The sequence below is a fragment of the Chroicocephalus ridibundus genome, chromosome 4 (genome assembly GCF_963924245.1).
Source record: "Chroicocephalus ridibundus chromosome 4, bChrRid1.1, whole genome shotgun sequence".
Lineage (NCBI taxonomy): Eukaryota > Metazoa > Chordata > Aves > Charadriiformes > Laridae > Chroicocephalus > Chroicocephalus ridibundus.
Window position 1 is genome coordinate 43282323 of NC_086287.1, and position 56926 is coordinate 43339248.

General features: G+C 45.4%; 1 protein-coding gene across 10 annotated transcripts; it reads left to right on the top strand.

Moving 5' to 3' along the window:
• Positions 1-2146: 2146 nt before the first annotated feature.
• Positions 2147-55305, top strand: PAPLN (papilin, proteoglycan like sulfated glycoprotein). Of its 10 annotated transcripts, none has more exons than XM_063331492.1 (29): positions 2147-2240; positions 4270-4427; positions 16397-16459; positions 28512-28627; positions 29942-30002; positions 30287-30389; positions 31279-31409; positions 31737-31860; positions 32624-32704; positions 33913-34085; positions 34642-34765; positions 35869-35995; positions 36699-36764; positions 38889-39096; positions 40369-40545; positions 41850-42006; positions 42635-42721; positions 43263-43551; positions 43677-43794; positions 44526-44655; positions 45901-46540; positions 47233-47370; positions 48235-48389; positions 49278-49416; positions 50833-50970; positions 51641-51768; positions 52367-52475; positions 53813-53988; positions 54500-55305. In XM_063331492.1, exons 3-29 carry the CDS (start codon positions 16403-16405, stop codon positions 54673-54675), a joined length of 4128 nt encoding a protein of 1375 aa, XP_063187562.1. In that variant the 5' UTR covers positions 2147-2240; positions 4270-4427; positions 16397-16402; the 3' UTR covers positions 54676-55305. The 10 variants fall into 10 exon arrangements, with proteins under 10 accessions (XP_063187562.1, XP_063187572.1, XP_063187563.1 ...); XM_063331493.1 differs by lacking the exon at positions 2147-2240 and adding an exon at positions 3714-3789; XM_063331498.1 differs by lacking the exon at positions 2147-2240 and having other exon boundaries at positions 4182-4427; positions 54500-54706; positions 54944-55305.
• Positions 55306-56926: the final 1621 nt, after the last annotated feature.

The following is a 56926-nucleotide window of genomic DNA, read 5'->3' on the forward strand; positions in this document are numbered from 1 at the left end:
GCACAGCAGAGCTCATCGGTGCGTAATATGCTTTCTGACTTTCCTCTAGGGACTTTGTGGTGTCTCCAGGACATGAAATTGAGCTTCTTTTCCTGAAGGGTTGGCAAGGGTTCATTCTACGTACTGAGAGGCTGTGATCCAGAGGGCTAAACGACATGCCTATCCTGCGATACTAAGCGAGAGTCTGGTAGGAATGGTGTTATTGGTGCGCTATTCAAGTTTGAATCAAATTTTACTTTTCTGCCTTTTCTTTAAAAAAATAATAAGAAAAAATTCAGTATGTCAAACGATGTGTTCTTTTCAGAGTGAGCTGAAGCCTCCTGTTTTCAGACCCTTGTGCAGCTGATGGAAGGAGTGAAATACTGTAGCGTCTCCAGTAGCGGTGGACTTGGTCTGACATCCCAGAAACCCTTATTTATTTACCTTGTCATTCAGTCATCAACACACTTACCTGGGATGTCAGATTACTCCTCAGTGTTATCCTGTGCTCAGAAGAATTTGAGCATATCACCTGAATAAAACGCCCCAAATAGTAGACTAAAGTATTTGAATGGCTGTCAGTTTCCCTTGATTAGGCTACTGCACTTACCTAAGAAACTGGTATTAGTCTGAAATCCAAGCACGGCAAACATCCAATTTTTAAGCATGTGACCCAACCATAACCATAACATCACAGATCCTTGCTCTTTGGCTTAAAGAGTAAGGGGCTGATCAAGAACACCAGTTTGTAATGTGTCTGTATACCATGGTTTCCTGATCACAACAGTCTCCTGGGAGGTTCAGATCCCCTAAACAAGCTGAACACAGATCCTTTACTTCCTTGGGTGAATGCTCAAGACACCGAGACCATCTTTTCTTCTGGAAGCTTTGTGAGTCTTGTCTGAATTTCCTGGATGCTGTTCAGGGGGAGGGGAGAGGAGGTAGAAGAGTTAGGAGTGAAGTTGCCCTCTGGGAAGAAGGAGAGGTGGGGAGAAGATGTTTTTAGTTTTGTTCTTATTTCTCACTAATTAATTTCTCTGAAGTCAAGTCTGTGTCTTGTAACTGGTGAATAATCTCCCTGTCTTTATCATGACCGACGAACTTTTCCATCATATTTTTTTCCCCTGTTCTCTTGAGGACAAGGAGTGATAGGGCAGCTTGGTGGCCATCTGGTGACCAGCCAAGGTCAACCCACCACAATGCTATAAGTGTTAGACTAGTTAGACTGGAGCTGTGTCCAGTAAAGGATGCAAATCTTTAGACAGTCTTTGAAAACAGCATCTGGCAGTAAGGAATCCAGGTGGTTTGTTTCTATGAGATGTACTTCTGGAGTATAACAACAGAGAAAGAAGTCTTACTACAGACCTCTGGCCACATAACTGTTGAAATCCCCGTATCACAGCTCCTGTATAGATTCCTTCTTGCCAAAAGCACTTCACTGATGGGATTAGAAGGGATATCTTGTTCAGCAGTATCCATTTACTATGTGTTCACCTCAACTGTTTATTCTTGATGATCACATCTGTGACACCCAGGTGCCATTGCCTCCAGGCTAGCCACTGGATAGAGCTAGTGGCAAGAGGCAAATGCCTGTGGTCTTGACTGTACTCACTCCGTAGTGAACTTACCAGGAGATGAGAATGATTTTGCATTGTTGGATTACCTTACTTTCATTAAATGATAGGTGTTGAAAACAATTTCAACATAGGGGTCATGTCCGTTCTCCCAGAGAAAAGGTACACACACAAAACTTTCTGTGGAACTACAGGGCAAAGGTTTACTTCATATTTGCGTTGTCTTTTTCCTGATAAGGACTGGCCTCAAGTTCAAATCCCAAACTAATAGCTTCTGATTTTGTCATGTCTCTACTAGAACCAGGAAGCATAGGCAGATTTTTGTTTCCTTTTGTTAATAAAAGGAGTTTCATCAATGTTTCCTGTTGCTTAGTTGTGGTAAGAGTCTGGTCACTTCTTGTTTTATTTTAGCATCTCAGGAGGTTATCTATTAAGTATTTATGGGGTTAAAAATTAATCCAGATGTGTTTACGCAGTATCTGCTTTAATGCAGTAGGCACAGCTGTTTTTTGGATGTATCCTGGCTAGACTCCAAACCGAGCAGTCACATTTTCCCTGTCTCTGAACTCCCTTGTAGTTCTAACTATCAACAAGAACACAAGAACCACAAGAACATTACTAAGCTTGGTATTTCCAAAAACATTCACTGAGGGTCCTGCTGCTGTGAGAAGAAATTTTAAGAATCAGGTATTGATAAATTTGTATGGAGTTGTGGGTTTTTGCTTACTGTTTTTGAACCTTTAGGATTGGATTTCATGTCTTTTCTTGCCAATGATACAGGCTAAAAGCTTTAAACTGATCTGAAAGTGTGGTTTATTCATATGAGGCCATGGGTTGTGGCTTTGGTTTGTGGGGGATCAAATATCATGCAGCTTAGGATATAACTGTGACAGCTGGCAGGATGGCAGTAGCCAACGGCCAGTTGAGAGTACAGACGGATAAAGAAAAAGCATATGCTGATGTAACTTGTTTCTGATGGAAAAGGAGGGCCCACAGCTTGTCCCAAGGCCAAAATTTGTTTTCTTACGGGAAAATTTGAATCTAAAGGGCCAAGATGGTAATCTCTGTACTCTTAATTAGGTGTTAACAATGTAACAATGTCCAATTGTTGTCTGTCCTGACAAGGGGAACATAGGAAGCCACGCATCAGCACCACCATTAGGCACTCTTCTGGGGTGTGTCATGTCTTTCAGCCTTTGGGGTTCCCCTGCTTCTTGGTGGAGGTGTTGCCTTTTTTTTTTTTGGTGTTCCTGTTAGGGTTTGTCCTTGTCTATTATGTCAGAGTTAGCTTGGACAGGAAAGTACAGGATTGCTTTTGGTTGTGGAAAAGGTGTGACTCTTGTTTGAACTCTGTCCCCTTTGGCATGAGTAAGGGTAGGATTTGAGTACTGTGTACCTTTGTGGCCAGTTGCCGCACAGGGCTTGACCAGGAGGAGTGAAAAGAACTGTAGTCCTAGAATAAAATTGCTTCTGTGTCACATGGCGCATTTATGAGGCTGCTAGAAAGTTCTTTTCAGTTTGGAGCTGTATGTGTCTAGACTTGTCAACAGTTGCCAAGGAAATTATCTCTTTTAATAATTTAAAGCAGTAGCGTGGCCAAGAAGAGAGTAGTGATACCAGTTCTGGGGATTTCATTGCACATCTTGCTGTCTTCCTTGGAAGACTGAGCTCGTGGAGTTACCTGAAGGTAAAAGCTTCAGCTTTCCTTTTGAAAGCAAGGTTCTGTATCTCATGGTTTCAAATGAACCACAGATGAAAAAGGACTCTAACACTGGAAGGCAAACAAAAAGACCAACCCAAACTCAAGACTTTAAAGCTATTCTCATCATCCTGGAGACCTCAATCATAACATTTTTTAAGTAGTGTTGAAATGCTGATAGCTGTTATAATTGCTGGACCAGAATCTATTTTTATAGATCAGTGATATTTGTATTTCAATATTTACTTGTTTTATACTAAGCAGAGGGCAAAATCAGTAGGGGGCGAATTACCTGTTTTCGAGATAAAACAGCAGCAACACGTAAGTTGTTATGCAATGATTTCTCTAGTATTCACATGATTAACGGCACAAGTTTTTCCTTGTAATGCGTCCAGCTAGATTCCTTTTCCCTTAACAGTTTTTCTGTTGCTGAATTGTTCCTTCATGGCATTTTTCAGAGGTATCTGAATTGCATGGCATTTGTTAGAGGAGAAGAATAGAGAAACCTGAGCTGCCATTGTCTTTGGTTAAATTCAGGTCTGTATCCAAAGCTCTGGTATATTCCGATCTTAGGGACCTGCTGAACTCTGCCCAGAGCCAGATCTAGCTGCAAATTGTATTTAAGTTCAAACTTCCTTTGGTCAAAAGCGTATCTGTGAACTGTGACTCAGGTTTTAGTTTTAAAGTAAATGTTAAGTCAAATAATTTATTTTTAGAGTTAGGAACTTACTGAAAATGAATACCGAAGGGATATGTGGATAACTGTCTCTCTTTTGATATGCTGCCTACAGCTAAAATAAAACTAGTTACAGAGGGCCCCACCCCTGCAATAACTTAAGGCACAGTTTAGAGATAACGTGTGTGCTCACACTCGGGTACAGGAGCTAGAAACAATTCCAAAACGTGCGTGTGTGCATGCTCACAACTCTCGCTCTCCCAAGAAAAAGCGAAACCTCTTGTGAAGAAACTAGGGGCTGAAGGGGTTAAATGAAATACAACTCTCCTTTTCCTGTGCAGCAAGGATTAGTAACCAAACAGAAGCTGGAGAGAAGAGCGCTTAAGAGCCACTGTTTGAACCAGGATAGGAAAGTGGGGTTTGGAACTTGGCTGAAGAGTGGTGTGTGGTGCAAGTGTCTCCAACTTTTGCACTCACCTTTCACAGGTATACCGAGAAGGTAAGAGTTGACTTCGTGCTCTGGGCTGTCTCCTGATCTCTCTACCTGGACATGTATTTTCTATTAGTCTTTTCAATGCTGTTTGTGCTTTTTAAGCTATTTTTTATTTCCCACCATTTTTTGTCCTTCAGTTAAGGGTGCAGGGGAGAGGAGAGACCAGAGTCCTTATGACTGCAGAATTTTATTTCCTAGAAGGGAGGGAAGAAGACACTACGTGTATTTGGTGAACATCACCCTCTTACTCACAGTTAATTACACTGAGACTTAATGTAATCAAAACTGCTGTTCCTGATACTGTGGGTGGGAGGAGCAGCGGGGTGGAAGGGGAAGGTATAATATTGATAGGATGCTGGACAAACATAGCAGAGATGTTGACTGGAGAAACATAATTTTTGCTGGTAGGAATAAAAGCCTGGCCAGGTGCGAAGACTCTTGTACCCCCTCACGGTGCCCCCTGGAGCGCTCAGCTGCATCTGTTCATGTGGTAGCAGGTGCCGAGGGGAGGGAGTGTCTCCTAATCAGTCTTGCATTGCTCTCAGCTGTGTGAGACAGGATCCATTTGGGAGGCTCTTCCCAGCCAAATGATGCTGTCAGAGTCAACGGACCTGTTTGTGAAAGGGGAGGTTTGCAGGACCTGATCTCTCATCCCTGAGGAAATCTGGCGGGTGAGGCAGGCCGAGGCGGCAGCTCCAGGGACCTGTCCTGGCACGGAAGTGGTAATGGGCACATGTAGCAGTGTGGCAGAGCTGCGGATTTGTCTGATGCCCTGGTGTTCCTTGTGGGTGGTTGGGTGGAGATAGAGGAGCAGTTGATTTAAAAACTTGAGTTTCAAAGCTTTGATGAAGGTAGTGTCAGTCTTGCATGGAGTTCATGGGACTAGGAATAACTGGTGTTAGTAAAGGAGCGTAGGGAGATGGTACGTTTCTTTATGTCTGTCTTTAGAGACCCTAAAGAAGGTTGGAAATACTTATGCTTATTGCTTTTGGAAGTGTCTACACAGCACTTGGGGTTTGTTTTATCCATTCTACATTGCACTTATGAGGGCCCTTCAACAGCTTCTCTGTAAGCTGACTTGCCACTTCAGTGTTTCTCTCCTGGCTTCTTAGAGGTGTGCCGTCCCCTGTAATGGCAGAGCATTTCTCAGTCTCTGTACACAGACCTGCCATGAAAAACCACTTTCTGAGATGCAGCACGTTGGTGGGCCAGCGTGCTACGCAGCCACGTGTGTGTTGGACAGGCTCATTGCGGACTTTCAGGACAAATACTTTGCTGTTACAGGGAGCAAAGGGAGGTGTTTGTGATGTGCAACAAAGGTAGGTAGGACCACGTATTTTTGGCATGGCATTACCTTAAACTAATACTCGTTCATGTTAGTAAATGGCAAGATTAACAAAATGCAAACAAATAAGACGTAGAGCAAATTTGCTATCTCTGGACGTTTTGCTTTTAGCATATTTTCCTGTCCAGTGTGAGATAATTGAGACTTCTTTTTCAAGCACATTTTCAGGTTCTCGCACACTGTGGACCATTCTGACACCTCAGAGGTGTTTGTTTTTAAAATATTTTGCTTCTTGAGTGTAAATGCTCGCTGGCTTCACAGAAATGCTGGGGTTGGGGTAGTTACTCTGTAGCATTTGCATATTCCAAATCTGTTTACTAGTAAACGGTCTACTCCATAGCATTTTCCAAAAAGTGTGTGACAAATGACTTGAGGTGATTTTCAAGAAAGGGTGTAGCTTTTTGTTTGCTGGTCTCTCTCTGTATATGTATATAAAATAGTGTTAAGTATAAAACAAATTAAATTGTCTTAATTTTAAGGGGAAAGTAGCTGTTGTTATGGTACTACAATGCTATAGAGAAATTAGAGAATGGATGATCTCAAACGTTCAATAAGTGCAGTACTTTTTGATGCAGATTCTGTAACTCCGGTTTTGGGTTTGGCTCTCTCTCTGATCCCACTACTTACCAGCTTGGGTAAAAGAGACTGCTGGTAGAGCTCATCTAATCTAGTTGCTTAAGGGATTACTTGTCTCACAAATTAGGCATCAAGATTCAGTTAGAATCTGTGCAAATGGCCGTGCCCTGACTTGCTGTTTAGGAAATGGGAAAGGAGTTATGTTGTTGCAGCTGGTTTTCCTGGTGGTCCTTGACTTTGAGTTAGAGCAAATCTTATTCTAAAGGAACACAGATGTTCTGTTAAAATGGTGAACCTGGTAAAAAAAAAAACCAACTCCGATCTTGACTGAGGGTCCCTTCTTCTGAATGCAGTGTAAATAAGGCAAAATACTGTTCTGTGCCTCAGAGCAGGTAGGGCTTAGGCTGCCAGAAGGCTTTCTCTTTGTTTAGATGAGGGCTTTAAATGTTAATAAAATGTTAAACATATGCATGTACCTTGCAACTCATCAATACACAGCAAACAAACAGCTTTCTTGTAAGAGGATGAGAGCTGCTGTTTTGTATAACAAAGGCACCTAGAATACATAGGGGACAATTGCGATCATCCTCTTGATTCGTGTTATAGGCTCATCATTAGCTGAGTGAAGGGGCAGATGTTCTAGTGGCATATTGACGCTCAGTGAACTACAGAGGAAATAAGTTGCTTTGCTCTTAGGTCTGTGGGAAGGATTATACAAAACTGATGATAAACCCCTCAGTATACCTAGCATAGCTGCTGAGCCTAGACAGTGATGGATGGTTGCTCTGATCCAGTACAGTCATTTGCAGTTATGCCCATGGTATGATGGACCTGTCAAAAGAATTTATTTCACTGGAAATAATACTCTGCTGGATACAGTGTCACTCTCTCATTTTTTAACACTCTTGGATCTGAAATGTGATTTGTTGTGGTCCACTCTTGTCTTGGATGATTAATAATAATGGTTACTAGATGTTTGAGAATGGACTTTAATATAAAAGGATTTGAGTGGGTACCTACTCATATGCATAGCCTATGTACAAACCGCTTCTTTATGCTTTCTCACACAGTAACAAGCTCGCCTTCTTGACACGCAGTCATGATGTACAGAAAACAAGTACCATCCACAGTTTGTTTATGTCTCTGCCTAGCCCTTAGAGCAGTAATTGGAGGCTCTGGTTTGGGCATCTGTGGGAGAAACCAGCTTCAGAGCAAAGAACCAATTTATTTTTAGATCACACTGTTGTCGTTTTGCTGTGATCACACAGTCGAGCATGTGCTTCCTTTGAGATCTCTCCAGGCACTGCAGTGTGATCGCACCCTCCTAAGATCATTTTTTATGAAGTTAATTTTTAGTGACAGATGAAAGATGCTAGGGCCGGTATCCTTAGAGACTGTAGCCCTAATTCCACTAGCACGTGTTCTGCCTCCTAAGTTTGTTAGTCAGAATTTCTGGATTTTTTTTTTTTCCTTTTGATTTCTTTTAGTTCTCCTCATGTTAGTCATCTTTCCCTTGCAGAGTAGTGTGAGTAAGCCCACTGGCTTCTCAGGGGGAACTCCTGCTTCGTACCACTGAAGTTATGTCTGCATCGCAGTCAGTAAGGGTGATTCCTTAGGGAAGAGATGTACCCATACAATGTGGCATGCTTGGCATGTTTATAGATATATATATAGTTAAAACTGAGTAAGCTTTAAAAAAAAAACCCAAAAGCTATCTTAGGCTCCAGAAACAATGTAGAGGCAGCGGCAGTCAAAACCCACATGAGGTTCAGGGTAAATACTGTCATGTTTTCCTGTCTACGTTATTAGTCCTCAAGCAAATTTATTTAAAGGTAACACAGGTGCTCCCTATGTGTACTACAAGCATAGGGTTGGATGTAGCGCTAACACCTGCTCAGCGAGCAGATGTAGATCTTGCAAACAGAGGGAGAAAACAATTTGCATTGTTTTAAAATTTCCTTTTGAGATAACACTCATTTTTATTTTTTAACCCCTTGCACAGTGCAGAAGATCGCCATCTTTATATTCAGGATGGAATGAAGTTAAAATTAGAAGTAAGTTTCCAGCATCGAAATCCTTTGCTTTCCTAAAGAAGTCTCCAAAATTTGAATTGGAAGAGATTAGTCTCAGCAGGCTAACATGTTTGTAAACAGCAGCAGTGCTCAGTGATGGGTAATATTCCAGATGAGGCTAAATAACTCACATAAATGAAGCTTGAGCTGTGACAGGACAGTAGTAAATGTGAAAGGTTGTTAGCTATTCCTCTTCAATTATTTTAGTGTTTGGGATATATCCTTGTCATGTATTTTTTGTAGGCAGGGTGTAGCTTCTCGTTGCAATGTTAACTGTCTAAATTAGTCTGTGTGCACTTGTCGTTATCCCTATGTGCTCCCAGATTTAATTAACAGCTAAGCACAGTGAGACTACCAAAATAGAAGGCAGAATCCTATCTTTACTCCTTATAATAAATCTCTGGCTGCAAACCTAATAGTGGAAGGCTGGTTGCAGAAAATTGAATCTCAGCTGATATTAATAGGTAGGCAGAAAGTTGTCCTCATGAAATACTCTCTCAGCTCCTGTAAAGGGATGGCGTAGTGACCACATTTACTTGGAAGATGTTGCTTCACTGACCTAAACCTTAGATACTTCATTGTGGATTTTGGAGAGTGGGAAAGAAGCAGATCTGCCTCTTCTCCTACCCACTGATAGCGTATGGCGTGAGGCCTGACTAGAACTTCTGTGTGTTTCGCAGTCAAATCTTGCTCTTGCACTTGATGATTTTTCACCTACAGTTTTGTGTGATTTCGGTGTTCAGATTAAAACTCTATAACAAAGGCTGGCACAGCTTTCCCAGGTGTGGCTGAACTTGGCATTGCTGTAGAAGTCCTCTGTAAAAGCATTGTCAGTCTGATTCAGCCACAGTAAGCGATGGCCTGGTGCAGATTTATGTGCCTATTATAAATCAGGCTGAAGGCTGAGATGAAAGCCTACTGACAGAGCAGTCTAGAAGATGCTTATATGTTACCACTGCTCAGTTCTCCAGCCAGCTGGTGCTTTGCTGCTGTGCTCATTAGTAAGTTTTTGTAACTTATTTTTCATTTAACAAGGTGATTTTTAAAGTTTTTAAAATTTATCTTTCATAATATGCATAATATGGCTGAAAGTATATCTCATCAGGATTACTTTTTTGATGAGGCTTCTTCAACTCCCAGCATGTATTTAGAGTGAATTAATAAATCTGGATACCAATGGGAAAGATACCTTCGTAAAACTTCTACTCAGACAACTTGTGTCTTGTTTTCCTTTAGTCTCTCTTCTTTCCCACTAAGCCCTTTCAACCAGTCTCGTACTTAAACACGTTTATAAACATTTATCCCTTGCTTTGTATATAAATAGCTCTTTAGGAATGCTTCTCATTCCGTGGTCAAGGCAAAGGAAATTCAGCATCCTCCTGCTTTAACAGACACATGCACCTTAATTGTCACATCCCGAAGGACATTAGGCCCAGGATTTTCTTTGGCAAAATGTCAAGCAAAAGATGGTTTACTGTAGCCAGGGAAGAAAACAGGCATATTAAGAAGTATCTTGAACGTGATATCTTCTGTCTAAAGGGGTGGTTGGTTTCTTGTTCCTCTGGGCTGTGTGATGTGATCTTCATGCTCTCCCAACTTGGCTCCCAGCCTAAGTAAAATAAGGTTTTTCCCTACCCTCAATCCCTGCTCAATGGAGCCACTTTCTCTCCTCGCCTTCATCTCATTGTTTTGCTGTATGTGTATATTTTCCCTTTTTAACTCTTCCACCCAGAAATTAAAAGGTGCTTCTCAGTAGACAAGGCAAACAAAAGCAAGCTGGAACCAAGATATGATGGATGTTTTGAGAGCAAAGCAAAAAATCTTAATGTCTTTAGAAAATGTAATGAGTCTGAAAGCTAAAAGACTGCTCTGAGTCAATGGCTAACAAAATTTATGCCAGTGGATAATTGGGCAACCTATCATCATTTTTTGTGACTTCTCGCCTCCTTCAACCAAACTTCTAAAAATATAACAACTGAGTGAGATATGATATGTTAAAGGCGGGTGTTAAAGGCGGGGGGAGTTGGGTGTGGAGGAAAGGGAAGGAAATTCTGAAAAGGTGCGAGTAGCAGGATCACAGTGACAGCTTCTGGTTTAGTGCTCGATGTGCTAAACTTTACAATAAGCAATTTCTGTCTATATTGCAACAGGCAAATATTTATTGCTGGGGTGGCCCACCTATGGCTCACAAGCCATGCAAAGGCAGCTTCTGTGTCAGGGCTACCTCAGATGGGAATAATAGGTCTACATTGGGTAATTCAAATCCCCAGCCAGGAGACGAAATGAGCTGTAAGGACCTGCTGAAGCTAGTATTGCTGGGTGGCTTTGACGCTTACCTGCATGCCCAGCTAAATCTTGTCTGGCAATAGAGAAGTGGGAATCCTGAAGGGGTCTTTTTATCTTCTGCCTATGAACCACTCCCAAAACAGTCCCTGGCCCACCTATGTTGTATGTGTCTTTGGCCAAAGAATGATTTAGAAACACGTTTCACAGGCAAAAGAAGACTGGTCTGTCTTATGTGCTAAACAGAGAAGAAACGCATAGCACTGGTTGTCTAATTATTGTCAAAAAGAATAGAGAAAAACCCAGACTGATAAATCTGTGAGCAATGGAACTCATGAAACCTGTTTTATTTTGACTTTGTGATCTGATTCTGTAGTGTCTAAACAGCTTAAGCTCTTGTTTAAGCAAAGCTGAATTATTTGTAACATCTCTTTCAAGTTTGGATTCCCTTCTATTGAAAAAAAAAAAAGTCATCATCTCTCTGAGTTAGAAGTCCAGTACATCTCTTCATCCCGGACCAGTGTCTTTTCCCTCAAACAAAAGTTAAGTTTATGGTTTTGAAACCCTGAAATTAGGCAGCTGATTCAAAGTTATGTTTACATATATATACAGGCAATGTAGGTCTTGTTTCCCTAGGAACATGGATTTTGAGAGGTTTTTCGGAAAAGAGGCCAAGTTTAAGTAAACAATCTTGAACTTTGTTTATGTGTTGGAAGGCAGGATTTGCACACATAAAGTAAATATAGGAGTCATTAAAACTATCCTTGATTCTGAAACATACTCCTGGTCTTAATGAAGATTTGACTGATCTTGCTAAGCCTGCCTGGCCCTGGATAAGAGTTTGTAACTAAATAAAATATTTTTACAGCAGTTCACTGCTGGCTCCACTATAGAGAAATCTCCAAGGCTGCCCATCTGTCTTTTCTAGACCTTCTATTTGCTAAGGCAAAAGCTTCTTTCCTGAGTGTGTTCAGTGTTAAGCCCTGAAATAAGGGCGCTTATCACAGTTTCCAGTTGTGCTGGAGTTTTTGTGTTCTGTCCAGTTATGAAATTCCAGGGGGCCTTTATGGCCCTCTAACTCTCCTGTCCACAGTGCCAGGGAGAAACAGGTGCTGTGGAGGAAGATCAGAAAGGGCACCAGAACATCCTTTCAGAAGTTTCTGAAATTCCACAAAATATGATTTGATCCATACTGTTTTGGAATAGAAATAAGGGTCCTGAGATGCTAAAAACAGATTCAAGTTTGAACTTCTCCAGTGTTCAGAGGAGCTTGGGTCAGTATCTCTTAGAGAAAACAGCTCTATAGTTCACATGTGGGCTGACTCTTTTTGACCAAACTTAAAGATGGCTGGAACCAGTCACTACTTCAACCCTTTTATTCTTCTAACCCGAGCAGTTAATGCCAGATGTGGTTGGCTAGACAACTTGAATCTCTTCTGGTGTATGGAATGGAGGTTTCAGCTGGGCGCACCTCTAGTTCTGGTTGAAGATTCTGGTTGTTCCTTATTTACTGCGAACTGATTCTCATAATCCCTCTTGCTGAGATAACTTCATATTTTAACACTATGGCAGGAATTCCTCCATGTGAGCTTTCCAGCAGCTGTTCCATATCTTGAGCATAAAGTCACCATTTCCCCTCAGGCCCTGCTGCTGTTTCTGGGTGGAGGGGGGTGGAGATGCTGTTCTAGCACAAAGTGGGAAAAGGGAGCTGGGAGGGTTGAAGAGAATTGAAGAAGGGCAGGAGGCACAGGGAGAAGCAGCTGCTGCTGTTACAAGTGAAAGCACTGCAAAACACTGTCCTTTTCATTCCTTCCCCCGCATGCCCAGCCTTCAGTGAGAAAGAATGGCAAACAAGCAGAATAAACATATGCTGCTCTATCCCAGGTCCTACAAGGACTGACAGAGCCGTTAAATCCGGAAACAGAACTTGAACCTTTTTTGAAGGTTTCAGACAGATTCCCCAGTCCCATCTGTGTTGTTTGTGGTTGAAAGTAAGGCAAAAGAGATCAATGCTGAATACTACCTCTGAGGAAGCTTTTAAAATAAGAAATTGTTTGAAGGTCTGAGAATCAGACACATGATTTTTTTTTGCAGTGGGGGACTTAATAGGTTACAGAAGGTGCGGTTTTTCCTTCTGACTATCCTTCCTGGAATCTGTTGACTAGTTTAATAGGGCTGGTGGTCTAAAATGGTCTAAACTTTTTAATGCTAAATTTGGGACATATGACAGCAATTCCCATGAAAGCGCAATGGCACAAAAATACACCCAAACACCAGAGCTGTAACCTCTTGCTGCTTTATAGAATCATGGGTTGGGTGGGACCTTAAAGATCATCTAGTTCCAACCCCCCTGCCATGGGCAGAGACACCTCCCACTAGGTTGCTCAAAGCTCCATCCAGCCTGGCCTCGAACAATTCCAGGGATGGGGCATCCACAGCTTCTCTGGGCAACCTGTGCCAGTCTTTCACCACCCTGACAGTAAAGAATTTCTTCCTAATATCTAACCTAAATCTCCCCTCTTTCAATTTAAAACCATTACCCCTCATCCTATCACTCCACTCCCTGGTAAAGACTCCCTCCCCACCTTTCCTGTAGGCCCCCTTTAGGTGCTGGAAGGCTGCTACAAGGTCTCCCCGGAGCCTTCTCTTCTCCAGGCTGAACAACCCCAACCCTCTCAGCCTGTCCTCATAGCAGAGGTTCTCCAGCCCTCTGAGCATCTTTGTGGCCCTCCTCTGGACTCACTCCAACAGGTCCATGTCCTACTTATGTTGGGGGCTCCAGAGCTGCATGCAGTTTTCCAGGTGGGGTCTCATGAGAGTGGAGCAGAGGGGCAGAATCACCTCCCTTGACCTGCTGCCCATAGTTCTTTTGATGCGGCCCAGGATGTGGTTAGTTTTCTGGGCTGCAAGGGCACATTGCCAGCTCATGTTGAGCTTCTCATCCACCAACACCCCTAAACCCCTCTCCTCAGGGCCGCTCTCAATCCATTCTCCATCCAGCCAGTATCTGTACTTGGGATTTCCCCAACCCACATGCAGGACCTTTCACTTGGCCTGGTTGAACTTTCATGAGGTTTGCATGGGCCCAACTCTCAAGCCTGTGCAGGCCCCTCTGGATGGCATCCCTTCCCCCCAGCCTGCTGATTGCTCCACACAGCTTGGTGTCGTCGGCAAACTTGCTGAAGGTGCCCTCAATCCCACTGTCCATGTCACCGACAAAGATGTTAAACAGCACCAGTCCCAGTACTGACCCCTGAGGAACACCACTCATCGCTGGTTTCCACTTGGACATCAAGTCATTGACCGCAAGTCTTTGAGTGCGCCCATCCAGCCAATTCGTTACCCACCAAGTGGTCCATCCATCAAATCCAATTATCTCAAATTTAGAGACAAGGATTTCATGCAGGATGTCATCCCCCTTCGATGCAGGGGATTGTCCCAAATGTTGGTTGCTGTCTCTAGTTGTGTCCTCACAGAATCTTTTTATCCTATCTGGCTAAAAACCTGCAAGATGCTAACTACTTGGAGAGTGGGAGAACTGCTAGCCCTGGTGACCTGCTTCTCTAGCCTCTTCTCTGGGAGCCTCATGTGGTTTGGGCCCAGTTCCCCACCTGCCTCTTGGCTCGGAGGCCAGAAGGAGCTGAGTGGGCAGTCCATTAGCAGCAGAACAAGGCTGCTGGAGCAGGGGATATGATGTCCACAGCCATCTCTGTGAACCTGAGAGGTGCCTGGAATGGAAGATGTGAGAGAGGAATGCTGAGGAAGAGATATTTTTTCTCTCTGGGCAGTAGAAGGAGAAGCTGATCGATCTCAAAGATTTATCTCTGTTTGACGCCAATACCATTCAAGGAAGATGCTGCGCTCTCAGTGCTATTTGCTAGTCATGTGAGGACGTTATAAGCTGCTTCAGGAAAGCTTTGCTGTGTGTGTGCATGGAACTTGTAGCAAAAGGTTCTCTCCTGGCTGTCCTTCCCCTTTGAAAGGATTTGGCAGTTGGATAGGGCTGTGATACAGATCTAGTCTATGTTTTGCCTGTTTGTCTCTTCAGCATAGAGAATGTACTTGACCTCTTGTGGAGGGCATCTCCAGGTTGTTTTTTCCTTGACTTGAACAGGAAGAGAAGTAGTAGTATGTGTGATAGAGGGTACACAGTCTTCTCTCAGTTTCTTAAGAAGGACTAATCCAAAATGAATGAAAGCTATTAATATAAAAAGCTCCTATAGCTTAATTTTCTTATGAATCATACGATTGGCACTCAGTTTATAGGGACAGAAGCTTATAAGTGCTTGTTTTCCCAATTACATTTTCTCGGTTCATTAGTATTTTGCATGTAGAATTTGTTGCAACTGGATTTTCAGCACTTAGTAGTTTTTGCATCCGAAAGGAAAAAACATAAAAGAACAAGCTTTTTATCCCCAGCATTGTGAATGTTGGGAGTTTCAAAATCCATGGTATATATGGACTTAGAGAGCTGTAACAAGCTGTGATTCACTGAGGCCTAGCACTGAGAAAAGTGGTTGCCCATCATAAAGCAACCTGAAGTATACAAATGCTAGATCAAGTAGGTTTCATTTTGGGTATGTTTTGTTTCTGATTTGACATTCTCATGCAACAATGATTTTATATCAATATTATCATTGTTAATGGTGATATGCATTCTATATTGTATCTGGATTCAATAGGCCAGGCTAAAGGAGCTATATATGAAATTTTAGTATTAAAACAGATGTTGTTACAATGACTGAGATAAACATTTCTTCCTTGATGCTTTTATGTGCTGTAAAAGGAAGATTTCTCCATCTTTCCTTTTTCCTTTACTTTCCCAAGTTAAAAAGAGGCTTAACCCAGATAAAACTATGCTAGGAATATCTAGTCCACCTCTTCTTTCTGGACTCAATCAACTGGTCGTGAGGTCATGAGAAAATGATCATGAGACACAGGCAGTCTCTGGTGGCTGAAGTGTCCATGGTCACAGCTGTAAACATTGGTGAGTGGTGGTTGGTGTGGGCTTGGTTGTTGCAACTCAAAAGAGGAATGATAAAGTAGCAACAGGCAAGGCACCAGTGAAGTATTGTGGTCCCAAATGTGCATAATGCCCTGATTTTTAGGACCTGTTGTATCCTGTTGTACGCTGCCATACCACTCTGTGTGGCCTGATCTCCGTTCTAGCTCTGCAGAAAGGATATAACTACTGATGGCTGAATCTAGCTATAGCTGTCCATGATGAACTGTAGGATTTTAAACAAACAAGATCACACAAAGACAGACATGAGTCTTCCCTGAGCCTCACAGGATGAATATAGGGTACAGAAATGTTAACTGTGGAATTTCTTACCTTGGGTTGGTTGAAGTCATTGCAATCTTCAAGTATTTTATCATGTGCATATGTAAAGGGGTGGGAGGGCAGACATGCAACAGCATGCATCTTCCACTGTGCCCGGGGATGGTGTTGTCATAATACCAGAGGAAAGTTCAGGGAAATATTTGCACTCAGTAATTACCTTCTGGCTTTCTGTGCAGGGTAATTTCAGTCTTTGCAGTTGCCTTCATCTATCCAGCGAGTGTAGTAAAACTGATTTTCTTCTCTCACCTTGATTTTAGTTTCCCCTCCATTTTTACTGTATGGTATCTTGGCTTTTCTGCCGTACAAGCAGCAAAGAAGCAAGCAGTTCAGATCAATAGCCTTTCTGTTCCCACAGGCAGAGATGAAGAACTTGTTCCTTCTGCTCCTGCTGGTAATGATGCCACCTTCTGCATTTTCAGTAAGTAAAAGCTCTTCTGAACACTGTTACGAGGAATGAATGATACTTTTGTTAAGGGCTGTCAACATTTGTAACTCAAGTATTTTGCAGAAAGTATTCCTGAAAGAGCTAATGGGTTCAAGTCATCAGGCCTACTGTGGTACATGTTACGAGAAATTTAACACGGCAATTAAATAACAAAATTCTGGTAGTGCCTTTGGCTATAGGGGTTGTTATCTGCAAAGCCGTAATTGCTGTCTCCTGCTTCAAAGTTACAGAGAGTTCTCACTTGAAGTAAAAAGAATGAATCTTTGGTTAGCCACTTCTCTTTTCTTTGGTCGTAGTGGTCTAAGCCGTATGGTTTAGCTTTACTGGGGGAAGTAATCTTTCTGTTAAGCCAATTTGATATTGTCAGAAAAAGAGCACAGCTATTAGGAACTGGGACTCCTCTTCCTTTCTGAGAGAGAAGTAGGATCTTTCTGAAGTAAATGCACCTTGAGAACAGTTTCTCTGAGTTCAACTTCAGCTATATTAATAAGTTGGACATCTGAGGTAAAAGGTGACCTGCTGAGTAGAGTGGAAGTGCTAGCGAAGGAAGACGTGATATGTTCGTTAGGTGTAAAGGAGCAGAGAGGAGGAAAACAAAGAGGTAATTATCACCTGGAGTAAGTGTTTTGTGGGAGTCGTGCGGAATTATAAATATGCCATTAAAATTAATGAGCCCATAACTTTTAATCTCTAGTACGATTATGAATTTCTGTTCCCAGATTCAGCATTTGCAGGTCCTTTCTAGGCTTTCTTTGAAGATCAGGGATGAGAGGCCAGAAATCAAGCAGTTTGTTAGTCATCATAGATTTCCTATTTTACAGCTGGAGATATGCTTAAATGAGATCTTGACATCTCACATCTAATAGAAGATGGTGCTGGACATTAAAAGAACCAGAACCAGAATATACTATATTCAGTTCATCTGTTCACCTGTCGATCTCCAACCTGGTGATTTTTTGGAAGGGAAATGACTGAAACACCCTCCAACTGTGAAGGGTGACATTTCTCCGTAGCATTAGACTCTGTCCCCTGCATGCTATCAGTAGCTCCTCTTGAAGCCGTGCTGGATGAAGGGAGAAGGTTTTGCTTGGCCACCACTGAATTTTAGTTTTCCTGACATGCTGTATCTGTCCAAGCCATGAGGAAGCAGGAAGATCCAGCAGCACTCGAGGCACCCTGCTGCAGTAATTCTCCATATTTTTTTTCTGGGAGGGAAGAGAGAAATGGTGTTGGTTTCTTATGGGCCGTTCCTTACCAGATGCTAATGCAAGTAGGCTGAACCATGGAAAGAGACAGTCAGCCTGTGGGAGCTGGACCTGGCGGGACTGATTTGATTGTAGCGATAGCAATTTAAGTTTGTGCTAGATCAGGCTATGCACCAAAAGAGTAGTGGAACTCCCACAGGTGGGACAGCTCTGGAAAAGCAGTGCCTGCATGCCTCTGCTTCACTGCTGCAGAAGAGGAGTGGTAGCCCTGCTACCATACCATAAGTGCAACTTCTGTACTTACGTGGTGGGAGAAAGGAAGGGAAGGAGAGGGTGAGGCTGAAAACTGAGGCAGGGAACATGGCATAGTGGAAAATTAAGTTGGAGAATTGCTTGCTGTTCTACACCATTCCCCACTCCTTTAAGGCTTCATCTGAGATGGCAGGCTTATTGAAAAGTAACTTGAAGCCGTGTCATGTAGCATTGAAATGGTCCCTTCCCTAAGCTGTTCTTTTGTAATTCCCAGTGGTAGAGGTATAAGAGATTGTCAGGTGGTATGGTGCATTTCCCCACACTGAAGGAGAAACACTTCCTTTAATGTATAGTTGCAAATATCTAAGAAATTGAGTTTAAATATTAGATCCAGAGCAGCTGGAATGTTTCTATTTTGGTATCAAATGAGCTGCAATGGGTAGAAAGGTGGGTCACCTCCAGCTACACAGTGAATAATGTACACCCCAGGAAGAAGAAGGTGGTGGTGGGAGAACTAAAAGCAGCAGAAAAGGCACAGACTAGCATGTGTGGATTTTATTCCAGTATTCCAGAATGAACTGCGTACTTCTGAGATCCATCCTGTCCACCGATGCAAACAACGATTGCTTCTTGAATACCTTTTGTCCCAGAAGCAGGAAAGCATGAATTCACAAACACACAGACTGATAGTGCTAATGGGAGTACAGCTATAAACCTGTGAACTGCAAGCTTACACAAGGATGGAGAAGATGGGTCTACAGGGATTCATGTCTGCTTGTGATTAAAGGGTGTAGATTGATGCCTGCTGTTTTTCATCTTTTCTACTTTTGGAGTGGAGTAGCTGAACTTGTTTTTACTTTATTGATTGTTAGACTAGGGAAAGCAGCAGGCAGCATAAGGGCAGAAATGTTGACAGGGTTGAGACTTTAAGAGCAGCTGAGGCTATTGCCTACATCTTCTCTCTGCTTGCAGTCTGAGAGTGGCTGGTTTATCTACCAGGTATGGCAGGCAGCATGAGGATCAAGAGAGGGACTCCTGCTTGTCAAAGACACTGGCTGCTGAGAATTTCCTGACCAGTGCTCCATCCTTATTGGGACCAACTAGACTCTTCTTCCCTTTTTCCCTGCTAGAATATGGAGAGGGTCTTACCATACAGTACCTGCGATGTCTGTCCCTTTTCAAAAGGCTTTGAAGGATCTGGAAAAGGAAGTCACCCATTACTTGTAGCTCCTTTATTGTTTGCACTGTGGTAGTAGAATCATAGCATCATAGAATGATTTGGGCTGGGAGCAACCTTGGTCCCCTCACTATGAAAAAGACATTGAGGTGCTGGAGCAGGCCCAGGGAAGGGCGGCAAAGCTGGTGAGAATAAGTCTTATGAGGAGCGGCTGAGGGAGCTGGGGTTGTTTAGCCTGGAGAAAAGGAGGCTGAGGGGAGACCTTATCGCTCTCTACAGCTACCTGAAAGGAGGTTGTAGAGAGGTGGGGACTGGTCTCTTCTCCCAGGTAACAGGCGATAGGACAAGAAGAAACAGCCTCAAGTTGCACCGGGGGAGGTTTAGACTGGATATTAGGAAAAATTTTTTACCCTGAAAGGGGTATTAAGCATTGGAACAGGGTGCCCAGGGAAGTGGTTGAGTCACCGTCCGTGGAGGTATTTAGAAGACGGGTAGGCATAGTGCTTAGAGATATGGTTTAGTGATGGTTTTTGTCAGAGTTAGGTTGATGGTTGGACTAGATGATCTGCCTTCCAACGTAGGCAATTCTATGATTCTATGATCATCTAGTTCCAAACCCCCTGCCATGGGCAGGGACACCTCCCACTAGACCAGGTTGCCCAAAGCCCCATCCAGCCTGGCCTTGAACAATTCCAGGGATGGGGCATCCACAGCTCCTCTGGGCAGTCTGTTTCAGTGTCTCACCACCCTCACAGTAAAGAATTTCTTCCTATTATCTAATCTAAATCTACCTGCTTCCAGTTTAAAAACATTACCCCTCTTCTATCACTACATTCCCTGGTGAAGATTCCCTTCCCATCTTTCCTGTAGACCCTCTTTAAATACTGAAAGACTGTAGTACTAGAAGCTACAGCTGGATGGACACAAGGAGTTGTGTTTAGGGGCTATACAAAGAGAAAACAAAGATGTCTCTTCATCATGTATATGGATGTGTCTCCATCTTATACCCTAGCTGTTAACGCAGAACTGAGGCAGAAGCATCTAGTGCAATTTTCAGGCCATCCTGTCATTGCTTCTAGGAAGGTTGTGAACAGTGGCAATAATGGAAAAAAAAACAGGTTCAAGTGTTTTTGTCATGATTCCTCCTGTGTTTTCAGAGAAGGATGAAATGATGTAAAACTGCCTGAGCTCTGTCCATTAGTGCTACTGCTGACAGAATGGTGCTTCTGGTGACTTAGAGAAAATAAATTTGGAAGGTTTTCCATGTGAACATCTCTTCTATTATTGTTGCATGCATGCATTTGGCATGATTGTTTGTGTGTATCATATACTTTGGGGTTGCTTTATGTTTAGTTCATCAGGTTCAGCATTCACCAGGTTTCTCTCTGCCTCATTTTCTTTTTTACAAGTGTGATTTCATGTTGGCAAATTTTTGCATCTGGAATTCCTTCTTTCCAGATCGGAAACGTCTTATCTGCCCATACCATGGGATTATTTCAAGGAAAAACTGCTCATCAGAGGAAGAGTTTTGTTTAATCTTTTATGATCTCTAGACATTAGCTGATAGACTGTGTCCAATGCTTACATTTGCTTCCAGGTTGTACTGCAGGTGTGCTGAAAGTAAAGGCTGGTCTGAAGCTTGGCTGAAAATCACATTCAGATACATTTCATCTGGACAGTATTGCTTTCTATGGGTCTGCATTTCTAGGTTAAAGTGCTGGTTTTAATTTCTTCTAAAGAGCATAATTATTGTTTAAACACTGTTAATCTATTGACTAAACTTCTAAACCCCTTAACCAGATCTGACAGGAAGGGCAGAAGGTGCAGAAGAATCTCAAATTTAAGGTCATACAGAAACAGTGAAAACTGCTGTGAGGAGGGAGAAAGAGAAGGAGATCTTATTAATGCTACTATTGAGGGAAAGGTAGAAAAAGCGCATAAGAATAATCGTACTGGGCAGGACCAGTTCATATTGCCCTATATCCTATCTCCAGCTATGTCACAAACACATGTATAGAAAAAAAACTGTAAAAAGATTGGTAAGTAAGTACAATTTCCCCCAGTATGCTTCTAGTCTCTGGTAATAATTTATGAACCTTTTGAGCTGGAGAGGTCTCTGGTTCTCTTCCCTGAATTTGGTCAGCGTCTCCTTGAAGCCATGTAGACTTCTAGCATCACAGCATTTCTATCATAACACGGAGATCCTGCTCTTTAGTGGTAAAGATCAGCTCATGTGTAATGGTTGTATTTGTTAGGATAGGATTTGTGTTTTCTCCTGTGCATCACTTAAGTTACCTGCATGAAATTTCAACTGTCATTTTAGTGGCAAGTCACTTATACTATACTGTACTTCCGTTGTTCTTTGCAGCCTCTCCCTGGTTCTTCATTGTCCTTTATTACCCTGAATTACCCCTATTGGCTGCTTTTGTTACTTCTGTGCTTTTGGTGTAGCTTATAAAAGAGTTGATCAGTTCAGGTTCCTTACAGAATCCTGCTGCTAATGTCAGTTCTTGCAGTAGATGGAGATTTCACTCCTTCCTTTGTTTTTGTCTTTGGGCCACCTGCTCATCATCCATTCAAGGACTTTCCTTCTGGCTTCTTATCTTCTTTCAAAGCTTTAGGTGAAGGATTTTGAGCTTTTTGGAAATCTGAGTGTATCTGACAAGTTACCCTTGTTGACTTGTTTGTGAATCTCTCAAAGAACTGCAGTAGTCTTAAGGATTTGCCTTTAAAAAAGCCTTGTTGACTTTTTCGCACATAGACTGTATTTATGCAGGTGCCTGCTAATTCTGTTCTTTGTTATCATTTCTATTAATTTATCAGTAGACGTCAGCTTTACGCTATGTTGGGTGTACGGTTCCTTGGGCTCCCCTGGGATCCTTTTGTAAACTCGTGTCAGACTTTCCACTTTCCAATAATCAGATGCCGAAGTGGTTTTAGCCGGGAGGCTTGTCTGCTAGTATGTAACAGTTTATCCATTTCAACCTTGAGTTCCTGTTAGGTCCCTTGGATAAACAACTTCTGGTGACTTCATACTGTGTGTTTTGTCCACTTTTCCAAACAAGTTTGGGGTCATAAAGTTTTCTCACAATTCCCCTCTTTGTGGAGCTTTCTGAATGTCCCCAGTTTCTTCCACAAGGATTCCAAGAATTAATTTGACTTCTCCGTGATGGCTGTATCTCTGTAGAAAACTCTTTTTTGTACCCTAGTCAGCTCCAGGCCACCCGGTGTTTCTGGGAGGCTTTCTGTTTCTGAAAAGTAACTTATCTGCTCTGCCCACTAGCCAGGAAGCCAGCAGGTACCTCTTTCTGCAGCGGGTGAGGCACGCGCAGCATCCTGCGCGGCTGACAGGAAAGCGAGGGATGTGGAAGGGACCAGGTATGTGATGGGACAGCCCATAAAGAGGTAGAAGGGTGAGGAGTGTTAGGGGAAGGTGAACACAGGGAACACGGAAAAGAGTTGGGAACAATGAGGGAGTGGGTTAAGTGATGCAGGGAGAACCCGAAGTGTTCTGGGGAGTTGAAGATTTAAGGGAAATGATGGATTGTAGTGGATTTGTTAGAGGGGATATGCTAACAAGCCATGGCTAGGGTGATAGAAGGGAATGAAAGGAGATATACACAGTGAGTGTAAAAACCACAAGCCATTAAAACTAATGACGCCTTGGTTTTTTTTCTCCTCTTTGTGAAGCAGTTTGTCTTAATAAGATACTCTCCTCTTCTGTACCATTTTGTATTTCGCTTCCTGCTGTCACCATCTTGTTCACTTTCATTCTTGTTTTTCTTTTCGCTCAAATGCAACTCTTTGATTGCTTATTCATTATTCATAAAAATGGTACTTGGCATTCTTCACCTTCAAAGCTCTTTGCAAGCCTGCTGTGTCTGAGCCAAGATCAAGGGTTAAGAGAGAATTATAAAAAATGCTTTGCTGATGTGGGTCTGATTAATTCACTTATTTTTTGTTGCATTTTCAGCTAATAGCATAGCTTGTTGCTGATGGATTTATCTTGAAAATGCATCTATTGGAATAGTAGCATCTATCTACATTATAAATATGTGATATACACTGAATGTTTTCCATCCCCCTTTCAATTCAGTGTGAGTGGTGAATGCCACGTGTCTTGCAGGGCTTAGCTATATGGAAACATTAGAGGTGATCATCATTGTAGTACTGGGTAGGTGTTCTGGATATAGAAAGGAGAAGGAAATGGTTCACCTCCTGAAAAAGCACATGGTCTAAGAATACACTCCACGTGGGTGCCCTGACAGCACCACTAGGCTTTACTGGCCCTGGCTGGCCTCAGCCCATCCTGCCCACAGCCCAGAACCCCATTGCAGTCCTCCAGGGCTGTCAGCCCCTGCCCCAGGGATGCTGCAGCAGGGCTGGTCTCCATCGCCCCACAACCCTGCCCTGCCCAGCCATGGGCTCTGATGAGCCAGGCCCACCTGCGGTCTCATGGCCTGGCCTGGCTTTGGCCGGAGGTGCCCAATTCCCAAGGCTGGGACTGTCCCCCAGCCTCCCTGCTCCCTGGCTCACACTGCCACCCTGGGAGAGCCCCTGCTACTGGCCCCCAGCCCACAGGGAGCAGCCAGCCCTCAGGGAACCTTGCCAGTTTTCTTTTTTTTCTTTGGCCCCCCTCCCTTATTAACTTTTCTCTAAGCAATTAACTTTTCTCTAAGCAATTATAATTCAAGCTTAGCAAAGCTGCATTTTTGACTGGGGCCTTCTTACTTGCCAAGACTTTGGCAATGAAACCATTACTGAATAAATGACTGTGGTGATCACTATCTTTTGTAAAGTGTTTGGTTTTCACCCTTCTTGCATACATGTTTCATCAATGGGGCTACATTTCAGGGGTGTGTCAAAATAAACATTAACCTTATTTCAGAAACTGCAAACCCCAGAACGCAGATATTTATTAAATAAAAGGATGTAGTGTTATCTGAGAAATTCTAAGACAGGTTAGAGAGAAAGTCTGAATTTTACTCCAGTTTTAAGCCATGGAAATGCTGCATAAAATAACAGTGATACCTGGGGAACCAGCCTCACTTTACAATTGACAGCAACGTCTGTTTTCAGTGGGTAACAATTGTACAGGGCTTTGTAGTCAACTTCCAATGTCAAGGATTTTCCACCATGTCCTCAGTATTGAGGCACTGAGATTTGTTTCAGATCTGAATGAATTCTAGCAACTATGTGATGCAGCTCAAGAAATCACAGCAAAAAAATTTCAGTGTCCAAAAAGATGCTTCAGTTGTAGCTCAGTGGACCAAAGCTATGTGACCTGCTGAGCTAAAAGCAAGCACTAGCATTGTCCAAAACCTCTCAGGCATAGCCTGGATGTCAGCAACCCTGTGCTTTGAGGAGCGACTGTTGGAGTGGTGTAACATGATGTTTTGTTGTTGCTTGTCAGTCTGGAAAGGCAGTGCAAAGAATCACGGAATAATTCAGGTTGACTATCTCTAGGCCCTCAAAGGTGCCCAAGGGGCCAGGGAAACACTAGGGGTAAGAACTTGTCTGGGATTTTGGTTATTTGGACCTGTGACTGCAGACCTTCACGGCTCACTTTGGACTGTGTAATAAATTGACGTTTGCTTTGATAGCTTGCCAGTATTTGAGTTGCAATTGAGTTGCAACAAGGCATTAGGAAATCATTCATGCTGAATTGCTAGTGTACATTTGGTTATATGAACTTTGTGGATCACTGCATGCCTGCAATGCATCCCTCTGGGAAGCACAGTTGTCTTCCCATGCATAGTTTCCTATGCATCTTATCAGACCGACTGAGAAGTATTTCAAGGACCCTTTTAAAAGTGTTCTTACATACTGCCAACATTTTCTGACTTTCTGAGTCAAGTCCCATTCATAACGCCTCTTCCGGTGCATGTTTCATATACAAAAATAAATATTATATGGCATATATTATGCTACCTAGGACCCTTTTGCAGAATTCTTTTGTTTGTGTCTGATGCATACTGGAATTGTCCTTAAAGATGAAGTCTGGAGCTCTAGTGACTTGGAGGCACAGATTTTTTTATTTGCTGGTTATATCAGATAGAGTCGGCCTGATAACAGCAGATGCTGCAACTACATCAGCAATGCATCTATCTAGGAACTGATGAAAGCAATACAGTGTTCATAAAAATGAAATCACTGGCCTTCTAAACCTTTATACCGCAGCAGCCTGTTTACCAGTGAGCACTGAGAGCATGTGGTGCCAGGGTCACGTGCATCATCAATATCCCCAGAAGGTATGCATTTCTGCTGTCTGAACAGGCAATCAAACTGGACAGAACGGTTGGGCATTAACCGACTGTCCTTTCTGGAGTTTTTAGAAGTCAAGTAAGATGGTTGTACGCTTTCTCTTGCTTTTCCTGAAACATTAAAATACATACTTAACGCAGATAACGGAACTGTGTTCTTGTATGCATGTTAGGCTGAAGTGAGGGAGGAATGGAACCAAATGAATTAGTAACTTTAGAATAAAAAACAGTGATGTTTTTTAGTAGTAGATTTTTAGTTTAGGGGTCCAAGACAGACTGGGATTTAGTTGTCCTGGCTGACAACAGATTTCAGAGTGCGAAGAAATCAGGAGGGGGCTTTTGGAACAGAAACTAGCTAACAGCATCTAAAAACATCTTGTTATCAGATTATGTGATAATAGATTTCTTATTTATTATAAACATGCAGCTTTATATTTGCCTGTACACGCACGCATGCAGTTATCAAAGTAATGAGGGCTGTGCGCAGGTTTCTGAATGTGGGAGTTGGGCCCCTATTAAGATGTTTCTCCAACGCTATACAGCTTTGGGAGAATTCTTCCTGCTGGTGCTCCTTTTGGGGTGTACATAAATGGAGTGATACTGAGAAAATTATTGTTCCTGCACTCGGTGGATGCATAAGCCTTAAAACAAAGAGTCCCTGCAGATTTTACTCTCTATAGAAGGAATAAAGAATGCTACCTCTCTGGGAGAGATATTGGAATATTTATCAGGTTGGTGTGTGTGTCAGGGAAGGGCTTTCTATTCTAATTGCCTTCCAGTAATCTGACTTTCAAATGCTCTTCCTTTGGATTTTTATCTACATGTTTTTTTCTGCCTTGTGCTGACTGAAAGGTCCCTTGTTTCCAGAGTGAGCTAGTACTGCTCCTAAATCAGTCAGTTGATAGAGAGGAATAAAACTGCAGAGAAACAGACCGGTAGCGTGTTTCATTCTCTTGAGAGTAAGGGAGGAGAGATTACAGGGGGAGGAATTAGCTGCCTGAAAGGAAAACCTGGGAAAATAAGATGCCTTGCCGAAAGCTGAAACTCTATTGACAGGATTACTCCTGGAAAGGCAAATGAGAATGCAGAAGACAAACACTGAGCTCAATATCTGGAATGGGAGAATGGGAAAAAGGTTTGTCAAGGGGTCAGGGAGATGTTGACTTGGCAGAGAGAAAGTATGTAGAAGTGGCTGTAACCTGGGTACTGCCATTAAGTGAGCAGCGTGAAGGCAAACAGACTTGGTCTGAACCAGAAAACTTGTCCTGAAGGATTTTACTTGCAGAGGTATGAGAAAGAATTGCACAAAACTTTTGCGAAGGAAATTGAATAGCAGGGGCCAAGAAGAAAGCGCTTCAATTTAGAGCAATAAAGGTAATAGGCAGGAAGAATTTGGGGTGACTTTGCAGCTAGATAGTTGTGGGTAATTTGGTAGCAAATGCATAAATGGTAAGATGATTGACTGCGTTGCTCTGTCAGCAGCAGGGAATTATTCCTTAAGAGGGTGAGAGAAAGAGAGAAACAAGACTGTAACTCAAGGACATATGGTCAGGCAGGGAGTATGTGTAGAAAATTACAAAGACTGTTTAAATGACAAGTGAGGATTAACCCATGCATCTTGTCTGAGTCGGATTCACTAGATAATTTATTAGGCTAGCTCTATTTCTAGCAGAGACCTGGATGTCTTATATAAAAGCAGTTATCACTTAACTGAAGTGAAAATTATGTTCTTGAAGTAAGGAGCTTGTGCCTTCTCTGTAGGCCTTGGAAAGTGACCTGGGTGGGTGGAAAGTGTGAGTCAAGTGGGGTTAATATCCCTGCTATGGTGAAATTCTCCATTTCTAGGATGTTCCTCTGCTCCAGCAGAAAGCCCTTATGACGGCATTTACTAGTCGGGTGATCGTCGGGGAGTAGCTTACCTGAGGGACAACAGGAAGGAATGGAAATGGAGCACAAGCAGGGAAACCCAGAGGACGGGAATGTGGGGTGCCATGTTCAAGTCAAAAGAGGCTGTGTGAAACTGGAGGATGGATTGGGACCCAGACCCAGGGATTATGTAGATTTGGTGGGATACTGCGTGTGTGGAAGGGAATTAGACTACATCTCAATAACTTTTTACCTTTTGTTTCTCTGCCTGCCCACTCTTCACTACCCCAAATGTCTAAGTGCCCAAACGGTATGCATTACCTTCTCAGCTGTGTAATACATACATAAACTGCCCTACAGGTGCAGATGCACAGCAAACTCTGTTTTTACAGCCTCAGTCCCTGTGTAACCCTGCATTTACCTTCTTTTCCCAAACACAATTAATCCTTTTGCATCTTGCAATTGTCCTTTTTTTTTCAGGATATTGCTATTCTTCCTGCTAAACCCCCATGTCCTGCTGTATGTGGATCCTACCTGCTGCAGTAGGCCTTTTTTTCCTGAAAATACGATATTTCATGTGCTTCTAAGACAATGTGTTTTGGTTCATTCCACTGCATTTGTAACAACGTGTCTATGTTATCATGCTTATTTCTCCTAGTGTCAGCATCCATTCAGACTTTCTAAACACAAAATTAATTAAGGCTGTAGCTAATGGTGGCTCAGACCTTGACCTCATCATAAGATACAGTTAGGTACGGGGAAAAATGGTCCACAAACGGAATTTTGTTGCAGTAAGAGGTGTGTTGCAGGGGTTTCCTTACTCTTTCCTTTATTTCTCTTAAGTGTCTGGCTTGGAGCCAAGGATTTGGGATTAAGTGCCTCTATCGATCTGGTGTGGAGTGACAGCACTCATAGTCCCTGAAGTAATGATTTGCCTTTGTTGCCCAGCTGAGAGGGAGATGTTATCTTCTTTCAAATGGTTATTCAAAAGTGCTGAGATTCTATGAATAGACAAACAGGAACAGTTTAAGGGATATAAAGCTGGATGTGCTATATGGCTTCAGGAAGCTAATACTCTTAGATATTAGAGGCTTGATGTTTCTGATGTATTATTCTCTGCCACTTTTCATACTAGGAATACAGCCCAGCAAGACAGTCTCTTTGGCAAGAGAATGCATAGGAGCTCTGCTTCACTTTCATTGTTTTTTTTTTTCTGTGTTGCCATGTCCATTTGATATGTCTGTGTTTTTTTTTATTTACAGAGCTGGCGGATGAAACGGCAGATTGGTGTCTGGGGGAGCTGGGGTGAATGGGGCAAGTGCAGTCGGAGCTGTGGTGGTGGAGTCAGCTTTCGGCAAAGGCGCTGCTATTCCCAAAGGTGAGGACTAACCTCCTTTTTCTTTCTTTAAATGTGTTTTTCTGTTACTGAGCTCCTGCACTTCTGTTCCAATATACCTCCAGAACAAGAATGACCTAGTGTTTGATTCCAGGGGAATAAGTCACCTGAGTTCACTTTGAGATGATCCTCGGCTTCAGTCTTGTCACTGCTGTTTTGAATAGTGCTCTCTTCAACACATCCTTGCTTTGGCTCCTCTGCTAGAGCACAGTGGTTTCTCTGTGCAATCAGGTAATTGGTATGGCAGCAGAGGTTCAACTAGGTCTAGCGTGGCAGGCCTGGGGGAGAGGGAGGAGAGTCCAGAGCAGTAGGTTTCTCTCCAGAGAGCCGATGATGGTGCTGAGATTTTCTCAGGCTTATGATTCCCAGGAAGGTAAATTGCCCCAGAAGAAATGGAAGAGTGGAGTCAGCTCAAGTGGTGTTAACACTGTGCTGTCTCATTTGCAGCTGGGTTAGATGCAGTGAGGACGATGTCTGGGACTGCACCTGTTGGGAATGATGGACCTGAAAGATCCTGAAAGAAAATGGAAAAAAAAGCCAGAATCTCAATAATATCCTGAAAAAACAGCCTCTTCTGTTTTTTTTTAAATAGAAGAATCCAGAGTTATGAAGCACTGCTTCTTCCCACCCAGAATAAAGAAAGGTCTCTTTTGAAGCTGCCTATTATGATATACAGCTGTGTGTTATGGTAGACACCTGTCAGAATCCCTGGGGGCCTGTCTCTCCATTTTAGGAATACCAAGATATTAGACATTTGTTGGCTTTTCAGATCAATTTCTTCCATAACTTACTCTCCATCATGCTCAGCTAGAGACATTTGGCTGGAATGAGGGTGTTGCACACTTTCCATGGGCATGTTTAGATCTTCCTACTATGCATAGTATGCAAGTAAATGTATGCATGATAGGTCACGTGTGTACATATTCTAAATAGGCCGCTACCCTCTTGCTCATAGCACGTTTCTGGTTCTGGTAAGGACACCTCAGCTGTGTGTCGGTGGAGAAAGGACAAAAAGTTCTGCTTCCATTATTTAGTGAAAACGTGACCCTGAAGAGTTATACTGCAATCATTCATAGTGTGTGTCTCTTTCATGCTAGAATGCAAACCATAACAGAAAATGTCACTAGAAGATGCCAGCTTCCTCTAGTAGAAAAGTAGTGTGTTTTAGTTATTTTGTGGCTTCAGGAAACCCTGTGAGGGTGATATTCTCAATGTGAAGGTGACTTGTAATATCTGCCATGAGATGATTTTTTGCATGTGTATTCTTCAAAGAACTTCATGTTGGTTTTCTTTCAGGACAGAAGGTGATTCCAGTTGTGTTGGACCAACTCGAAGCTATCGGTCATGCAATGTTCAGGTACAGTGCTCTCTTTGTGCTCTGTTTTTTGTCTTTGCTTGCCTGTTGCTCCTTTTCCCCAGATAAACACCATTCTTGTTCAGAAGTAATATGTCATTATTAGGTTTTCTTCTCTGGCATCACTGGTGAATGCTGTTTGCCAACAGGACCCCTCAAAAGCATATTGATTTTATGCCGCTAATTTCAGATGAGAAGAGTAACAAATAAAAAACAATTTTTTGTTGTACACCTAATTGTCCTCCTTTTCATAATGGCCCAGCGCAAACATTTTCTCCTCCAAACAGAGCTGTCCAGAAGGCTCACGGGATTTCCGGGCAGAGCAATGTGCAGAGTTTGACGGGACAGAATTCCAAGGAAAGAAATACAAGTGGCTTCCTTATTATGGAGGTAATGACAAACATGTAGGATTTCTCTTCATCCCTGACTATCAGCAGTATGTTCTGAAGTGACTATAATGTTTTTGACTGTAGTATCCTGGCAGGGGGACTTCCTTAGCTGGAGTAGTAGGCAGGGTGTTGGCAAGGAAAAAACTGCTCTCATGAAGACACTGGATGCATGGGCCAAGAGACATCTCTCTCTGCAGCAATACATAGTTCTCTCTTGTAACAGCCATTCTTTCAGAAACATTGCCCAGGAGTGCTGGAAGAAGTGGCGGCTAGGTCCTAAAATATTAGAGAAGCAGAAGCTTTGCTGTATTTTTCAATATAGATGAAATATTACTGGAGCACATGAGAAACAAATGCATATAATTGAGTGCTTCAGAAAATATGACATCTCTCGCAATTGGCCCATGCTTTCTTGAGGAACCAGTTCAGAAGGCAGGTGTAGGTCCTCACTGTGCTTTGATATGTTATCATTCACACCAGTTTAAAAAATTATGAGGGATTTCAAGACGGATTTAAAGTTTTGCTTGCTGGCCGTTGAGATAACAGCTCCCTTGTGTTCTGTACCAGCACTTGTTATTCTAGAAAGCCTTGTACTCCAAGGGAGCATAAGAAGAGTCCTACTAAGGCATAACCAAACATCACCTGGCCCGACATCCCTCCTCCACTACTGGCCAGTCAAGGTGCCTGAGGAAATGATTGCATACAGTGAGGCTTTACCAGGGTACTTTTCCAGCCTCCAGCAGTTTGTGACACAGGAATCTGTTCAATATCTGTCACTTAATATCAGTCCACCTCTCTGTTTCTGCTCCTGTGATCTAAAACCAGGCTCCTGATGCGTTAGCAAGCTATTAGCCATAGTGTATAATGTGGGTTTTTTCCTCTCCTAACAGCGCCCAATAAGTGTGAGTTAAACTGTATTCCCAAGGGAGAAAACTTCTACTACAGGCACAAGGAAGCAGTGATAGATGGGACTACCTGTGAACCTGGCAAGCGGGACATCTGTGTAGAGGGAGTTTGCCAGGTGAGTCACCGTGTTGCTTCTTGCCTTTACCATTGTGACTGTCAGTCTTTCTGTTGCTTCCCTTTGTTCTACTTGGCCCTTCATAATAACACCAAAAAAGCAGGATCATTGCATTTCTGAGGTGCTGAGGAGCATGCAGACAGCATTTATCTATCTGTCTCTGTGAAATAGAAGATGCCAACTGTCCTTTCTCTGACAACTCCTTCCCCACCTTCTCCTGACTTCCCAGATTGCCTAGGTTCAGGCTTTCATATTAGATTGGCCATTTTTTCTTTCTTTCCTCTGTCATTATGGTTTATTCATATCAAAGCCACTGTGCTCTGACAGGCTGTTGGCTGTGATAACATGCTGGAATCTGCCAAGAAGGAGGACAAATGCCTGCAGTGTGGAGGAGATGGCAGCACCTGCTATGGTGTGAAGGGCACTTTTGATGTGGCAAGCCTCCCCAAAGGTACAGATGATCTAGGTAGTTTGGACAGGTGAGAAGGGGAGAGTTAAACCTAAAATCAAGCTGCTACAAGAGCTGGTGGAGACACCTGCTCAAATGGTCATTGTAGGCAGGCTTGGACGTTCACTGGAAATGTCTGTGAATGGCATGTGGCTCTTTGGCTGCTTTAGCATCAGAAAATGTATCGATGGCCTTGTCCTGGGAATCACTTCCTTAGTCTCAGTACAGACTGAAGTACTTGCCATGCTGCTGGTGTCTTTCCCTGCTCTGTCTCCAGCAAGTGCTAGAAATATACCGTATGAATATAGCTATATACCTCTTTCATAAGACTGTCCCCCTGTCCAGTGTCTTGATAGCCCCCCAGGATTGGTGCAAGGCTAGAAATGGGACTGCATCTTCTGCATTTGGCCAATTTTGAGTAATTTCAAGGTAACTGCACTGTGGTCAAATCTCTCTGTTTTGAGCTCCAATACAATGCCTGCTGAAATCTCAAAGATTTTAAAATCTAAAAAACAGACTTTGCACTGACCCTTGCGCTTACTTTGCTAAGGTGTAGTTGGAAATTTTTAGACCTGGACTGACCTGTGGATAGTTTTGGGTGAAACTATTCAGAATGCAGATACAGTGACAGCTGAAATGCTTCAAGCCACTATCATAATGATTATCCAGTTGTTCAGGGACCAATGAACCCATGAGCACCTCTGGCACAGGAGAGTGACTGTGTGGCATCCACAGACAGATATTGAATAATCGTCTTTATTCTCAGGTTACAATCAGATCTTCATCATCCCCGTGGGAGCCACCAGCATCTTAATTAAGGAAGTTATGCCCAGCAGGAATTTTCTGGGTAAGCCTGATGTCAGAATCTGTGTTTCAGCCCATTTAGATTCCAGCCATTGCTTTGAAATTTGATTTTCAGATACACCAGGCTTTGGGATGTTTACCTTGAGGGCTTGATGTGGCAGAGGGTAAAACTCTCTGAAAGTCAGGATCTGACTATTGAGTTGAGTCGTTAGTTATGCTCAGCCCTGAGCTTCAGGTTTACTTCATTTTCTTTCCTGTGATAATCTTGCTGTTGGGTGGGAAATAAAAAGAATAAACCATGTTCAGACTTCCTGCCTGGCACTTACAAGGAGTCTAGTTGATGCAGCAAAATTTGGCTATGAGTTCTGCTGGTTGCTTAGTGAATGTAAACCCTAATTCTCCCTGCCACCCAAAAGTTTGGGATAGGCTGCTTTTCCCCATAGATGTTTTGGGTATTTGTCTGCACAACCTTAAACTCAGGTCATGCTGCAGAGGGCAAAAAGGAGGTGGAAAAGTTCTCACCTAGTTTTCCAGGCAGGGCTGAGGAAATTCCAGGGGAGAAAGAGTCTTCTGCTTTCTGACTTTTCCATTGTCCAACGCTTTGGACAGATCAATTTGGTGATGTTTTCCTTTGCAGAAAACTGTATGCGGCACCAAAGTCTTCTGAATAGAATGTCTGATGAACAGGACAGTGGTGTCAGGCAGTGGGGTGTGAAGCCCACATCTTAACGGCAAGTGGGACATAGGCTGTGTCTCAGTGACTAATAGTGGGGATTGCAGAGGCAGAGCTGGAATATACTGGAAGCATTTGATTGTGCAGCAAAAAAATGCTTGATCTGCAGCAAAGCTGGCAAGAACCACTGTCCGAATATGAAGCAGCTTCTGGCAACAGAGCATTACGGGGGAGCAGTATTGTTGGAGGATGATGGTCCCATTTTTTTGCTACGCCTGCAATGCAGTGTTGAGTGGAAACAGGAGCATCCCTGATGGGTTCTTATGGTCCTCTTTCAATGTGTGAATGTGCTCCACTGGTAGATGCTGCCATATTAGTTTGTCGCCACACTTAAAGGGTAGTAATACTGGTGTAAAGGAGCTGGGGTTCGAGTAGTGGATCTGAGAGCTCTATGGATTGCCAATACCCTAGAAGTCTAGAGTGGGCTCTGTCTTGTGGTATCTGGAGCCAGGTGTCAGGCTATAGGTGTGTTAATTTACTGCCTCTTTTTTTTTTTTTTGGCACATGGATTTGTCCAGCTGTCAAGAATGTACGAGGGGAGTATTATCTGAACGGGCATTGGACCATTGACTTCAGCCGAGCACTGCACATAGCTAGCACGGTTATGCACTATGACCGTGGCTCGGAGGGGGATCTGGCCCCAGAGCTCCTCCATGCCCAGGGTCCCACCACAGAACCCCTCGTCATTGAGGTAAGTGGCCGTGCCTGCCCCTCGCTGATGCTCTTGCTCTCTCACTTCGCGTAGTAGCCCTCGCTTTGTGCAGCGGGGCAGCAGGAGTGCATCAGTAGGGACCATGTGGGGAAGACTGGAGAAGTGATGGTGCTATAGGTGGGGTCTGGTTCTGTTGCCGAGAAAGGAGCAGGGCAAGGCTTGATGTTGGCTTCCTGCCTATTCCCTTGGGCTCTGACTTTAAGGGAGCAGAGAGTCAACACCGAATGGTGTTGGGGCAGGGACAGGTTCTAGGGCACTGCTTGTTCTAGTGTGCTGCAAGCCAGGCAAGGGTACTGACTGTTACAGGAGCAGCTGGACCTTCTGCCTCTGAGAGGGGCGAATGCCCCCTTCTCTGAAAAATAATGCTCTCTAGAGTATCATAGATGGAAAGGAGAAAATGCAGCGTAGAGAATAAGTGCTCCTTGAATGGGAAGGAAGCAGGTCAGCTCAAACCCTCAGACACGGTGGGGAAATGCTGCGAATGCAAAAAGTGCTGCTGTTGTTATTTCCCTGACTTCATCCCATGTTTTCACAGCTCATCAGCCAGGAGCCGAACCCAGGGGTACAGTATGAGTACTACCTGCCCGTGCAAGGACAGGCCCCGGGTTACAGCTGGAGCTATGGTTCCTGGAGTGAGTGCAGCTCTGAGTGTGGAGGAGGTAAGGGGACAGGATCTGGTCTCTGGTGGCTGGTGTGGGGTTTATATCCACACCCTGAAGACAGTGTGACTGTGTGCTGCCCTCTGCAGCTGCTTCCCAGCAGTCTCCCGCTGGAAGACAGCACAGGTATCTGGAGGGGGCAGCTAAGGTTTTGCCAAGGGAGGGTCACACATGGAATCACAACAGGACTGTGTCCCCTGCCTTGTCCTGTCTTATTTTCCATGCCCTAATCCTCAGACGTGTTACTAGGATCTGTTAAGAATCTTCATAAATAGCCTCTGTTTCATTTTGTTTTGCTTCAGTTCTTCATGTCCTGTTCAGGCCTTTTCAACCACTTGAGAGGTTCTCTCCAAACTGACTTGGCCTACATAACTGAACCACATCATTCCGCTCTACCAGAGCCTGGAAGATTCCCTCTCTGCAGGGGGACTGTCAGGTCTCACAGAGTGTAACGTCATGTTCCATTTACAGATTCTGCTGTGGGCAAAGTTATGGATTTTAAGCTAAATATCAAAACAAAAACCCCCAATCAAACAAAAAAACCTCTTCAGCTGACTAATACATATAGTTCCTATCAGACTGTTCTGGTCGTCTGTGCTGATGGCCATTTTGATTGCTTTTGCCATATTGTGGTTGAAGGAGATGATATTGTCTTTGCTGGGCACTCTTATCCTGTAGGAAGAGTTGCAAGTTGTCCTCCTGTATGCACTCTTCACAAGACTGACCTTCTGGGTCTAACTGGAGGCTCCCAGCTCTGCTGCTGTTTACTGCACACACCATGCTGGGTTCCTTGATAAGCAATATATGGATATGATGCTTCCCTTGTGAGTCTCAATCCATAAGATAACAGGGAAATGCCCTTCAGCTACACAGAACTATTCTGTCTCTCTTCCCCTTCCAGTGGACTCCTATACTCTGGGGAGGCATCATTCATACTGTCACTATTGACAGACCGAGAGCTGCACCTGACTCTTTTCCAGGTTGGCTGGGATGAGTGTGGATTCTGCTCTACTTTAGAAACTCGTTTTGCCAACAGCAGTGCATTGCAAACCTTGTCCTGGGTGACTTGCACTGATCAGGATACTCTCTTGCTTCTCCTTTAGGTTTCCAATCACGCTTGGTGTTTTGTACCATAGACAATGAAATTTATCCGGACTATATGTGCAGGAATAAACCACAACCAGACAATAACCGGACATGTGGCCGTCAGACTTGTCCCCAGACAAAACGGTAAGATTTCCTTTCCTCTTCTGGACTCTGAATTCTTTCTGAGGTGCTTCTGAAACCAAGAAAAACAATGACCCTCTTGCTTCTCCTGCCCTCCAGCATGGTTCTCTCCAAGGAAATGTTATACTTCTTGGAGAAAGCCCAAGACAAAGGGTGGTGTTGATAACACTGTGATGAACATTTCTGTGCGCACAAGGAAAGGACTTAATACATCTTATGTTCATTTTGTAGACCAATTAGATTTGCTTTCCAGAGTATGATTGTGGAAGATAGTCTCCTAGCCCATGTAGAAGATAGGAAACAGATTCTCTGGTTTTTGTTCTCTTCAACTGGAGCTTGCAAAAACAGAGGACTAGGTCAGAGGGTGTCATTTTAATGTAACTTCTGCATTCCCAGTGTCCTTGCTTTTAGAAAGGAATGAATCCTCAAATATTTTCATCCTGCGGCATCTTCAAACCCTTTTACCCAGCCATTACCACCTTGTCTCTTGCAGGCATAGCCTTGCAGTTGGCTTCACGTGGCTTTTACATGCGCATTCAGAGCTGTAGCCAGAGCCTTAACTGCGTATCTGGTGGGTGCAGTAGAGGCCTGTGAGAGTGCAGTTGTGGGTGAGAGGGCACTTGGAAACCTAGGAGCATTTCTGAACACATGGTGGCCTGTGGCTACTTGTTTTAAGTTCTTTAAATCCTTTGTTCTGTGTATAAAGGACTTCTTACGTCTATCTGCCACAAGCCTGGAGCCACAGTGGATCACGGAGGTCTCATATGAAGAGGTAACAAGGAGAAGGAGGTTACAGAAAGTACAGGAAGGCAGCTGCTCTCTTCTGCTCTCCGCCTAGTTGCCCACTGAAGTCTGTGGGGGCTTTCCTCTTTGGTGCTGGTGGTAGCAGTGGGTGGTGCTTTGCTTTTGATTCTTGCCTGTGAAAATAGTGGTGGAGGGTGCTGGCTGGCAGCTTTGCTTAGGTGGTTGTGCGTGCTCCTGGTAACTTGATTCTTATGGGACTGAGAAGGGGACAGTTTCTTCACAGCTTTTGGCTGCTTGTCCTGACAATTGTTGGGTTTTCTCTAGAATCAAGGTAGAGAGGCGAAGGGATGTTCTGGAAGATTTTTGTTTGGTTTATTGAGATAAATAAAAGAACAGAAAAGAAAAGAGAGCATGATGGATTGGACAATTGAAGCATTGGCCAGGATGCCACCATGCCATAGCAAAAGCCTCAGAGTTTCTCGAAAGCTTTCCTTTCTTTGGCATGTGCCCTATAGCAGGCAGAAAAGTGCCTATATACTGTGACGAGTACAAGGACGAGTACAGGTACAATACTTAAAACGTACACTGAGGTATGAGAAGTAAAAAAAATCAAAAGCAAAATAGTTGTTCCTCAGCAAACTGCTAATAGCTTAGGACTTGCAAGGCTTTGCCCTCTGATGAGGGCCTGAGCCTTATGGTTGACCTTGTCTTACAAAGGAAATGAAACAAGTGTCAGACAAGATGTCTTGTCTCACAATTGAAGGAAGCTGTAGGTGAGCCTATCCAGTTGATACAGCCTTTCTAAAACTTTGCATTTGCTTTACAGGAGGCAAAAAACAGTTTTGGGTTGTGTGGTTTTTTTTAGCCCCACTGGAAGTTCTGAAAAATCTTGATCAATGAATTTTTTATTTTTTTTTTGAGCCCTGCAACCACACCACTCAAAGTGACTTCTTGCTGCAGCTGTTGCCTTTCCAAAGGGAACATCTTATTTTATAGCAAAGGCTGTTCAGTTTTGGGCTGGTATCTGCATCTTTAGCAGTAAAGAAGAGTATCTTAAGGAGATGAACATGTCTTCTCTTGGCTGAGTCTGCTGCGTAGTTTCTGGTAGGGTGTGAATGGGAATTGGCTGAAACTCAGTTTAGGGGTGGTGAGGGCAGACCAGAGAAGCAGCTGGAAGGATAGAGGAGAAAACATGAACCACCTTCACACCCTGGCTGGGACACCTGACTGCAAGGGGAAGTAGCAGCTGACAAACAGATCACCATGATGCTCACCTTGCATCACTAGTGCTTTTTGACTGTGCACCACGCTGGAGTCGTGAATGTTGTCCTTGATGGACCAGATGGATCAAGAGCCCATCACGTTGCCCCTGAAGCCAGGCCATGTAAGCTGTGCTCCTGGCTACCTGGGCAGCTCTGAGACACAGGAGTGGACAAGGGCAGAGATTTTAGCATCCAAACAGTCAGATTGTTTTGTGGACGTTCCCCCTTCCATTAGCAAGGGTGTATCATTTCTGTGACAGTTTCAGCAACCAAACACAGGACAAAATCTATTTAAAGTTTTTGGTTTTGTTTTGTTTTATTTTATTTTTTAATGTGTGTGCTGCCGTTAGAGAATTTGGCCAATGGGAGGAATAAACCAGCTTTCTACTGGCTGTCAGTGAAAAGTTCAGAAGCACTTCTGAGAGCGTCTGGCATGGTTTGCAGGAAGAGTAAGGTCTTGGCTTGGTTTTATTGTTTCTGATAATGGCTGGAGTGTAATGGGTGGTTAGGCTGGTGTGGGTTGCTTTTCTTTTAGCTGATCTGGATTGTTTTCTTATTTTCTTCCTTTTTTTCTTTGGTGTTCCATTCACACATGACATTTTTGCGGACATCAAGAGACCAAAAGCCACGGAGAGAAAACTTCCCCCTCTGGGAGAGCTCTGCACTTCCACAGAAACATGTGTGTTGTAGTTGGGGGATTTGTCTCTGGAGTGGGGCTCATGCTCTGCATTGCCAATTAAGCTGGGCAGCGCTTGGTCAAATGGGAACTTGCCTCTGACTCTGTTCTGCAAAGGGACATTTTCCCTGTCTGATTACAACAGCAACCGCCCCTCTGCCTCTGGGCAGTTTAGCTGGGCTTACATTTGTTTGCTCGATTCTGTGACCTGCAGGTGGAAAACAGGGGAGTGGGGACCCTGCTCAGCTACCTGTGGTGGGGGCACCCAGACTCGCTCCGTCTACTGCGTGGCGTTCGACGGTCAGAGCTCCCAAGGGGTGGTGGATAACTCTGAGTGCATGGCCTTCGCGCAGCAGCCTCGCAGCAGTCAGCCCTGCAACATGAGACAGTGTGCGACCTGGAGCACAGGGCCCTGGTCAGAGGTGAGTTTCTGTCTGGGAGGCAACCGCTGCTTGGCACGTACCAAAGGAGGATCTGCCAAAGCTCGGGGATGAAGAGCCAGGCTCCTTTTCTGGGGCTGCAAAAGGTGTGTATTCCTGGATAGGTGCTGTGCAGAGGTATAGGACTTGTCCTTGCAGTCCTCCAAACAAGTTCTCCAGCTAGCTAGCAGCTATGCCCTCCTGTAAACACATGCCTGTTCCTCAAAACCGTGTGTGCCCCTGCACCCCTGTTGCTGTTATTGTATGTGCCTTCTTCTAAAGCACAAGTGAATTTTCCTCTTTTAAAAGTACATGTATGCTTGCAACATTTGACTTATGATCTTGTGGTGGCACTTTGTGTGGTGCAACAGTATAAAATGCAACTTTGAGGCAAGATAACCCAGACTGAAAGTCCTATTTATGTATTTATTTTTAATTTTTTCTCTTGTGAGGTGTGAATACTGAGATGACTTGAGGGTTGCGGAGTAAGAGCACCGTATAGCAAAAGCACCAAGTGTCGTGCTCTTACAAACTTGTTCCTAAGTGATTCATTCTGGGGTTCTCAAAAGCGTCTGTGTTTCATGCACTCTCGGACAGAGAAGGTCACTATAGTAAATGAGTGGCTGAAACTCATCTTGGAAACTCATCTAAAGTAATTCACACTGGCCTCAAGTTAATGCTCTCTGTAAGAGGCCTTAGTAATTCATGGAGAAGTAGTCTGGATTCCAGGAAACACCACTGTGAATTTAAGAGGGCGCTGAAAATGTCACAAACCAGTTACTAGTATAGAAGTTGCTCCACACTGTAAAAATGGAGCACAAGGTCTTCAGGCAGAAGAAAGGAGCAACACAAGAACCTAATCTTTTTATCTTCCCTCGAATTCTTCACCTTGAGTTGATTTTAATCAGGAGTTAATAACAAGAGATTCCAGGTATTTTCTGCCATTTATTGTTCTCAATGTATCCTGCAGTATTGATATTTTTCCAAGATGATTCTCCATGTCTTCTTTGGTAGAGATCAAGAGCAATGATGTGACTAGGCTGAAATCATCCAGTGAGCTCCAGATCCCCCAGACCCTATCCACCATGCCTTAATCTCTCTTCTACAGTGTAAACAACTACTCTGCTAACTCCCATCCCAGAAGATGATTTTAATGATGGTTGGTTGGTGTAGGCAATCTCAAAATGGTGCTCTGCCCTAATGTTAGGGAGCACAGCCTGGAAACGCAAGTGGAAACCAGGTGCTTCCTTGTAATTGTTGGCCCCCTTTCTGCAGTGCTCAGCCAGCTGTGGGGAAGGGGTCCAGACCCGGACCGTCACCTGCAGAACGCAGCAGGGCTCTCGGGCTCAGGACTTTGCTTGCCTAATGGAGCCAAAGCCATCGGCCACCCAGCCCTGCCTTAAGGAGAATTGCATCCAGGAAATCGGCTGGCATGTTGGAGACTGGGGCCTGGTGAGCATTGCACTTTCACGGTTCGGAAATAACTGATTATTTTGCTGTGCTCCTCACAAACAAGCTCTGATCCGTGCAGCCTGCACGTTGGCTGAGGCTGGGAGTGCATGTACTGCTTCATTGCCAGTCCCTTGGCGCGCAGTTGCGTTGTAACTGGCACTAGTAATGCTCCAGTTAATCTGCTGCCTGCTTTGTACGCAGCTGCTACAAAAATAAAGCCTTCTGAGGGGGGGATTATAGTTTCAGTGACAGTGGGAAAATGCAGCCAATAAGCTGAAACAATCCACTCTTGCTGCTTATTCCCGATTCTTCGTTCCATCACTGTGAATACTGGAACAGCTCTCTGACTGAGTATGGCTTGGAGCCCCAGTCTTCAGGACTGGTCATCACGTTTAGTGATATGGTTTAAAGTACATTTTTGTAATTCTTCAGATAGACTGTGCTTCAGCTGGATTAGTCTTGTCTTTATGGAGGGAGCCAGACTGTGTTCAGTCCAGGAAGAGCACTGTGGGGAGGAGAATAGGGGTAGATCCGATGTATCAGGTGACTTCTAAACACTTTTTTTCTTCTGTGCTAGCCAGAGCAGCTTCTTCTGAGTTAGAACTTGTTACATCTGGTTCTTCATGAGATGCAGGCCAAGTTTTAATAACAACTAAAAAAGTCACATACCTTAATCTGATCTTTCCTGGCCCCTGGCTTTCTAGTATCAGAAGAGCTCCTACCTGCATCTGAAAAAAAGAGAGAAGTGCTCTCCCAATGTTTGTAGAGCTTGCCATGAACAGACGGGTTACACAGATACCTTGTCCTCTCCCCTCCACTGAGCTGCTGCTCATTGCTCCCTCTTCATCCACAGCTTCCAGTGAGAGAAACTCCAGTTAGCTCCTTACAAGAAAGCCACCAGTTTGCTTTCCCATTGTAAACTGTTGTTCTTGAATGCATGGTTCAAAACTGACCCTCCCACCGCTGGTGGATCCCTGTAGTATTGAGATGCCTTCAGACTGGGCTGAAACAATTCACTCCAGCTGCTTATTGCAACTCCCTGCCACGCCGCTGCGGGTAACGGCAGCTCATCTGGATGTTAGAGGCTGAGCATGGCCGGGAGCCTAATGCTTCAGGGCTGGGTGCAACATTTGTTTGAAGTGTGGTTCTGTAATTGTCCAGCTGAAGTATTGTTTGTCTTGTCTTGGTGGAAGAAGCTGTGCTCAGCCTGTGGCTAATCATGCAGCAGTTCCACACTTCTGGTCTGTGGGGCTTCTGCATTCGGCCTCTGCTGCCTGCTCACTTGCCTTCTCTCTGTGCCCAAGTGTTCGAAGAGCTGCAATTCAGGCATACGGACACGCCAAGTCATCTGCGCTGATGGCGACTCCAAATTCTACAGTCCTGAGACATGTAAAGCCATCCAGCCACAGAAACCAGCCACCCTGGGTAGCTGCAACGTGCAGCCCTGCTACCTGCCACAGCGTGAGTGGTATTGCTGCACACCTAGCTTTTCCTAAGATGCTTTTGTTTAGGAGTAGAAATTCCTATTTCTGCACCAGCTTGTGTTCTCAGCTTTTTGTCTGCCTGTCTCCATCCTGTGCATTTATGTCTTGTGTGCGTAACCATGGCATCTTCAGAGTCCCAGCACCTGTGCTATTTGAAACGTGTGTAAGAGGCTTGGGAGCAATGTTGGTGTGTGTCCATTTTGAATTCAGTATCCCGTGATGGCTCTGTCCCAGTGTGTGCTGCTGACTGACCTCCGGACTCCCAGTCAAGAAGGATGGCAACCTAGGCAGGCTCAGTAGCTAAAACCTACAGCCAGCTCTCATCCCTCTGAGGACCAGCTATAGAGGAGGCACAACTGCTCAGAAGGTTTTGGTTGCTTTCTGTGTCTTGCCTTCATGCCAGAGCTGAAATGCTGGCTTTTGTCTGCCTGCCCGTCACAGGTCACTGTCCTGACAATCCAGTCGAATCCAATTGCTGCTCAGCAGCTGCTCCAGGAGATGAGAAACATTTTCATCAGCTTGTGTTGACTCCTGGATGTATTTGCAATTATTAGAACATAGGGCTGGACTAACTGCACTTATTTTGTGTGTGTCTCTCTTTGCAGAGGTCCCCAGTATGCAGGACACTATGGGATACGATGTCACTCGCCAGTCCTTGCTGACACGTTACAACCCAAACAGCCCTGCCACAGGTTTGGAAGAATTTTATTAGTCTGGGGGTTTGATGATGGTGGACTTGAAATAGGGTGTGGTAGGGGGAAGGTTCCTCCTTTTCTTAATTTCTTTCATTCTTTTTGTGGGCTTCTAGGAATTCATGGAGCCAGGGACAGTGTAGATTCTTTTACGCTGATAGTGAGCAGTATCTGAATCTGTCCGTACAGAACAGACTGTACAGTATATAGATCCCACGGTCTGGCAGCATGACTTACGCAGTGGCTGAGAGAAATACTGCCCAAAGCAGACCATAGGAAGAGGAAAGGATCATGTGAGGGGACCACGGTAATGTGGCAGGTGGTTTCTTATGGGACAGCAGGAAGAATGGTCAGGGCAGTGAGCAAAAGAACCTCAGAACAACCAAATCTAGAAGAGTAGGCCAGAAGATACATATTCATGTGTAATCCTGATACAGAAAAGCCTGCCCTGTAGACCTGGGCAGGTGAGAGAGTGCAGAGATGAGGAAAATTGACCAGATTTTGATGCACACCTGCATGCTTTAAGGAGTTCTCTCCCCAGATTCTGATGATGAGAGGATGCTTCCTGGGAGCTCCACGATCCATAGTACCTCTGGGAATCGCCACATCCCATCCACCAAGGACCATGGCATCAACTTGTTGCCTGTTCGCTGGGAATCCCAGTCGCGCTCTTCGGGTTCCTATCAGCTCAGCTTCTCTCAGGACCCCACTGCAGGGACTGGCTCTCAGGATTGTCGTCAGAGCCCACACGGCTGCTGTGCAGATGGGCACACTCCAGCTTCAGGCCCTTTGGGGAGAGGCTGCCCCTTCAGCACCTGTCACCGAAGCAGGTAGCTGGAAGTAGATAGGCCTGAACAGGGAGGCACTGCCTTTCCTGGGGGCTTACTGAAATTTATGGCCTGTGCCTGCTGAGCTGGGCAGGTCAGGTATTGCTGCAGCCCTTCTGCCTCTGTAGGTATGGATGCTGTCCTGATGGAGTATCGGCTGCCCAGGGTCCAAACAACATGGGATGCCCACGATATTACCGTGATGTTCAAGTGAGCAGAAATCAGACCATTGCAGCTGCTCCAGCAGTAAGTACAAAAGCTCTTTGCATTTTCGAAGTCCATCTGATATGAAGATTCAGATTTGACACTGGTGACTCAGGTTGTGGGTTTCTGTTGTGCTTCATCTCTGCCGATAATGCTGGAGAACCAGTACTGCAGGCATGGCAACAAGCCCCTCGTCCCACTTCGCTCCTGTTCAGTCTGGGGCACCCACCTGTGATCCTCTGTAAGCGGGGGACAGAGGGTGGTTGGGAGATGTCTGAGAGGTAGAAGACCATCCTGCGTAGAACTGATTGAATAATCCTGAGTAATCAAATTTCTGTCAGTCAGAAACTTGCCATCCCATTGCAAGAATGCAATTGGATGCCCTGCCAATTTCTGGGAGAAAAAAAATGGGAAAAACACGGCCACTATTAATTGCCTTTGTTTGTCAACTCTGCAGACTAATTGAGGGCAAAGTTGTCAGGGAGGTAATTCCTCTCATAGCTTGGGGTGCTTGGTGGGACCAGATGAAAAAAACCTGGCCTGCCCCTGCGCTGGTTAGGTCTGTCTTGCAGAGAAGTGCAGCCCTGGCTCCATGGCTGACAGCCAAATTTCCCACCCCTTCACAGCATGAAAGCCTCCAGGAGCAAACAAAAAAACAGTGGTTCCTCTAACAGCTGGCCTTCTGCAGCCGACAGGTTGGACACGGTGCCTTGCATGTGCTACTGTCCTCATGTACGCATGATAACTTTTGGCTTTCAATTCCTGTCTCTAAGGCAAGCCAAGCCTTGTCCCAGCAGCACCCCTCGGGCGAGTGCCGCAGTTCCATGTACGGCTGCTGTTTTGACAATGTCGCTTCAGCTTCAGGTCCTCAAGGGGAAGGATGTCTCAATAGGCCCAACTACCGTAAGTGATGCTTTGGCTTCTTGGTTTAGAAACATAGGAAGAGTCCTACGGAACCCAGTAGCGTATGGAAACTTCCTGTGCAGATGCTCTGCTCTCTGTAAAATGTAGTAAATTGTCTCTTTGAAAAGAAATTCTGCCTGGTGCCTGGGGCAGGTGAAGGTCGGAGGGAGTGTAGGAAAGCGGCCAGGTGGTGCAGCTCTGTCAGCTACCGCAGAAATTCTTGTTGTCCTCTGCTGATAGTTGGACAGAAGTGCGTTTGTGTGACCTCTGTCTGTCTGTAGGTCTTCTGGGGAGCTGTCATCCCCTGGGAAGACAACCTGATGGAGCCTGGAGTGCTCCAAATTAGTTACCTGGGTTTAGGAGAAGTAGGGCCCCTCTGAGGACTCAAGGCCATGCTCAGCCTTCAGACAGCCCATGGACAGAGGTGGAAAGAGCCTACATCTAAGGATGGAGGTGTTGCCCAGGGCCGTATGGATGCTTTCAGCCAGCAGAGCTCTATACAGTGCCTGCTGTACTATGAGGGCCCTAGAGCTGCTGGGCAAAAGCATCTCTGCTCCTTTCGTTCCCGGCTGTATCCCCTGCCGGCACATTGCTGCTGCATTGCCTTGCCCTTTTGCCGCAGCACACAGAGATTGCCTCGTGGCCAGCCCTGTGGGCCTGCCTTGGAGAAAGGGAAAGCTCTCTGGATCTTCTCTGCTCAACCACAGCTTGGCAAAGGACCCCTCAGTCAGAGCTCTGCATCCAGTGTTTGTGGCTGTGATACCTGTGACTCGGAGCACGGGGCTCGCTTCGTAGACACATTGGGCTGTGCTCCTCTTTTATACCAGTGTGTGGATGGGTGTTCTGTAATGCATGAGGCTTCATAACTGGGTCCAATTCACTTGCTTTGTGGGCTGGAAACGTGCAAACGCCAGCCACGTGCCCCTTGCAGGAGAGGAAGCCCCAGAGCCAACCTTGCAGCTGCACAATTCCTCGAGAAAGGCCGTAAAGCATCCGTCTAGTATCTAGTTTCAGAAATGTCTCTGAGGTTGGTTCTCCTTCCTCCAGTGGCAAAACTGGGGCAGAAAGAAACATGTGAGCAGCCGCCCAATTTCAAAGCAGAGCTGGGTGCAAACTCAGGTGTCCTACTTTCCCACCTCTGCCACACAAGGCCCATCAGATCATCTAGGTAGGTGGCATGAAGCGCCTGGACGTTTGTGTCCCTCATGACCCTCACATCTCCCTCTGTTCTGGTCTTTTTGGTAGCATATCCTGTCATATGCCTGCTGCCCAGTGCCCACGGCCCCTGCGCAAACTGGACCACTCGCTGGTACTTTGTGACTGTCATTGGCAAGTGCAACCGATTTTGGTACGGCGGCTGTCACGGCAATAAAAACAGCTTTGCCTCGGAGGAGGAGTGCATGAGAGCGTGCCACAACTCTGTGGGGGTCAGTCCTCTGGAGCACCAGCCATCTTCTGTCACAGGAGCCCTGCAACACCAGCATACTGACTCCCGCTCTCGAACAGGGGATGCTCGGGGTCAGCAGCAGTCCCCCGTGAGAGAGTCTGCAAGTCACAGCCAAGAAGGAAGAGCCTACCGGGCTTCGCGCCCCACGCAAGACAGCCACAGACGGGACAGCTGGAGAAGTGAGGTGCTGCCAAGGACTGGCGGGCTGGAGAGGCAGCACGGGGGCACCCAGCAAAGCAGATTGGACAGCCTGAGCCAGCTGCACTTGTGGGAAACAGCGGTGCCTGGGCCCTCAGAGAGGCAGGGTAGCAGTGGCCAGCAGGTGCTGCCCCATGAAGACAAGCAGTGGCATAAGGCTTTTGGAGCAGATGTTTTCATGATGGAAGGATTTGGGCACCAGGCATCTGCAGACTCGTTCCCACCACGGGCTCTGCACAGGTGAAGATTTTTTTATTTTTTATTTTACTGTTCTGCCAGCTCACTGTGAAGCGTCAGTGCATCTTCCCCTGGAGTGAAAGTGTTGCCCCAGCTGGGACCAGCTAACTGGGAATACCATGCAATAGATTGGCTGTACATGTGGCCCTTTGGTAAATCGAGTTGTTCAGGCCCTGGAGTTATCTGCTCTCTCTTTCCTTGCGCTTTCCTCGCTCTCTGACAGCACTGGAAGTGTGGTGCGTGAAAAGACTGCAGGATCCTGGGATCTTTGTCTGGGAGGCATTCTTACACTGTAAATGAGAATCCATGGGTGTTTTTCTTGTTCTGACCAATAAATTTAGCTGACTCTGACTTCAGAGCCTTTATCTCAGCACTGCACGGAGCAACAGTGTGCTGTTCTAGGAAAGACTTTTAAGGTACGGAGCGTGGGTCAGGATCCAGACGGTGTCACCCTGCAAATGAGGAGTGCACAGAGCTAGATCTAAGTGTGTCTGCACTGGATCTGTGTCTGTCTGCTGAGCAGCCTTTGCCATGTAGGAGAGGGGTCCCCACATGTTGCCTGGTGATCTGCTCAGAGCTTTATGGGCAGCCAGTCCTGCTTTGCCCTGTGGCTGTGACTTACCCAGAGTCGCATTAGAGGACCTGGAGGAGAGGAGGGCAGCAGAGGTGCCAATGAAAATCTCTTTCCATTTCAGAGCCACCCTGGAGGAAGCCAAGCCCTCTCTTGTGACAGCAGTCGTGGGACAAAACATCCAGCTGGTCTGTAAGACAGGCATGTCCCCCTTCTCCAGAGTAGAGTGGATGAAGGACGGCCGACCGGTCTCCTCTGACAGGTGAGCTCAGCTCCCTTCGCTGTAGAGCAGACAGGCTCCTTGCTGGGCAGAGCGCCAAGTGCTTGCCTACTTTCTTTGTCATCTTACTGTTAACGTTCTTAAAAAATAAATAAATAAAAAAATGGGATGAACAAATAAACAAGCCCGTGTATTGACCTAAAAGCACGAACTGTTCACCTGGTCTATGCCCAGCAGAGACAGAGTCCGCAGTAGTATTGAGGCGCTGGCTGAATGTTATGGGGCAGAACAGGTGCTGTCGCGTAACAAGGCACTGGTGGAAGCTGACGTGTGGGTAGTGATACAGAAAAATGTTGTCTCTGTTGGATTTATCCTGGGGCAGCAGTAAGCCGGTAGTCCAGGGTGAAGCGTGTAGACAAATAAGTCAGAGTTCCTCTGACTAGAAGTTTCTGGCACTCCCACCTAAGATACAACTTTTTAAAAAACTACTTTTAAAGCCAGTTTTTCCTGGGAAGTCTGTTTCCAGCAACAGTTTGGAGCCAGACAGTCCCTTTGTGCTATGAAAATCACAGTTAAGTAAAGCCCGGTTCTTTTCTGTTTGCAGATGACTGCTGGGGCTCAGGCTCCTGCCCGGAAAGGCAGTTTGCCTCCTCATGGGAGATGGTTGCTGAAAGCAGTTCCCTGTTTTCCCATCTCGGTTTCCTCTCTGTTCCTGACCTCCTTTCTGCCGCAGTTATTTCCCCTGCCTGTGACCCCTCTGTGGTCAACAGGGTTTTGTTGTTTTCTAAGCCGGGGAGGGCGCTCCATGGTGATGGTTTATGCAACTTCAGCACGAAGGGCCGCTCTGCCTTGGCCAGCTGCTGTCCCTGGCCAGGCAGAGGCCGTGAATCCTTGTTCTTGTTGCAGGCACACCTACCAGTCCGACAGCTCCTTAGTGATCAGCCACGTCAAGCTGGAGGACGCCGGGACTTACAAGTGCCTCGTTTCTGACGGGAGGACAGAGAGCCGACAGATTCAGTTACAGATCATAGGTGACTTATCTTCCGCTTCAAACCAAAGAGGTAGCTCAGGGCTCCTTCTTAATGGTTATTGACAACGGGAGCAATAAAGCCAGCTGCAGGAGCAAACTTCCTCCGCTGCCACACTGTGCTAGCAGCGTTGCCTTCGCTCCATCGCAGTGGTGTCCCAAGAGACGGGCAAAGCAGTTGGTCTCCTCTGCTGCAGGGGTGCCAAGAGGGAGTGTGGAGGCAGCAGGGCTTCTTTTGGTGTTGCCTCGTGTTAAAGCACTCCTTTGCGGTGCCATCCCATAACCAGCCTTGTGGCTTGCCTGTGACCCACCCCACTTCCAGCACAGTGAGCGCGTCTTCCTCCCTGCGAGCCATCAGCTGCCTCCTGATCCCAGAAAAGAGGCTCCAGAAGAGGGGTTTTCTGCAGTTTCCTGGGCCCTCCATCTCTCGCTATAATGTGACCAGTCTGCCGTAGCTCTCTGTGCTGGTGCATTTACGTTTTGTGTTTCACCCAAACAGGTCCTGCTGGGTAAAAAACGATTCCCTGTTCTGAAAAATGTGCCTTATTTAAGAAACAAAAAGAAAAAATTATGAAAGACTAGTCTCAAAAGATGGGCCAGCAAGGCACCCTGTAGCCTTCAGTCTCTTCAGTGGACTTTGTCACAGCGGTGGCACATGGGGCAGAAGGCATTGTGGCCTAAGGGATGCTGCAACATGTTCACTGACAGAGGAGAGAAAGGAGTCTAAAATTGCTTGCCTGCAGGTCTGTGACTCTCATTAGCAGGCAGCGCAGGCTTACTGCACTAGTCAGCCAGAAAACAGATGGCTGAAGGGCTCTTTGGCTCCAGTTCAGCAAGCTCTCCCAAGCTCGCAGAAACCCTGCGCAAGAGGTCACAGTAAGAAGGGTCCTTTTATTCACATATGGCATTTCATTTTGAATAGAGTACCAGGGCGCTGTGCTGGCAGAGGGTGAGAGAGGTCGGGTCCTTCACAAGGAAAATCAGCAGCAGCCAGAGCTATCCAGAGGCAGGAAGGTTGTACAGGCAGCCGGTTCCTCTGCGCATCAGCAATTCACATACAGGTAAGCTCGTATACAGCAACAGTTTGTCCACCATGCCCAGCTGATGAACCATATGGCATCTCTTCATGTAGAAAAGCTGAAGATTGGAAAGGTCCCGGGTCAGCTGTTGTGGGGCACAGTTGGGAAGCAAGCAGTACTGAACTGCTGACAACAGGAACGGGAGAAGATCCCAGTCGCAAGCTGTCTTCTGTCCGCCCCGAGGGTCTCTGGAAAGAAGCGTATTCTGAGCAAAGACGCGCAGGGAGGCTGACAGCAAAGGAGCTAAGTTCAAAGCAAAGTAGAAATATCAGGGGCAGTCTCCTTAGCTGTTCAAGTTAGAGTAGGCAGAAAGAGAAACCTGTTCTGGAAAAAAACAGAGCAAATAGGAACTGCTTAACTAGCACAAAATAGACACATGTATATTAAAAAAAGCTCCAGTCCCCCACCCATTTATTTTAAATACTTTGTGAACAAACCAGTTTGACTCAAAACTATCTCCTCACGTACTGGGTGGCATATTTTGTAGCTTCTTGCATGTTTCTTTGGTGTTTCTAGTCCCCACAGAAATAAAAGGGTACAAATTATTTTTTGCCTTAAATGCAGCACGTTGGGGTTCCAGACTAAGTGGGACCGTGATCTGATTCTTCCCTTCTTTTGAGTTTACAACCTAAAACCTAGCCAATTTGCTGAACTCTCCAGCAGCCTCCTTAGCTGCTTCTGCCTAAAAGCAGAAAGCAGTGATTCACTGAATTAAGAGCATTGAATTAAGGCTCTTTGATTTTGTTTTTTGAGATCAAGAATTCAGGTCAGAGAATGGGGGTGGGGGAGATGATGTTTTATTCGATGCTGGGAACATCATGGTTTAGTTCCCTTCTAAAATGGTGTTTAGCTGTAGTTATGAGACAGCAAAGAGCATGAGGAGATGAGTGGTGTGAGAGCCTGACCTTTCTGCTGCGTGACGTGGGTGGCCAGCTCCTGGCCCTTGCATGCAGGCAGGTGATGGCAACAGGCTCCTCACACCCCAAAAAATATCTGCTCATTTTTGTGTGCCAGGCAAGCCCCTTGGGGGAAACTTGCTTGGTGCCCTGTTCAGGACTTTGTACCACGTGCTCACGTTGTTAACACTTCCTAGGCTGTTATCCAGAGGGATGCTATAAGAAACAGGGTTGCTGTCTTGAAAGGGTTAAGCTGCCTGGCAGGAGCGCAGCGCCAAGCTGTGCTGAACTGGAGCAGGGTTTGATGGAGGCTGCTCTTTTCTGAACGTTGTGAGTGAATGTTGGTAATGACAGGTTTCAGAGCTCTGGCGGGAGCGCAGAGACCACCCTTTCCCATTGAAGGTAAAAAAATAAGGCTTGTAATTAAAAACGCCTCGTGGTGAAGGTCAAACGCTGAGGGGGGAAGTTTCTGCACTTTTTGCTGTGCTTGTGGACTTTGCAGATTGAGAATGGATAAGAGCCAGCCCTCGGTAATGGAGGCCAACGTCGGGGAGAGAGTCAGACTGCCCTGCACAGTGGAAGCGTCGCCAGCTCTCACCATTGAGTGGCAGAAAGACGGGCAGCCCCTCTCCTCTCCCAGGTGAGCTCCCAGGTGGCTCCACCGTACCCACAGGCAGGTTCGTGTGGAGGGGAGTCTCCTCCTTGCCTTGCCTTCCCTGACTCCTCCCTGAGAGCATGGAGCTGCTGGCCGTGCAGCCAGGGCCCGTCCTGCTTTATGCCGGCCGGCTTCCTCCGTTACGGCCAGACGGTCCTGCCTGACTGCCCGTACTAGCCTCGCTCACGGATCAAAGTCTGAACATTGAACCCTCGAGCGAACAGCTGTGATACAGGGTCTACAAGCCAGCCAAAGCTGAAATTTGCTCCTCTACAAGATTAACACAAAGAGAACGCACAGCAAGCAAATTTGCCAAACCCCAACTGGTCTGTGAGCCAGGGCAGAGGCTCACAGCGAAGAGAGAGATCAGGGTGCCTGCGGCGAACTTCCACAGCCACTGGGGCTGCTCTCCTGCAGCTCCCCTCACCTTCTGCTCCCTGAAGCCTGCTCTAGCAGTCGGCTTTTCCAGAGTCTGCAGCACTAGTGCTGGGATTTGAGGACCTGAGGGTTGCATTACAGGTTGAACTGACCTGCTGCTAAACCTTTGCTCGGTGTTACTACAAAGTTGTGCACGAGGCTTAGCTTCAGCTCTGGCGGCTGGAGTCCCATCCCGACCCACGCACAGGCTGAGGGGATTTCTGGTCTTGTTCCCCAGACACAGGCAGCAGTCGGATGGGGCGCTGGTGATCAGCCGGGTCAGCTCTGAAGACGCCGGCTTCTTTACCTGCATTGCCTCAAATGGACGCGACCAGGACCAGCGCCAGGTCCTGTTCCGACCTCTAGGTACTGGATGAGTGGGGGCACGCATGGCATGTCTGCGCACACACACGTGCCTGCACACACAAGCGGGAAGAAGGGAGGGCTGGGCAGTGGGGGTTTCTTGTCTGGCCATGCCTCTTGGCTTCGCACCTAATGTTCAACAGGCACTTTGAGGGCAAGGGAAGAGCGAGTTGTTTTACCCAGTGGTAATCTCTGTGTCTGTAGATCGTGGTGCTCCAGGCATCTGGGAGGAGGGTAACGGTGACTCAGTACAGTAACGGTGACTCTCAGGGCCTTGTCTCTGGGACACTGCTGTGGAACGGGTATAGGAGCAAGAGGAACTAAAGAGAAGGTTCTTCTGTGCATGTGATGTGCTTGTGTCCAGCTGGAGGCAAAAGCTCTTTGAGGCCTCTGCTACTTGTCCTTGCTCGGGCCAAGGTCCTTAGGAAACCCACATTCCCCATAGCAACGGCACCATAGCTCCAAATGTGCCGTTTCAAGGCCCAGGGGCTTGTATCTCACCGTAGTGTATATTGGACTTTTCCCATGAGGGAATGCTCCTACTACCAGAGGGCAGCATGGCATTGGCTTCCTGCTAGTGATGATTTCCCTTCTGCTGTAGGAGACCTGAAGATCACTGGTCTTCTGCCAAGCATCACGGTACCTGAGGGAGGGACTGCTCAGCTTCACTGTACTGTGACTGGCAACAACGTGAATATAAGGTGGTCGAGGTGAGCAAAAATGAGACAGAACTTCCCTTTCCTTCTCTTCCCAAACCTCATCACTTACCCTCCAAATAATAATGCCGGATATCTGCTAGGTAAGGGAGAGACCCGCGGTTCTCAACCCCAACTAGCATCACGTACCCTTTCCTAAACAACTTGGCTGTTACCCAAAAATCCTGGGAAAGATCCCTGTGGGGTGTGGGTGTCACCAAGTTCACATTCCAGCTAAATGAGGAGGAAAGCAGACGTTAAGCTAAGATTTTATGGAGTTCAAAAGGGCTCCATGCTGGAAAGCTAGTGACATTACAATAGAAAAGCTGAAATGAGTAATCAAAAGAAGACCTTTAGTTGGGCTTCAGAAAACTCTGACTAACCCTAGCAAACATTTTAGCCCCTACAGTCCCAGCCTCCTGCTGCAATAGTTCTCTCCCTCTACTGTCAAGTGGGAGCAAAGGAGGTTTTAAAGTGTTTTAATAAAGATAAAGGAAAAGCTGTGTCCTTTTCTGTTGATGGTTTACAGGGAAACTCTGAATTTGTGGAAGTGTTTGGTGTTTGTTTTTTCTCTATTTGAAAAGAATCGGTTCTGTTTTGGAGCCTTCTTGCAAAGGATCCAGAGGGATTGATTGGTAATTGTTTAAATCTCTCTACTCCGAGGGGTAGGACTGAAGTGGGCCATCTCACAAAGAGAGCTTTTCTTCCGTAATGAGTTTGGTATTTGAATTAACAAAATGATGCAAGTTTCAGAGTCTGAATGAAACCCTTTTCAGTGAAACAAATCTCATTTCCTTGGTAACTGGGAGTTCATAATTCAGGCAGTTTTCCTGCTGGGCACAGAGTATTCCAGGAGGAACAGAACAGACACAATCTTGCTGGTATTTTAAGCGTGGGTTTTTTTTTTGTTTTTTTTTAACCAAACTTTTAAGGGAGAGGGAAGAGAGTGCATTGCTCACTACCCCATATGTTCCTCAGGCAGTATGTGCTGCTGTCAATGCCAACCAAACAAGCACTGCCAGACCACAACCTGGAGAGAGGGAAAGGCACCCTGGATTTTCTCTCAGTTCCTCAAACCTCAAAAATGTGTAACAGCGGAAAGGGCAACGTCTTTATACAGCGTGCACAGCTAGCTGCCTCCCATGCAGACAGCAGGCTAACGGATGCAGACTCACTCAGGCTCGTGTTACCACCCAATTGTAAGGCCAGGTCGTGGCAAAAAAAGATTTCTTCTTCCTTCCTGCTGAATTTTGTAATTCACCCCTTTCACAGAGCACCAGTTCCCAAAGAGCACAGAGAGCTCCTTTAGCCCCAAGGATGGGAACTGTAATACAAAATGTTTTCTGCCACAGGAATGGAGTCCCCATGCGGGCAGATGGCCACCGCATCCACTTGTCCCAGGATGGAAACCTGATCATAAGCAACGTTCAAGAGGCTGACGAGGGATCCTACACATGCAGCGCCTACAGCAGCAGCAACTCCGTCAGTGCCAGCACAGAGGTGAAAGTGCTAAGGAGCAAGCCTAGCAGTGAGTACAGCCCATCCTCCTCGCTTCTCCTGGCACAATCCCTATTATAAGTCTTCCCATTGTGTCTGCCCATCCGCCACGGACCCCAGGCAATGGGGAGCAGCAGGAGCCTCTGGGTTGTGCTACCCCAGGAGCCCTGCTTTCCCTGGCTGGAAAAGCAGGACAGTAGGAACGACCTCCCCTACCAAGGGCGCTGGGAGCCTAATTAACTTCCCGAGGCCAAAATGTCACAGTTGGTTGACCAAATAGTTGGCTGCAAGTTTCGTATTTGGACTCTGGACACCATCCAGCGCAGGAGATCAGCCCCAGAAACTCCATTCTCCTCCTCTGTCTCACCAGAGGTGCCAGATTCTCTCTCATCCTCGATGTTGGACTAAATTTAAAACAATCCCCTTAGGACCGGCAGGGTAGAGTAAGCAGGAACACGCTGTGTCTTTTGGGAGGGAAACAAAAGCTGAGGGTAAGCCCTGGCAGTGTGTTCACAGCTGCTTCACCTTCTGCTTGGCTGCAGCTACTGTGAGTCACGTTGTGGACCTGAGCAGAGAGTGCGTGGACCAGCCGCACCTGGCCAACTGCGACCTGATCCTGCAGGCCCAGCTCTGCACTAACGAATACTACTCCAGCTTCTGCTGCGCTACCTGCTCTCGCTACCAACCGCAGGCCAGCCCTCCTCGTCACCGTGGGTGACAGACACCTCCGCGGCCACATGGAAGTACAGGTGACAAGGCTGGAAGTCTGAACTCTGTCCTTTTAACTGCATGAAACTGTTCTGGGAGCTCTGCCCTGCTGGAAAGCTCAAGAGGGTGAATTGAGCAGAGTGTAGTGGGTGTAATAACTGTTGAAAGGTGGGAGACCCACCACCCTCAAGTTTATTGCAAGCTTCTTTTTCCTCCCGTGTATGCCTTGCTGTAGCTAATCCATCTCTTCGCTTAAGGGTAGTTGCTGTCATTCACAGAACAAGATGACACTGGGAACGTAAGGATGCTGTGACTTTATAGAGAAGGCAGATAACCAGCATGAAAGAGGGACAGACCAATTCTTCATACAAGCACGAGAGAGAAGTATCTTTAAAAAGAAATCATCTCTGAGGTGGTTGAAGATCAGCCTGAACTGGCTTAAGCAAAGCAGAAATGAGCGATGAATATTTGTATTCCTGGGGAGCACTTTCCATCTAAATGCAAAGAACTCTGGCCGTGAGAAACAGCTCGATGCATGTAAAATTAGCATTTGGATCCTATGAGATTACTCGCTCGGGGGATGCAGGTGTAACGTCACATTACTGTAGCTGGTTTATTCCACTAAACCTTAGACAAATTTCTGGTTGGGTCAGTTTGGTTTCTATGTGTCTGTAATCAACTTTGGAGTGAAATTCAGAAGCGACGCTTCACAGAAAGCTTAAGACAAAATAGAAGAATGCTTTTAGCCTTTTCTGAATGTTAGGGGTAATTTTGATGAATATACCAACACCGTTATCTGTCCTGAGATGCTACAGTTTAAATATCACTCGCTTGAGGAAGACTTAGCAGATAATTTTATTTTTTTTTTCTGAGCCAGAACTGTGCTGTTGAATTTATTGCGAAGCCAGGCTCAGTGGTCGCGTTGCGCTGAGTTTCAGCTTGGGAAGGTGAATAACATACACATAGAAATAGGTGTAGGGCCATTAGACTTGCCAGAATAAACCTCCCAATGATCTGCTTTACTCTCAGTTAACTTGCAGAAAGCCAGGCTCTGCACGTGGCCGGGGCTGGCTCCTGCTGCTATGGGCTAACAAGCCAGGACTCCCAGATGCAGAGCAGCTGTAGCTGAAAAGCACCCTCAGTTTTGAGACTAACAGTGAGTGGCAGTGAGCGTGCATAAGAGGCTCTGAAAGACAGTGTCTCAGGTATTAAGGGGTGGGAGGTGAGATTAGATGATGATTTGTCAGGCCAGGAAAGGCCCTTGGGTGTCTTCACTATCTCAAAATAGAATTATTTCTGAGGAAAAGCATTTTTTACAGCCTCCATGGTTATCGTTTTACCCTAGCATCAGCCCTAACAGTCCCTCTCTTCCTCATTCCAAAGTACCCAGTGAGACCTGGATGGGTTAATCAAATTAATTAGCACCATTACCCACTTATTATTTGCATAGATGTAGCTATAAACTAGTAGACTGGTGTGTAGTATTGATGGGATGGTGGAGGATTGGCTTTTTTTCTTTTCTCTTTTTTTTTTTTTTTTTTTTTTCCTCCTCTCCTATTTGTGTTACTTTAATTTAAGACGTCTGAGGAAGGCGGTTAGTTAGTGCTCAAGCCACTCTCCTCTCCTTCAGTCCAGCCTCAGTACTCAGGGCAGTAGTAATACATACATACATAGGTGTAAATCCCCAGGCTTGACAGCCTAAAGCTGGTTTGGATGCTAAATCCAGTAAATCAGTTCAGCTGCACCTAAAAATAAGAATTAGTAACCTAATGATTGCACTCTCTTCAGCACAGGTGTGGCTTCAGGACTGGACGTGCTGCTTTAACTGAACAGCTTAGAAGCAATCTGAAAAGCTTAGAAGCAATCCAGTAAAGGAGCGAGAGGTGACAGTCTCACAGCTATTTGGGGGTGGGTATTTTTGTAGGCTGATAGATTCTGCTTGCTAGAAGAAATACTTATTTGCAGTTAAGACCCTTTAATTTAATTAGGGTAAACTTCCTCTGCTGTAATTCATGGGAGGTGTGAGGTTTGAAGTTGCCATCATTGGATAGTCAAGAACAGTGAGATGGTCCTCAGACCTTCTAATTGTGTTTGTATCTAATTTTGCATTTGGCATCTCAGACCAACACCTTTTTTTTTTTGTGTGTGTGCGTGTGCATATAGGCTGTTTTAGTATATAGTATGACTGACTCTGCCTGTTGAGGCCAGAGACTAATGCCAGGGTGTACATTCCAGCCTCAGTTCACACGTGGCAGGCACAG

Bases quoted from the DNA above. Each gene is read 5' to 3' on its own strand.
- PAPLN (XM_063331492.1), top strand. From the start codon at position 16,403: ATGAAGAACTTGTTCCTTCTGCTCCTGCTGGTAATGATGCCACCTTCT. The intron at 31,410-31,736 runs GTGAGTCACCGT...GTGCTCTGACAG, and splicing joins GTGTAGAGGGAGTTTGCCAG to GCTGTTGGCTGTGATAACAT. The intron at 39,097-40,368 runs GTGAGTTTCTGT...CCCTTTCTGCAG, and splicing joins GCACAGGGCCCTGGTCAGAG to TGCTCAGCCAGCTGTGGGGA.